At 41.5% G+C, this 72,089-nt stretch overlaps 2 protein-coding genes and 1 long non-coding RNA gene across 3 annotated transcripts; 2 read left to right on the top strand and 1 right to left on the bottom strand.

Annotated features, from left to right (window-relative positions):
* The first annotated feature begins 24,660 nt into the window (after positions 1 to 24,660).
* Positions 24,661 to 25,116, top strand: LOC122659468 (zinc finger A20 and AN1 domain-containing stress-associated protein 7-like). The gene has a single exon (XM_043854576.1). It carries the CDS (start codon positions 24,661 to 24,663, stop codon positions 25,114 to 25,116), a length of 456 nt encoding a protein of 151 aa, XP_043710511.1.
* A 2,595-nt stretch (positions 25,117 to 27,711) lies between these two features.
* On the bottom strand, positions 27,712 to 35,690 carry LOC122657510. Its single transcript, XR_006332319.1, has 2 exons — positions 35,614 to 35,690; positions 27,712 to 27,773 (listed from the first exon to the last, which is right to left on the bottom strand). It is a non-coding gene; the product is annotated as an uncharacterized LOC122657510 (long non-coding RNA).
* Positions 35,691 to 57,636: 21,946 nt separating this feature from the next.
* LOC122659467 (zinc finger A20 and AN1 domain-containing stress-associated protein 7-like) lies at positions 57,637 to 58,092 on the top strand. The gene has a single exon (XM_043854574.1). It carries the CDS (start codon positions 57,637 to 57,639, stop codon positions 58,090 to 58,092), a length of 456 nt encoding a protein of 151 aa, XP_043710509.1.
* Positions 58,093 to 72,089: the final 13,997 nt, after the last annotated feature.

Genomic DNA, 72,089 nt, shown 5'->3' with positions numbered 1-72,089 from the left:
GGTAGGTGACACAGATTGGATAATGGCAATACCCAAAACCCACGGATCTAAGCGATTAATACATTCATGGTACCACATTAAGTAACATTGCCATGAGATCAGTGCTTTCTGAGAAAAATCTACAATTATAACTAAGAAAAGAAAGCGTGGCAATACAAGAATGATGGTGATATATATACATATCATATAGTTACTGAAATATTCCCGACACACCCAACCAATAAAGTAAAACGCATATCACATAAGCAAAAGAAAAGGTACATATATATATAAGGAGAGGATAACTCAACCCCAAAGGAAGAAATACACACGAGGAAACGAAAGCGAGGATAAACTCTATCAAAAACAAAAAGGAGTCCCCAGTAAAAAAGCATCCAGAGTCGAGCCCTCAGTTGGTCTTCATTAATAACCGAGAAGTAGGGTTGCATAAATGGATAACTAAAAATCCGAAGTTCGATCATATCCGTATCCGTTTAGGGAGCATCAGTATTTGATTAGAGATGTCATGGAAAAAAATCCGAATATAAGTAAGAAATCCGAGATCTGAATCGTAATTATAAAAATTAAGTAAATAATGATCTTGAGGGTTTTGAAGATTCAACGGGTTCTAGAATATGAGAAAGAGAGAATCATGATCTAAAACTATGGATTGAGGAGTGAATTGTATCCACTAGGGGGAGAAAGGTTCGGGGTTATACAAGGTAGAGGTGTAAGCGGATGAGGTGAAAACCTGAATTCGATCCACATGTGAGATCATCGAATACGTTCTTTAGAAGTATAATGTTTGGCCGGAAATATCGAGATCGATTATATCAGATCCGTGCTATAAGACCAAACAGATCCGTTCACGGGCCCTCCCAGGAAACGCCTAGCATCATTTTGCAATTTAATAATAGTACAATAACATTTCACTCACCTAGGTCTAGTTCTAAGAACTGGAGTTACAATTTCGAGTTTAATGACTCGTGGCTCTGGCCTCCCAGGCGTGGATCAAACCCTAGATATAAATCAGAAATATGTCACTTAATATTTCAAAACTATTTTGGATGTCCTAGGGTTGATCTGGGCTCGGCTGGATTGGCTTCCGATGTTAGATTGGTCATCATAGGATTCACGAACCTTGTACTATGGCCTTGGGCCTATGTCTCGATGCATCATCTGAGATTGTAGCCGAGGGGCGGAATGGTCATTTATCATAGTGGTACATGTTTTTCTGGGTTATTTAAACTTCACCGGAGTGCGTTCCCAACATGGCGGTGCTGCGGGACCATCACAGAGACGGGGTTCCAAGCCTGCGGGGCCCTTGGGTACCCGAGGTATTCATTCATGGGACGGATGTGGGGAGGGGCATTTTGGTCATTTTCACCTCCCTGCACTAATTTTTGGTACTGGTGAAAGATCCCCAAGTCAAGATCGTAATTACGCAAAATTTCATTCATTAGGCGATGTCTCTGGGTGATGTACGCATGCCCTTGTCGTCGCCGAGATTATAAGCAAGGGGAACAGGTGGAGATTCCAAGGTTTTGATCATGGGCGGTGGCAAGGATCTTCTCCCCATGCATGTTGGGGTCATGTTGGACCCCGGGGGTATACTTTACACTGGTCTTTGTGGATTTTTCATTGGGAATCTGTAGCTGCCAATAGCTACCCAAAGAGCCTGATGAATAGTAACCGGACATATCTTCGGTTGCAAATGGGGGTTTTGGCTGCATGCAAGGCTGGATTCACATGCCGTAACGGTTTCTGGGCTGTTACAACTCAAAGCTAGGTTGCATGCAGCCAGGAGCCCACACGAGGTCCCGAGAAGCCCCGGTGCCGGAGTTCTTGATATAACGAGGGCGGTGCGGCTGGCTGACTTCGATTTCAGTCCTGAGGTGAAGAACAGATATGAATATCACTATAAAATACTCAGTTCCTTCATGCATCATGTTTGCATATTTGGTTTTGAGATTGTTCATAGCAGCCCCCCCAGCTCTTTTGGGCTGCCAATGGCAGGCACAACCTCAAGCTCTGGGAAATCCATGGAGAAAATCGATGGCGGCCGCTCCCAGCGCGATTGGTATGAGTTCAGCACATACACGGAAATCAAGGTGGAAGGGATACGGTCTGAAGTAGGGTCTCTCCTCCTTCTCCTTCTCGCCTTCCTTCTTCTTCTCCTTCTCTTTCTCTCTTTCTTTTATTTACTCCTTTCTCCACCGGTTCCAATAGTCACGAGAGCTCTAGTGAGCCCAGGCACCCTATTTATAATGATTAGATAATTAATGGTTAATATGATTATCATGAGTGGGATGTAAGTTGGCACATTTTTCTGCTCTGGGTGGTTAGGATATGGTTGTTGTAACAACCTTCCCATGTGCACATGGGTAGTTACAAGGTTGTTAGTGTAACAACCTACCCATGTGATGATGGATTTGGTTTGTTTTGTTTATTCCAATTATTGAAGCATGTATCCAATTAGGTTGTGATTACTAATTTTTATTTCAAAATTTTTTAATCATGTTCTATATGTTTGGGGGGGGGGGGGGAGCGCACGCTGCCAAGCCTCTGTGCACGCCATTCCCCATGAACCTACCCTTGTGCGCATCCCCTTGTGGGCTGCTGCCTGCGGGCAGCAAGCTTGCGGGCTGCGGGCCTGCAGGCTGCTGTCCGTGGGCCCTATGCCTATGGGCTGTGCAGGGAGTGCCTGCAGCCTGCGCAAGTGGGCTGCATGCACCCCCCTTGTTTTCCCTCTAGTTTAACAAAAAGAAAAACAGATTTTTCAAAACAGAATTTTATTATTTTGTTTTGTTTTTGGAGGATGATGATGGGTGCAGAGATTCCCTCTTTACCCACTTGCAATTAAAATGCGATTTTAATTTTATGGGCTTGGATACATGATATCACATGCGATGTGGTGGTTCAATAATTGAAGGAATCCATGTTTTAATTTTTGGTTCACTTGCTTTAATGCCCATGCATGAAATTATATTATGATGTGATTATGGGAACGTCATTCTAATAAATGGATGGATTGTTTATGTATGTGATACATGGGGTTATGGGTGGATGTGATGCTTCTCTCTCTTTCTCTCTCTCCCCCTTTCTTTTTTATAAACAAATGTACTCCACCCCATGGGCAACCCAAATGGTGGGTTGGTTTCTCCATGCGGGGTTTCTTTATTATTATGGAAAGGAAAGTGTATAGAATTTTTCTAGGTGTCCATTGCAATTTTAGAAGAGTTAGGACTCCCAGGGCATGTAGATGGTGATCCACATGTGGCGCTCAAAGCTTATGGAGATGCAAGTCACTTACTTTGAAGACGTGATCGGGCGGAGGAGATGATCGAGGCGTGGCATCCATGGCATGATAAATGCACCCAAAGTTATTAGTTTTATTTTTATTGGGAGGGTTCTTTAATTGCTTCTGATAAAAATGCCGCCATCCCATAATCACTTTTAATTAATGTTGATTAATTATGTTGTTTAAATCTATCCATGTATGTGAGAGTTAATTAATCCCTCTTTATTCACAATACATGTATGATATGGACTAGTCTTAATCGGTAGACATGTCCATGGCCTCCTATTGAAGATAAATGTAGAAAATGTGTGACATGACCCCGCATAAGCCGACAGGACATTGCCAGGACCTCTGTCACGCATTTATCTATATTTACCTCCATCTATATACGTTAGGGTATGGATAGTGAGAGGGCACTGCGATAGTGGGCCATCTTTCATGATTCCATGATTCTAACTAATGCAATAGGTAAGTACATGACTTGGGTGTATGTCAGCCGACAGGATCTGGACATGACACCCAGGTGGCAGAAAATATTGGAAGCCCATGAGGTGGATAGCTTAGTCCACACTACCATGGTGTGTATAATGACTCCCGACAGGGTAAGTTATGCATGCAAGGGTTGTAGGTATTCAATTCATCTTTTAGGTTATGAGGGAAACTCAAATCATGAAAGACCATTGATGTGTGTGTGCTCAATTTATTTTTTTTTCAATGGTCATTAATTAGTATGTGGTTATTTACTTGTGCATGTGTAGATTAATATACGATGGCTGTCGTTAATTCCAACCTGTTAACACTCATTAGCGAATACAAACTTAATGGTACAAACTATGTCGATTGGTACCGGAGCATTAAGTTGCTCTCGATCGTGAAGGATCAGTACGCTTCTAGATGAACAAGTTCCTCCTCAACCCGACCCGAACGATTTTGAGGCAAATGAAGAGATGCAAGGGTTCCTCATGAGGGATTCCAAGGCATCACTCTATATCCTAGGATCGTTGGAAAAATCAGTTGTAGACTCAGTCAAGGATATACGCACTGCTGGGGGTAAAATGGATAAGCTTGATGAATTGTTCAATAGGCAGTGAGTCAGATCCATAACTCCAAGATGTCTCAGGGGACTCCAGTGATGGATCATGTAATGAAAATGATCAATCTGTTTGAAAAACTGGAATCCATGGGGACTGATTTCAGCCTGCGATACAAGACTGATGTGATCTTAGCGTCACTCACTTCTGCCTACGCACCTTTTAGGATGTCCTACAAGATGTCCGAGAAGGAGATGGAGCTCACCGAGCTTGCTAATGCACTGGTAGAGGCTGAAGCGTCCTTGAAAAAGGACAAGGCTGAGGTCAATGCAACTGAGGCAAAGCCTTCTTCAAATGGGAAGAAGAAGAAAAAGGGAAGTAAGGGCAAGACCCTGAAAGCCAAGGGTGGGAAGTCTGGCAATAAAGGCAAAGGCAAGTGCTTCTATTGCAAGAAGGAGGGTCACTGGAAAAGAAACTGTCGTGCTTACCTGGAAACTTTGAAAGACAAGAAGCCGGATGAAACAGAGACTTCTAAAGAAGGTACATATGATGTTCACGTTCTTCATGAGTCTAATTTGTCTTTTGAACCGACCAATTCTTGGTTGGTGGATAGTGGATCCACTGTTCACATTTGCAATGATTTGCAGGGGTTCAAGGAGACAAGGAACCTGGAAAGAAATGAAGTGCGTCTTCGGATGGGCACTGGAGCTGAGACCATGGCGTTGGCTGTGGGAACTTTTATTTTAAATTTTAGTTCTGCTAGTTTAGTTTTAAAGGATTGCTATTATGTACCCTCTTTCAAGAGGAAGATAATTTCAGTTTCAAAACTTGTTTTGGACGGATATAGTTTTTCCTTTAATTCTAAATTGATTATTTGTTGTAATAATTCCTTTGTGGCATCCGGATATATGCAAAGTGGTTTGTATTTTCTAGATTGCTCTATTAGAACGAATGTTGTTTCAAATGTTGATTTGAAACGGAAAGCAGCTCCAGTGAACTCAACATATCTGTGGCATCTAAGATTGGGTCACATTAATGTGGACCGAATCAGTAGATTGGTGAGGGATGGGCCCTTAGAGAGTCTGAGGGTGGAACCATTCCCCACCTGTGAGTCATGCCTTCAGGGTAAAATGACCACGAAATCCTTTAGCAATAAAGGTGCTAGAGCCACAGATCTGTTGGAGTTGATACACATTGACGTGTGTGGACCCATAAACATACAAGCAAGATATGGGTATCAGTACTTTATCACGTTCACCGATGATTACTCTAGATATGGTTACATATACTTGATGCGTAGAAAATCGGAAGCCTTTGATAAATTCAAAGAATTCCAAACCGAGGTCGAAAGACAGCTCGATAAACGCATCAAGTCCTTACGATCAGATCATGGAGGGGAGTATCTATCGGATGAGTTTAAAGAACATCTCATATCCCAAGGGATAGTTAGTCAGCTAACTAATCCAGGTACACCACAACAAAATGGTGTATCCGAACGCCGCAATTAGACCCTATTGGATATGGTCAGGACGATGCTCACTTATATTGAGCTGCCTCTTTCTTTCTGGGGGTATGCTTTAGAGACGGTGGTATATATCTTGAATAGGGTTCCATCTAAGTCTGTAGCCAAGACACCCTTTGAGTTGTGGAAAGGGCGAAAGCCCAGTATTCAACACCTTAGGGTATGGGGTTGCATAGCACATGTGCGAAAGCAACAGACAGACAAGTTAGAATCCAGGACTTCGAGATGCTATTTCTTAGGCTACCCCAAAGGCACAATAGACTATTATTTCTATGACCCAGTTGACCAAAAGGTCATTGTAAGTAAACATGTCACATTTTTGGAGGAAGAATTGATGACCCAGAGGTCCGAACCAGTAGTCATAAAAGAACTATCAGATGGCTCAGAAACGTCACTTCCAGAAGTGAGACCAACTGACATACCCACTGAAATACCAACACCTGAGGAACCTCGACACAGTGGGAGGACTATTAGACCACCCACCAGGCTAACTCTTCTAACCGAAGAGGAAACAGTGGAAGAGTTCCACATGGTATCGGTTGAATCGGATGATGATCCGATGACATACTCTGAGGCTCTAAAGGATGTTGATGCCACTAGGTGGCTGGAAGCAATGCGCTTTGAAATCGATTCGATGCATTCCAACAAGGTTTGGACTCTAGTCGATCCACCACTTGGCGTCAAGCCGATTGGATGTAAATGGATCTGCAAGAGGAAGAAGGGCGCAGATGGAAAGGTCGAGAGATTCAAAACGAGACTGGTGGCAAAGGGTTATACCCAGAAAGAGGGTATAGACTATGAGGAAACCTTTTTGATGAGCACATTTATGTGTGAAATTTTAGAGCATAAATTATACATTTTACCACATTGGACAGAGTTACTCGGTGCTTTCTTGTGCTTTTCAGGGTTTAGGTGAATTCTTGTAAAAATGAAGGAGATGATGCTAAGGAGATGTTTTTAAGCTTTTTAGAAGTGTAAATGGATGCATAGCCCATCGAGTCAGCTTTGCAATGGTTCAAACGGCACTTAATTCCGAGTTGAAACGAAGAAGTTATGGCCGTTTCCGTAACGACGCGTGAAAATGGTCTGCAGGGGTTTATTTATAATTATTGACAGTCGGATGGGGACAAAGTGAAACGGAAGTTCGGATTTTAGGGGCCTTAATGAAATTATCAGAAGTTACTTTACTGTACCCGAAAGATTCCATTTGGAAGGCTCTGGACAGTCCAACTTCAACTTGAGATATCTTGGGCTCCCCAACTCCGAATTGGATGAAATTTGGGTCTATTTTGTGTGATTTTTCGCAAGGAACACAATGGTGAGACCTATATAAGCACCCCATGCTCTACATTTTCTGAAGGACAGAATGGGTATTTTATTTATTCTTGAAGGAATCCTAGTCATCACCCTTACTCTCTCTCTCCTCCAACTTCTCAAGGGCACTTCTGAAATTCTACTTGGGATAGATTTATATTTTCTCATCTATGGAAGGTTGAAAAATCAAAGATGCTTTGATTTTATTGCTTGGAGAAGATATCTACAAAGAAAAGGAAGCACTTGTTAAAATTGGAAGTTTATTTTTCTAGAAATAGAAGGTCTATGTAAACAATCTTCTCTTCTTCTTCTTTCTATTTTTTTTCTTTTTTCTTAGGATCCAAGGCATTGTAAAAGAGGAAAGAGAAGAGAATATTCTCTTTTCTTAGGGAATATTTCTCCTACACTTCCATCTTCTCTCTTCTCCTCTCTTCCACCTATAAATACCCCCTACCTCTCTTGTAAAAATTTGCTCATTCACTTAGTGAAATTTCTTCTCTTCTTCTCCTTCTAATTTGTGATTTTTGGCTTTTCTAAGTTCTAGTTTGCTTTTATAATTTTTAGTTAATGCTTATAATAGGTTTAGTTTATGCTTTAATTTCAATTTAAGTCTTCAATTGGGTTGTAATTTCTTAATTCTAGTTTAGGTTTGAAGCCTTCTAGTCTAAGTTCTTAAGTTGATGACAAGACTTGAAGATTTAGAAGAGGAGGCCATAGTAAGTTTATGCAAGTATTCAAGCTTTTCATTTACATTCATGCAAGCACATCCAGGTTTTACTATCTAAACTCTCAATCTCATTCTCCATCTCCTCTATCTCTCTCTATCTTCTTCTTCTTCCCCCCTCTATTTCTTTTATTTTAATTTTATATGGTTGTGGTTTATGGATGCATTTTTATTCCCTTATTTCTTTTTATGTGATTAGTATGTGTGGCTGCATTTTTATTCCTTTCAATTCGCTTTAGTTTGATAGGTTAGATGCTCATGTGTTAGGACGCCGATTTAATCCCTTAATTTTGTTAGATGCTTATGAGTTAGGATGCATTGATTTTTGTTAGTTTAATTAGTTTAATTTAACACTTTAATTTGGTTCATTTTGCATTACTTTTAAGTTAGTTAAATAGAGTGGCGTATATCTCCTCGTGTTCGACCCGTAGCTACGATTGACCCGTACGCTTGCGGTTTTATTTTAACTCAAACAAGTTTTTGGCGCCGTTGCCGGGGAGATTATTGTTCATTTTATTTATCTGATTTTTAAGTAGTTCGAAGTGTTTTAGTTTATTATTTTCTCTTCTTTTTTTTTTGAAAAAAAAAAAAAAAAAAAAATCAGTTTTTGAAAACCTCTTCTTGTTTCTCTTCTGTTTCAAATAGTGTGCGCCCAATCTAAAGTCCTTCATATGCTTCAACCCTCCACCTTTTGGTGTCCCTCATAGGATTAAGTTACCTATGACGCTACATCTTGACTTGGTTGGGTGGATTGACATGTGACTTATCTTTGGAGGTGACCACTTGTGATAACAGGAAAACGACATAGTGAGAGTGTTGGAAACATAAACGTATAGTAGACCTCCATTCTACATCAGAATCCATATTGGAGTCGCACGTAGGTGGCTATAGAAGACTATACGGGTTCCCTTGCTGTCAATCTATATGGCATCCTTATAGCTTTTGAACCATTGTTTTGATTTTTGAGGGATAGAGATGCACTATCTACCTTGGGGTCCCTCTTGTTTCTAGTTTTTTTTTTTTTTTTTTTAAGTGTTTTATTTTTCTTTAATTTTTCTAAAGGAGACCTCATATCTATTTAGGTGGCTAAGGTGTGGACTCGTGATTCAAGTAATCGTCTTATTAGAAGACCACCTTCTCTATCACCTTTGACCATGGGTGACCAACAACCCAAGACTCTTAAGGATAGGTTTTACCTCACCAGGGCTGCACAGCCCTCATGCATTAGTCTGCCTGTTGTTACAGGGAATAACTATGAACTCAAGACCAACTTCATCAGCATGCTACCCCATTTCCATGGGATGGCTAATGAGGATGCATATCTCTTCCTTAGGGAATTTGAGGAGGTCTGTGTTCTAATTAAGGTCTAGAATTTGACTGATGATGCAGTTAGGCTTAGGTTTATACCCTTTGCCCTGAAAGACCAGGCCAAGAAGTGGCTCTATGGACTGCCAACAAACTCCATTAATACATGGGATGAGTTCACCATTGTCTTTTTGAGAAAATTCTTTCCTCTTCACAAGACCAATAAGCTTAAAAGTGACATCCTCCAGTTCAGCAGAAACCACATGAGTCCTTTTCTAAATTCATGGAAAGATTCAAGGACCTCCTCTTAGAATGCCCTCACCATGGTTTTGACTTGTGGCAGCTATGCCAAATTATTTATTAGGGTATTGATTATCGAGACCAAGCAACTTGTAGAGTCTATGTGTCCAAGAGCTTTACTTCTTTTCTCGAGGAGAATGATGCATGGACATTCTTAACCAACTTGGCTGATAAGACTAGGGAATGGGAATCTTCCCAAGAGGCTGAAAGGACCACTAAGGGGTATCTCATTGAGGGTATGCCAGCCAAGGAGGCCAAACTTGATAGCCTCATAAAACGGTTGGAGTCCATAGTTCTTAAAGAGTCTATACCAGTTAATCCGGTCAACCATGTGTCGGTATGCAGTTGGTGCCAAACCCCTGGACGCCTTTCTGAGGAATGCCCCAACACCTTGGTGGGCAGTTCCAGCACTGAGAATGTAAGTGCTCTCTACCAAAATAACCCATATAGCAATACTTACAATCCAGGATGGAGAAATCACCCCAATTTCTCATGGAATCAAGGGAACCAAGCAGGCCCATCCAACTTTAACCATCAAGGCCAGGTTGGTGCCCAAAGGACCAACTATGCACCACAAGACCAAGGAATGTCTCCTAACCCCTTTCCCCCTCGTCCTCATCCAGGATCTTCTATTAATTCTGCTAGGCCTCCTCTCGTTGCACCTTATCAGCAACCCCCAGGGTTTACCAATATAGGAGAGGCAACAAGACTGAATGAGATGGACAACAAGATAGCTCTTCTCATGACAAGCCACAATAACATGGAAAAACAACTCACCCAGCTTGTCACAATCCTGCATGAGAGGGAAACAGGAAGTTACCTAGCCAGCCTGAGCCAAATCCTAGGCATCGGTTCATATTCAAGAAGGTACCCAAGCTCCTCCAACCAATGTTGCACAAGGCCAACAGCACCAAGGGCCCTCTAGACAGGTAAATGTTGTGTATGCTTTAAGGAGTGGTCGTGAGTATCAACAGGCTAGTGCACCTCGCTTTATCATCTCATACTCCGATTGACTCTCCCCTTCCGAAGAGGCCATTGAAGTGCCTACGCTTCGTTCGTCCGATGAACCTAAAGATATACCGGATGATTTGGTTGAGGAAACCAAAGAGGATTCTGTTGAGGAAGTTAAAAAGACCAACCCTGAAAGAATTTATACCCCACCTGGCCCTTTCCCAAATAGGTTGGTTAGCAAGAAGTCTCCTTCTATGGAGAAGATATTGGATGTGTTCAAACAGGTTCAGGTGAATATCCCCTTGTTGGATGCTATTGCCCAGATCTCCGCTTATGCTAAAGTCCTCAAAGACTTATGCACCCAAAAGCGGACCACCAATGTGCCTAAAAAGGCATTCTTGGCTGCTAACATTAGTTCTCTAATCTCACAGCCAGTAGCAGCCAAGCATAAGGATCCGGGAAGCCCCACCATCTCTTGCACTATAGGCCATACTACTATTGATCATGCCTTATTGGACCTTGGTCCAAGTGTGAACCTCTTACCCTTTCATGTCTACCAACAACTGGGATTGGGAGAACTGAAACCGACCAAAATTACTCTTCAACTTGCAGATCGGTCGGTTAAAGTTCCTAAGGGAATGATTGAGGATGTCCTATTGAAGGTTGGAGAATTTATTTTTCCTGTAGATTTTATTGTTTTAGATACCCAACCCACTGCCAACTTCAAGGACCAAATCCCAATCATATTGGGTAGACCATTCCTAGCTACCAGTAATGCTTTAATCAATTACAGGAATGGTCTCATGAAATTATCTTTTGGCAATACTTCTGTTGACTTCAATGTGTTTAGGTTGGGCAAGCAGCCTGACATGGATGAAGAGGTGCATATGCTTCAAGGATTTCCCGATGATATTGATACGTTCTTTGAGATTGATTTTGATTCGGGATTTCAAGAATGTATGCAAGAATTGGAGGGTGTTGATGATACTCCCTTATCTGAGGTCTGGAGCATCCAACCACCTTTGGAGCCCCTTGGACCCCTATCCACTTTCATTCCCAAATCCTCTATTATTGAGCCCCCCACATTAGAGTTGAAGGCATTGCCCTCCAACCTCAAGTATGTCTTCTTAGGATATGATCATACTCTTCTTGTTATTATTGCTTCTGATTTGACTTCTATTTAGGAAGAAGAGTTGATTAAGCTTCTAAAGGACAATAAGGAAGCCATAGGTTGGACCATGTCTGACATCAAAGGTATTAGCCCCTCCATTGTTCAACATCATATACATCTGATGGAGAGTTCCAAACCTTCTAGGGAACCCCAAAGGAGGGCTAATCCTGTGATGAAAGAGGCAATCAAGAAAGAGATCCTAAAATGCTTGGATCATGGCATCATTTATCCTATTTCTGATAGCCAATGGGTGAGTCCTGTGCAGGTTGTGCCTAAGAAAGGAGGAGTCACTGTAGTTGAGAATGCTAATAATGAGTTGATTCAAACCCGTATCCAAACAGGATGGAGAGTGTGCATTGACTATAGGAAATTGAATGCGGCAACTTGGAGGGACCACTTCCCCTTACCTTTTATTGATCAGATGTTAGAGAGACTAGCTGGCCATGAATATTATTGTTTTCTTGATGGTTATGTAGGCTATAACCAAATTCCTATTGCTCTAGAGGACCAACACAAGACCACTTTCACATGTCCTTATGGAACCTTTGCTTACCGGTGTATGCCTTTTGGGCTTTGCAATGCCCCTGCTACATTCCAAAGGTGTATGATGAGTATCTTTTCTGATATGGTAGAGCACTTCCTAGAGGTGTTTATGGATGATTTTTCTATTCACGGCTCTACTTTTTCTAATTGCTTGCATCATCTCTCTTTGGTTCTTAAAAGATGCATAGAAAAGAACTTGGTCCTGAATTGGGAGAAGTGCCACTTCATGGTAAAGCAAGGTATAGTTCTTGGTCACATTGTGTCCAAAGAAGGGATCAAGGTTGATAGATCTAAGGTGGACCTTATAGCCAATTTACCACCACCCAAGAGTGTGAAGGACATTCGATCTTTTCTTGGCCATGCAGGTTTTTATAGAAGATTCATCAAGGACTTTAGCCAGATAGCTAGACCTCTCACATCTCTTTTGGCAAAGGACTGCCCATTTGATTTCTCTTCTGAGTGTCATGATAGTTTTGAGCAATTGAAAAGAGCGTTGACTTCAGCCCCCATTATTCAAGCTCCAATTTGGACAGTTTCATTTGAACTTATGTGTGATGCCTCTGATTTTGCTATAGGGGCTGTTCTTGGGCAAAGAATCAATAAATTGCCCCATGTGATTTATTATGCAAGTAGGACTCTTAATGATGCACACTTAATTATACCACCACCGAGAAAGAATTTTTAGTCGTTGTGTTTGCTTTAGAGAAGTTTAGGCCCTACTTGGTTGGATCACATGTGATTGTTTATACTGACCATGCAGCTATCAAATATCTTGTGCAGAAGAAAGATGCCAAGGCTCGCCTCATTAGGTGGGTCCTTTTGTTACAAGAATTTGATCTTGAAATTAGGGATAAGAAAGGGTGTGAAAATTTGGTTGCAGACCATCTATCCCGGCTGCCTAATTCCTTGACTGTAGATTCTCCAGTCAACGAGAATTTTCCTGATGAGTATCTGATGGCAGTGTCTTGTGAACCTTGGTTTGCTGACATTGTTAATTATCTGGTTACGGGTGTGACACATGCACATTGGTCCACCCAAGATAAGAATCTTTTCTTTTCACAAGTTAAGTATTTCTTTTGGGATGATCCTTATCTTTTTAAGACCTGCCCGGATCAAGTAATCCGGAGATGTGTCCCTGATCATGAGCAACAATCTGTCTTATCTTTTTGCCATGATCAGGCTTGTGGAGGCCATTTTGGGCCTAATAAGACTGCGGCCAAAGTTTTACAAAGGTGGGATTTTATTGGCCTAGTCTCGTTTAAAGACGCTTTACTTATTGCAGGGCATGTTCTTCATGCCAATCCTTAGGGCGTCTTACTAAGAGAAATATGATGCCCCTCAACCCAATTCTGGTGGTTGAGGTGTTTGATGTATGGGGTATTGATTTCATGGGGCCTTTCCCTAACTCTTTTGGTAACCTGTACATATTACTTGCTGTGGACTATGTGTCCAAATGGATTGAGGCAGTTGCTTGTAAGACCAATGACCACAAGGTGGTTGTGAAATTTCTGAAGGAGAACATCTTCTCCCGTTTTGGTACTCCCCGGGCTCTCATTAGTGATCGGGGCAAGCATTTTTGTAATCGGCCTTTTGAGGCCCTCATGAAAAAGTATGGTGTCGTCCATAAGTTGGCCACACCCTACCATCCCCAGACCAGTGGCCAGGTTGAGGTGTCAAATAGGCAGATCAAGCAAATTCTTGAGAAAACCATCAACCCGAGCCGCAAGGATTGGTCTAACCGATTGGTAGATGCATTGTGGGCCCATAGGACAGCCTTCAAGACCGATCTTGGTTAATCTCCGTACCGTCTAGTGTATGGAAAGGCATGTCACTTACCTGTAGAGATTGAGCACAAGGCCTTTTGGGCTATCAAAAAGCTTAACTTTGACCTACGCACTGCAGGTGCCCATAGGAAACTCCAACTATCTGAGTTGGAAGAGCTTAGGAATGAGGCATATGAGAATGCCCGAATTTACAAGGAAAAAACCAAGGCTTTCCATGATAGGCACATTTTGAGAAAATCTTTTGAGGTAGGCCAGAATGTTTTGTTGTACAATTCTCGTTTGCATATCTTTCCAGGTAAGCTGCGTTCTAGATGGGATGGGCCCTATATTGTTCAAAAAGTTTATCCTCATGGGGCTATTGAAGTCCTCAATCCAAGTACAGGAGCTACTTTCAAGGTCAATGGCCAAAGATTGAAGCCGTACATAGAGATGCCTACTCCAGTTGATGAAGAGGTCATGAATCTCCATGAGCCTCTTTACCTTGACCCCTGATATCCTGGTATGTATCCCCTCCCTTTTCCTTATTCGTTCTTTTTTGCATGCATTGAGGACACTGCATGAATTAAGTGTGGGGGGTGTGTTGGACTTTAATTGTGAATTTTGTGAATTTTGATTGTGGCGATAGTTTTTGGGTATGTGCATAAGTCTCTTCGATTTGCAAAGCGAGAGTGAGAGGGAATTAGGTGCCCTCCTAGCATGCGAAATAATAAAAAAATCCCTTTTCAAGGATGGTAGTTGGTTTGTATCCGGTGATGGGGATTGAATTGAAAAATATGAGCGTTATTTCATTTGATGGCTAAATTCCTCTATGTGTTTTATGGATCCTTTGATCTTTTGGCTAGTAGTTGAGACCAATTTGTTTGTGGTAAGGCAAGGCATGAAAGTGGAAGTGAATGAAAAAAAAAAAAGAAAAAAAACAAGGAATAGAAAAGAAAGTGGAATTCCTTGGGACTAGACAGGGCACTGTGCCTCATAAAGCAGGGTGACTTGATCGAAATTCCTTGGAAGGAAACTCAAAAAAAAAAAAAAAAACTCTTGCATCAATGTCTTAATGTCTTATGGATATATGCAAAAAGCGAAGCTACCAAGTATTTGGGTGTCTGGTGTATGCTCCACCATGTCATTCAGAGAACAGTAGTGGAGTAGAAATAGAGTTTGTGGTTGAGAGAGAAAAAAACTTTTGAAAAAAAAAGTATGGTCAACATTACTCAATGCCTAAGTCTTTGGTTCCATCGATGCTATGGGGGGTTTACTTGAAGGTGAGTAGTGTTCAGAAAATATGAGGAGATCCCTTGAACTTGATGCATGCTTGTTACTTGAATTGATGTGGGGTGATAAAATTCAAGTGTGGGGAAACCTTTGGCTCCTTGATCTTTAGTTGAACACTTTTTGGGATTATGTGCACTGTCCTACTTATGCCATGATTAAAATTTGCAATATTTATTTACAATTGAATTTTGGGTGTATATTCACTGCAAACACCCACGAGACACAACTCGTCCACTAGGGGTAACCTAGGGGTTTAAAGGCTTGTTGCACATGCTAAGTGCAACCGTGATTCCTACGAAAGTGAGTTAGGATTTTTTGCATTCTAGGTTAGTTTTTGTTTTTGCTTTACTTGAGGATAAGTAACGTTCAAGTGTGGGGGAATCTGATGAGCACATTTATGTGTGAAATTTTAGGGCATAAATTATACATTTTACCACATTGGACAGAGTTACTCGGTGCTTTCTTGTGCTTTTCAGGGTTTAGGTGAATTCTTGTGAAAATGAAGGAGATGATGCTAAGGAGATGTTTTTAAGCTTTTTAGAAGTGTAAATGGATGCATAGCCCATCGAGTCAGCTTTGCAATGGTTCAAACGGCACTTAATTCCGAGTTGAAACGAAGAAGTTATGGCCGTTTCCGTAACGACGCGTGAAAATGGTCTGTAGGGGTTTATTTATAATTATTGACAGTCGGATGGGGACAAAGTGAAACGGAAGTTCGGATTTTAGGGGCCTTAATGAAGTTATCAGAAGTTACTTTACTGTACCCGAAAGATTCCATTTGGAAGGCTCTGGACAGTCCAACTTCAACTTGAGATATCTTGGGCTCCCCAACTCCGAATTGGATGAAATTTGGGTCTATTTTGTGTGATTTTTCGCAAGGAACTCAATGGTGGGACCTATATAAGCACCCCATGCTCCACGTTTTCTGAAGGACAGAATGGGTATTTTATTTATTCTTGAAGGAATCCTAGTCATCACCCTTACTCTCTCTCTCCTCCAACTTCTCAAGGGCACTTCTGAAATTCTACTTGGGATAGATTTATATTTTCTCATCTATGGAAGGTTGAAAAATCAAAGATGCTTTGATTTTATTGCTTGGAGAAGATATCTACAAAGAAAAGGAAGCACTTGTTAAAATTGGAAGTTTATTTTTCTAGAAATAGAAGGTCTATGTAAACAATCTTCTCTTCTTCTTCTTTCTATTTTTTTTCTTTTTTCTTAGGATCCAAGGCATTGTAAAAGTGGAAAGAGAAGAGAATATTCTCTTTTCTTAGGGAATATTTCTCCTACACTTCCATCTTCTCTCTTCTCCTCTCTTCCACCTATAAATACCCCCTACCTCTCTTGTAAAAATTTGCTCATTCACTTAGTAAAATTTCTTCTCTTCTTCTCCTTCTAATTTGTGATTTTTGGCTTTTCTAAGTTCTAGTTTGCTTTTATAATTTTTAGTTAATGCTTATAATAGGTTTAGTTTATGCTTTAATTTCAATTTAAGTCTTCAATTGGGTTGTAATTTCTTAATTCTAGTTTAGGTTTGAAGCCTTCTAGTCTAAGTTCTTAAGTTGATGACAAGACTTGAAGATTTAGAAGAGGAGGCCATAGTAAGTTTATGAAAGTATTCAAGCTTTTCATTTACATTCATGCAAGCACATCCAGGTTTTACTAACTAAACTCTCAATCTCATTCTCCATCTCCTCTATCTCTCTCTATCTTCTTCTTCTTCCCCCTCTATTTCTTTTATTTTAATTTTATATGGTTGTGGTTTATGGATGCATTTTTATTCCCTTATTTCTTTTTATGTGATTAGTATGTGTGGCTGCATTTTTATTCCTTTCAATTCGCTTTAGTTTGATAGGTTAGATGCTCATGTGTTAGGACGCCGATTTAATCCCTTAATTTTGTTAGATGCTTATGAGTTAGGATGCATTGATTTTTGTTAGTTTAATTAGTTTAATTTAACACTTTAATTTGGTTCATTTTGCATTACTTTTAAGTTAGTTAAATAGAGTGGCGTATATCTCCTCGTGTTCGACCCGTAGCTACGATTGACCCGTATGCTTGCGGTTTTATTTTAACTCAAACACTTTTCACCAGTAGCGATGATGAAATCCATCAGGATTTTATTGTCTATCGCAACACACTTTGATTATGAGATCTGACAGATGGATGTGTAGACTGCATTTCTAAATGGGTTCCTTCAAGAGGAAATCTACATGGAACAGCCAGAGGGGTTCTCTTCCTTGGAAGAAGAAAGAAAGGTGTGCAAATTGCAGAGGTCCATTTATGGGCTGAAGCAGGCTTCCAGGAGCTAGAACATCAGGTTTGATCAATCAATCAAATCATTTGGTTTTGATCAAAACATGGATGAAGCATGCGTTTACAAGAAGATCAGTGGGAGGGCAGTATGTTTTCTTGTTTTATACGTAGATGATATATTGCTGATTGGTAACGATGTAGGATTCCTTTCATCAGTAAAATAGTGGTTATCCACAACGTTTTTGATGAAAGACCTTGGTGAAGCTAGCTATATCCTTGGGATCAAACTTGTAAGAGATCGCCAGAAAAGGATGCTAGGCTTGTCACAGGCTACCTATATAGACAAAGTCCTGGCCAGATTTAGTATGGAGAACTCCAAAAGGGGAAGTGTTCCCTTCAGACATGGAGTCAGTCTTTCCAGATCTCAATGTCCTCAGTCTCAGACAGACATTGAAGAGATGAAGAGGATTCCCTATGCCTCAGCAGTAGGGAGTCTTATGTACGCCATGTTGTGTACGAGGCCGAATATTTGCTATGCAGTAGGCATGGTAAGTCGTTATCAATCTAACCCTGGATGCGAGCATTGGAGTGCTGTCAAGAATATCCTCAAGTACTTGAGAAGGACTAAGGAATATTTCTTGGTTTTTGGATCTGATCAGTTGTCAGTATTGGGATACACAGATTCGGATTTCCAAACTGACAAGGATGACAGAAAATCCACGTCCGGGATGGTATATCTAATGGGTGGAGGTGCCATTGTGTGGCGGAGTGCGAAATAAAAGTCTACAGCCGATTCTACTACCGAAGCAAAATACCTTGCAGCTTGTGATGCAGCAAAAGAAGGTGTTTGGCTGAGAAAATTCCTATCAGATTTGGAGGTAGTCCCTGATCTTGTCAAGGGCTCTATTCCCCTGTTATGTGACAACAGAGGGGCCATTGCACAAGCTAAGGAGCCTAGGGCTCATCAGAGGAACAAACACGAGCAGCGGAAGTATCATCTCATCAGAGAGATTATCCAGCAGGGTGACGTGAGTATCTCCAAAGTGGACACAACTGAAAATGTGTCTGATGCCATGACAAAGGGTTTGTCACCAGGAGTGTTTGAGAAACACATGGAGGGCATGGGTTTAAAATGTATGGGGAATTGGCTTTGATGTACAAGTGGGAGATTGTTGGACAAGTGTGTGTCCATCAAACCCAGTTCGGTCCGGTTTAACCCGGTTCACCTTTGTATTGAACATTTATACATTTTAGTTTAATATTGTCACATGCGATATAAACTTTTTGAGCATTATGTGTCCGTAAGTTATACTTAAAATGGTAGTCACGACTAGGGTTTGGGCTGGGCACCCTTATCATATGGTTGTCGCATTGGGTATGCCTAGACATGTGATGTCAGGGTACGAATGCGAGTACTCACATGTTTAATGTGTGCATTGGCGAAGAATCTACTTTATCGATTCCCTCATGTATTACTGCCAGATGTAGGAAGGGATAGACATGTGTCACCGACACCCTGTACCTGAGGGAACCCTGTCACTGCAAAGTGATCGCATTCTTTGGTTCATCAATGACTGAGACTCAAGCGAGTCAAAACCGGTGTTCTGGGAATGCGTGAACACTTTGTGAGTGAAGGAGTTATCCAACACGGTCACCACTGCCCGATTGGGGAACACCAAGATAGAGACTGTCTGTGCATGGTCGGATTAGAATCTGGATCCAGTACCGTTTTGGAAATGGTTTTGCAAAATTTATTTTACATAAAATGATACATTATTTATAGTTATTTCAAATAAAGTGTTTTATCGAGTTTTGCGGGACCCGATCGGATGCACAGACGCTCTTATATGGACATGTACTATGGATTGGGGTTTGGCAGTACATGTGTACATGCCCTAGATTCCATAATGATGAGGTTGATTAGTGGGGGGGGGGGGGTTGTATATGATAAATTGTTATCATATAGGGAGTTATTTGAAATTTTCTAATTTAATTGGCTCTTTATTTAATTAATGGATTTGGTGCTAATTGTAATTATCCATTAATAATTAAATAAAGAATCTAATTAATACTTTCCCTATTAGATTCTGCTTCTTCACCTGTGTAGCACTTTGAGTTTAAACAGAACTGCCAGACTGAGAGAGAGAGAGTCAAACTCTCACTAGGGCTCTATTAAGTCTATCTAGGATTTAATTAAACCCTATTATTATAAATAGGGGACCATAAAACGCAGAAGAGGGAGCTCTCCACGTTTTTGGAGGAGACACTCTCTCTCCTACATTTTTGGTTTCTCTCTCTCCCTCTTGTGATCTCTCTTCTTCTTCTTGCTTCTCTCACCTATGTTTGAGAGTTAGGGTTTATGAAACCCTAGATATGTGCTGAGGAGTTTGAGGGCATCTGTGATTGGCATGTAGAACCTTGGTAGCACCATTGGAGTTCAGATCTGTTTGCTTGGAGCGCTCACTGGAGGAAGAACCACTGTCTATTGGAGGAGCAACACTTGAGGCTCACCAGGTTAGCAGTTCTTTATTAATTCCTTCTGTTAATTGATTATTAATATTTATGGGATGCGAAAGAAACTCGAATCGATTAATTTCCACTGCGCATTCGAGTATGGGATGGATCCCTCTTGCCATGTGATGGACTAGAGACGAATTTCTCCGTCCCTATTGTGATAATTAATTTTATGGGACACAATAGGGAAGGAGAAACCCTAATAGGGATGCACCAGGGTTCCCATGGGAAACCATGGGACACCCTAAAATTAAAATGGGGCACCCATGGGACACCATGGGATAACCCAGGGCCTGCAATACCCTAATTGATTTATAATTGGTTTCCCTACGGAACCATGGTTTGATCCCTGGACCGTTGTTTGACCAACACTTCAAGCCGCCAACCCAGGAGAATGGAAAGCGAACTGCAACGACCAACAAGTGAACCCATAAGGTACCCATCAAAAAAAAAAAAAGGGCCACGGCCAAGGGCCGTAGGCTACAAGCCATGGACATGGGGGAGGTTCGAGGTTCGAGGTTCGAGGTCCGAGGTCCGTGGTCGAAGTTCGCGAGGGATTGAGGTCAAGGTTCGAGTAAAGATGTGTTTATGGCCAAAGACCAATTCGACTTAGTACAAAAAAAAAAAAAAAAAAAAATGCCACGACCAAGGGCCGTAGGCGACAGGTTATGGGCATGGTCTAAGGACGAGGTTCGAGGTCCGAGGTCGAAGTTAGCGAGAAGTCGAGGTTAAGGTTCGAGTAAAGATGTGTCTATGGCCAAAGACCAAGGGAGAGCAAATATTTTATATACCAGAGAAGACAGGCATGGACCAACGGAGATGGGCGCAGAATCGACTCGAACGAGCGTCACCAGGCATAGATCGAATTGAATGAGCGTTGTTGGACGTGGATCGAGCCGAGCAACCTACGGGCTCGAATTGAATGAGCGTCGAGCCATCGATCGATGGGCGTCGCCCAGGCACGAATCGAATGAGCATCGTCAGACGCGGATCGGATCGAATGGGCATCAAAAGGATCGAATGGGCATCAAAAGGCGCGGATAGGATCGAATGGGTGTCAAAGGGCACGGATCAGGATCGAATGGGCATCACCAGGCGTCGATCGAAGGGGCGTCAATGGGCGAGGATAGAACGAGGGCGCCATCAATGGGCTTTGACTCTTAAGAGAGAAGAAAAAAAAAAATCCATCAAGGGCCACGGTCTATGGGCGTCAACCCCTTAGGCAAGGAGAGCAAAGGAAAAAAAAAAAAAAAAAAAAAAAAAAGAAGCAGTCAAGGGTCCAAGCCCAAAGGGCCATGGGCACGGACTCGTGAGTGAGAGCAAAGGATGAGTGGAGCGAAAGGAGAGACGAAACAGAGTGAAAAAAAAAATTCATGAATGGGCGCCATCCATCAATGGATGCCGCCCAAAAGCAAAGGAGAAGAGAGAGAAGAAGGAGAGTTCAAAAAATAAAAAAATAAAAAAATAATTTATGAATGGCCGCCATCCATCAATGGACGCCGCCCAAAAGCAAAGGAGAAGAGAGAGAGAGAGAAGAGAGACAAGAAGGAGAGTTAAAAAAAAAAAAAAAAAAAAATTTTATGAATGGGCGGATGGATGCCGCCTAAAAGCAAACGATAAGAGAGAAAAGAGAGAAAAAGTAGGAGAGAGAAAAGAAGAAACAGAAGAAACGAGAGAAGAAAGAAAAGGCTTTTTGGCCACGCCCAAGAGCCGCGGTTGAGCGGTGGCAACGGGCACGGACGGGCACGGATGACCTATAGGTGTGGATCGATGGGCGCGATAGACGCCAACCCAGCTCGACAGGCACGGATAGAGACGGGCGTGGATCAGGACAGGAGCGGATCGAAATAGGCACGAATCGAGACAGGCGTGGATCAAGACAGACACGGATCGAACAGGCACGGATCAAGATGGGCGTGGATCGAACAGGAGCAGATTGGACAGGTGCAGATAGTCAAGCGGCGCCAATGGGTGCGAACGAGCACAAACAAGCCGAGGTACGAGCAAAGAACATGAGACCAAGGTATGGGCGACACAGGCACAAGGAGGCGACAAGCTCATGACCGAGACCGCGGACGTGATCAAGATCAAGAGTAAGCAAGCCACTAGGAAGGTGAAGGGCTAACAGCCAAGAAAGGAAGAAACCAGAAGAGAGAAAGGGAGAGAAAGTTTCAAAACAAAAATGAAAAAGATACTCTCTTGAGCACTCCGTTCCAAGAGAGTGGAGGGCAAATGTTAAACCCAAAATCACCCTGACCAACCAGGGACTGCCATGTGTCCTAACCTAGGAAGGAGGGCCAGCTTAGGACCAGAAGCAAACAGGTGAACCAAGGAGAGATTCGACCTAGACCGGACCCGGGCGGGACCAAGGACCTCAGGCGCAGACCCCAGACCCCGGGCACGGACCACAAGCCTTGGGCGCGGACTGAAGATCCCAGGTGCAGACTGCAAGCCCTGGGCGTGGACCGGCCGCGGATCCCCTCGGGCGCAGTCCCCCTCGAGCACGGCGGCGTCCACCACCATCAACAAGACAGGTCACATAACAAAGGATTCTAGGCTACTGCCTATCAGTCACGTAGTCTGAGCGGACTCATATATCGGGAACCTCATCTACCGCGTCGATAAGTCTATCCATCAAGGATACCAAGTCTATCATGACACTACGTCTCACGGGAAGACAACCAATCAAGGATGAGCCCTGCTACTCAGGGACTCTATCAACTACGAAGACTACCCACCATCAACTGGGACTCTCCACACCGCCAAACCCCACTATAAAAGGGAAGGTACTCTACCCATCTAAGGAATCTTGAATACTATTATTTATTTGTTTGGTCAGGAGATCTAACTTTGGCATCGGAGGGTCCTAGGCCGGAACCACACCGGTTCTCCTTTGTCACCCTCTGGTCCTTTTGCAGATTACAGCACTCGAAGGACTGCCTGACGATTTCTTGATGCAACAGACAGCTTACAGTTCAGTTTATCAGCACTGTCGATCAGCTGGCTGATACATTGACCAAGGCCCTGCCAATGGCACAGTTCCAATTTATGCGCAACAAACTAAAGGTCCGCTCCACAGGCCCTTCATCTTGAGGGGTTGTATTGACCGATATAGAGATTTCCTCACAATGGAAATCTCTTATTTGGTATTTCCATTAGATCTCCCATTAAGGCATGTGCTATCCATTAGGTCTCCCATTCCTTATTAAAATCAGTCTCTCTAAGCCATGTGTTATCACATGCGATATCATTCTCGATCTTCAACTAATGTATTTAGATATTCTCCTATTGGAGATCAATCTCAATGAAGAAATAATATCCTCCAACATTGAGCAATATTGTAATCAATGGCTAATTCATTAGCGCTACTCTTAACCGTGGTTATGAGAATGAGAGAATCAAAGGCAAGGGTACTGCTCAATAGCGTCCAAAAAGCCAAGCAATTAGGTGTCACAACCGTACGTGACCGGCCATTTGAAGTCATGGTAGCGAGGTGGTGATTTTTCTTCAACAAGAAATGGACCAGCAGCCTTCGGATACTTCTACTTTTTTTGTTGGACTTTAAAACTATGAGTAGTTTTTTTCACTTTGTAAATATTCTTAAGAAAGACAGGTGTTTTGTCTCAGAAACCCATCACTTGGCTGTGCGAGTTCGGAAGGAAAAACTATCAAAACATGTGGTTAATGATATATTATTTGAAGTTTCGTTTAGTAATTAATTTTTGGGTCAGTGTTCTTTGTGGGGAAGTGTGGTCTCTGTGTGCGCATAGGAACCAATGAGAGTGCACATTGGCATCATGGAGGCAGAATTTCTGCCTTTCATTGGGATGCGGCTATCATTTCACCTCCTGTCAAGGTGTGATATAAAATAGAACTTCTACAAAAAAAAAAAAGAGATAAAATAGAACATTATAGATTGGTCAGGTATAAAATTAGGGCCTGATTTAATCATATGACCCATATTATATTTTCCTACGGCCCAGATTTGTCAAAAATTTATAATCGTAATCATCTTTTTTATTTTTTAAATTTTGATATTTAGCCAAAATTATGCATTAAATAAGAGAGAATACATAAAATTTTTAGCCCTACCTAATCTGCTTCTAGAACTCCTTTCTTTCCTTTCTTCTATTTGCAAACTCTGCACCTATCCATTCCAATTCCCAACACCTTTAAAGAAAAAAATTAATTACTTTATCTGACCAAAATACCCCTGCATATACTATTATTGTTATGTTTCATCAATTTTTAGGACAGCTTTAATGGTAGTATTGTCAAGGGGCCCTATTGTCAATATATAATCAAAATCAAAGTAACAAATCCGAGTATGAATATGAATTAATCTCTCTTTCTCTACTTTATATAAACGTATTACGTAACACTCCCCTCTAATAGGAATACAGTTGTTAGTTAGTTTGTTCATTTTTCTGTTTCTGACATCATAGTCCACATGGTCCCCTCATGTCCACGTGTAGGCACAATATGTAAGTTTAAGCAATTTGCTGTTTCTATATAAATGAAAGCAGTTTTGTCTTCTCATGGTCTGTGTGAGAAACATTCCCAAAATCTCTGTATCGTCTCATTTTGCTCTGTGTCTTCTCATCCCTTGATACCCTCCCCAAACAGAAAACTAACAACGAGATCAACAAGAGTGAGAAAGAAGAAGATGGGTTCTGAAGGGAGAAAAAACGAAGAGATGGGAGGGAAAGCACCTGAAAACCCTTCTCGCTGTGCAAACGGATGTGGTTTCTTTGGCAAACCAGCAACCCTTAACCTCTGCTCCAAGTGTTATAGGGACTTCTCTCTCCAAGAAGCCAAACGCTGCTCTCCAATAAAAACGTCAAAAACCGTGCAACTATCACTCCTCCCCTCAACGTCTTCTGGAAGTCCTGTTGAGATTTCTAATCCCACAGTCCTTGCCGGTGCCATTAATGAATCATCTCCGGTGGTGATGATGAAGAATAATAAGTGTATGAGTTGCAGTAAGAAAGTAGGGTTGCTAGGGTTCAACTGTAGGTGTGGAAGTACTTTCTGCTCAAAGCACAGGTACCCTGAGATGCATGTCTGTTTCTTCAACTACAAGGTTGTGGGTCAAGAAGCTATTGCTAAGGCTAATCCATTGGTCAAGTCTGAAAAGATTGAGAGGCTATGAGTTCCATTTGATGATTATATCAGGTAAGTCCCCTCATCTCGACCCTCATTTTTATTTCTGCATGCTGCATAATTTAAGTATGGGAAGGGGGGATTCATCGAATTGTAGTCTTTATTTTGGTTCGAGATCGAGTGTGTAGCCTCTTTAGTTTATTTTTCTGAAAGACTTTGAGAGCATCCAAAATACCATGCACTTTCAAGTAATAAAAATTTCGCACTGAGGAGGGAATTGGAATATAGCGATCAAGGGGATTTTAAATTCTTTGAAAGTACACTGTCTACTGAGAGAGCCGATTTTGTTAGTCATCTTGTATACACGAGTTTTGGTTAGGTGCTAAGGTTGAACCATGATACACTTGCATGACATATATAGTTGATTGCCAAGAAAAAAAAAATGTATTTGCTCTTTGATCCAGTCTTGGCTTGTAGCCTATTTGGTTTGAGTAAGTAAGCCCGAGGGGTGTTTTACACCTAATTCCTTAAAGCCGTCTGGTTTGAGAGTAATTGGCCTAAAGCTCGCTACAAGAGCCACCTAGAAAGCTTAAGAGGTCAAGACATTGCACGGATTAGAGTAGAATAAAAGAAAGAAAAAAATAAAAAAAAGTTTGAACTCATACTGCATCAATGTCTAAAGCCACAACGTGGCAATCAAATGATATATGCACTGAGAATCTATTCCAACACTACTTAGTAACTTGGGTGTCTGGTGCAAGCCCTGCATGTCATTCAAGCCAATTGTAGTGGAGGGACATTTGAGTTCAATACTTGGAAAAATATGGCAAGTAAAATCAAAGTGAAATTGAAATTGTGCATGTGTTTAAAGGTTCTACCAAGGTTCCGAGCTGAAATCTTTTGTACCCTAGATGACCTACTCAATCTAATCTTAAGGAAAAACAGTGTGACTCACCCTACCCCAAACCTCCCTAAGTTAGATGTATGACAGTTCTCCAACTCAGAGTGGGTTAATAAAGTTCAAGTGTGAGGGAATATCTAGAAAATCTCAAAGTAAATTATTTTGGAGTGGCTGCATTCTTTATCTTGGCCATTGTATTGATTTACAATATTATTTTATTTGCTCTTTCATCCAGTCTTGGCTTGTAGCCTATTTGGTTTGAGTAAGTAAGCCCGAGGGGTGTTTTACACCTAGTTCCTTAAAGCCATCTGGTTTGAGAGTAATTGGCCTAAAGCTCGCTACAAAAACCACCTAGAAAGCTTAAGAGGTCAAGACATTGCACGGATTGGAGTAGAATAAAATAAAAAAAATATAAAAAAAAAGTTTGAACTCATACTGCATCAATGTCTAGAGCCACAATGTGGCAATCAAATGATATATGCACTGAGAATCTATTCCAACACTACTTAGTAACTTGGGTGTCTGGTGCAAGCCCTGCATGTCATTCAAGCCAATTGTAGTGGAGGGACATTTTGAGTTCAATACTTGGAAAAATATGGCAAGTAAAATCAAAGTGAAATTAAAAAAAAAAAAAAATTTATTTGCTCTTTGATCTAGTCTTGGCTTGTAGCCTATTTGGTTTGAGTAAGTAAGCCCGAGAGGTGTTTTACACCTAATTCCTTAAGGCCGTCTGGTTTGAGAGTAATTGGCCTAATGCTCGCTACAAGGGCCACCTAGAAAGCTTAAGAGGTCAAGACATTGCACGGATTGGAGTAGAATAAAATAAGAAAAAAAGTTTGAACTTATATTGCATCAATGTCTAAAGCCACAATGTGGCAATCAAATGATATATGCACTGAGAATCTATTCCAACACTACTTAGTAACTTGGGTGTCTGGTGCAAGCCCTGCATGTCATTCAAGCCAATTGTAGTGGAGGGACATTTGAGTTCAATACTTGAAAAAATCTGGCAAGTAAAATCAAAGTGAAATTGAAATGGTGTATGTGTTTAAAGGTTCTACCAAGGTTCCAAGCTGAGACCAGGGATTCTAGCCTTTTTTTTTTTTTTAGAGGTTGACCAAGTGCCACCTGTCGGTCAAAACGACCGACCCCGGACGTACCCACCCTCGTGGGGAACCGGGTAAACAAAAGCCGCGATTAGAATAAAGGGAGTTCGCTGGGATTGTATTTAATTTACCTTTCCAGAGGTGTTGGTTCGAGTCCAACTCGGGGCATGGCCTTGGTCATATAGACATCTCGACGATCTTGCTCGGACCATATTTTATACCTCATTTTAACGTATTATTTACTGTCATTTTATTCCAAGAACAGTGCTACTCGGGTATTTTTTGTCATTTTTCAGGTTTAGGGGCATTTTGGTCAAAGTGGAGAATACATGTCTAATTGGACCGCCAAACGCCAAATAATAAACCAACTTCGATTAACATCAATAACTCTTTTAAAATCAAAACAAAGTAGACTTGTTAATAATGGAGAGGAAGGAAGATGGGAAGGATAGAAGAATAACTAAAAAAAAAACTTGTAAATTCCTTGTACATGCAAAGCTGATTTCCATCTTCTTCACTTGGCAAGGTTGAGGAATTAGTCCTACTTTTAGTTCTCTGCCTTCTTCAACAGCTCTGCATCTTCCTTCTTCTATTTGATTTTAACAATGGAGCAGTTATTTCCCATCTTTTCTTTTTAAGAAAATGTTACTTTTCTTGCTTGCATCCACATGTGCATTTTTCAATATTTTTGTTGAGCTTCTGCAAGAGAGGGAGAAAAGTTAAGATATATTATTGAATAATTCACTCTCAAGGTGCCAATAATAATACCCAAATGATTGAGTCTCCAGATGTTTAAGGATTTATCCAATAATCCTTGTAATAGGGGAAGTTCTAACGTTACAACAACAAAATAAAGAACTAGGCAAAATATACAGAAAAAAATGGGGTGGGTAAATTTTAAATGTAATGGATAAATTTAAGTTATCTGGAGGACAGAAGAACTATCATAATATTCTCTTTTTTTTTTCTTTTTTCTTTTTTTTAATTGGGTAGGTGTATGGAAATATTTTTTTTTTTTTGCCAAAAGGTCATGTATATTAAGAAGAAAAAACAAAGTACAAAAGGAGCTGGTCGAGCTGGTAATCAACAAAAATCGAGTAGAAGCATACCCCACCTATGACAAAGCCATCAGCGGGGAAAGCAACAAAATGAACCAAACAAAGTAAAGAAACAAAACTAGAACAGATTAAGACAATCTGAATCCAGGCCTTCTCTGAGCATCCACCCTCAGCTCCTCCTCCACATGATCAGGCCGTGAAAGAATCGGAGTTGAGACTTCAAACTGAGCAGCTGACTTTGCAAGGAAATAAAGCATTGTTTAACATTCCTTAATATACTATGTCGTATTGTAATATGATACAAGGGATTCTCTTATTGAAACCCTACAAGGGGTCAAATAATTTGTAACTCTACTTTTTTTGCTCTTTTAGCTAGTATAAAACTCCATTTGGGAGGCTAGCTGCATTTGGGTGCCTAGAATATGCAGATTAAGGAAGGAGTAGTGGGGCGTTCGGTAGAAAAGAATTTTGAGTTTTCCTATAGTTGTTTGGTTGCTCGAGAAAATATATCTAATGTTGCAACAAATAACTTTATTATTGTATTTGGTTCTCTAGAAAATGACAAAAAAAAAAAAAAAAGATAAAAATTTGGAAAGGGGAAGGTTGGTAGGAGGTAACAACCTTCATCATCTTCACTCCTAAAATTTATATTTTTTAATAGGACCCAGTTTTTAGGCATGGCCGTGTACGTATAAGGTTGTGCCTTTCAACCATTGCATGGTGGCGGACAAAAATATAATAACTTATTTCCCTCTCTCCCCATCCAATAGTTGAAGGCTAGATTGAGTACATAAATCGGCCATGCATAAAACCTTTTGCCTTTTTAATATGAAATCTAGAGGAAAAAAGAAAAGAGAAAAGAGAAAATAATATAAATGAATATATACGAAAAATCTGTGGGTGAATATTTTCTACTTCTAGAAACATATAAAAGAAAAAAGAAAAAATTATAAGATTATATATAAGAGAGAGAGGGAAAAATATGAGTTCTGGAGAGAGGGAGCGTGGTGCGGCGGCGGTTAGGGTTTTTTCTAGGGTTTTTCATGCAGGCAGCAGTTCCCATCATGCGACGGTGGCCTCGGATGCGTCAGAGGCGCCTGTGATCAATGGAGGGGTCGAGGATGGAGTTCCTGCTGGGGAGGAGGTTCTAGGTCCGACTGGGGTTTCCTTACAGCCATCGTTTGCAACGGCAGTTGGAGCTCGGATTCCCATTGCGGAGAATCTCCCCCAGCCAGTGAGGGATGGCAGTATGACTCGCATCTAGATTCCCAAGTCAACCAATGAGGTGCAGATGGATCAGCTTAGGTTTTCGTTGATTGGAAGGTTAAATTTCAGGTATCTCTCGATGAACGATGTGCGTAGATTCACACGGGATTCTTGGGCCCTTGAAGGGACTGTGGAGTTGAAAACCCTTGGTAAAGGATTTGTGCTTTTCAAGTTTGATCATGAAGCAGATTTGACAAAGATCTGGAGACGGGGTCCATTTCGCATTGAAGGGCAGTTGTTAAGGTTCTATCGATGGAGCCCTGATTTTAATGTGGAAACTCAGCAGATGACCGATCGGCTAACCTGGATCTGGCTACCGGGACTACCGCAGGAATACTGGCATGATGAGATCTTGTTCTCAATCGCTAATGCTGTGGGGCTACCGGTAGCCATTGATAGGAAGACAAAGGACTCGTTCTACGACCACTTTGCTAGGGTTTGTGTGGACGAGGATGAAACCCTGCCTAGGGTTACAGAGGTATTGGTGGAGCGGGAACAGCCGGGTAGTGCTGAGTTATTCCTCTTCAAATAGCTTGTTGTGTTTGAGGATCCGCCGTCACGGTCTGGGGAATGTAGGAAATTTGGCCATAAATCAGATTCGTGCCCCAACCGTGTGCATGAGCCACGAGAGGAGCCCACGATCCCGGGTGCAGTTTATGTCGATGATCATGAAAAGCCACGCCATGGGCTATGGAGAAGGAAAAGGAAGGCGGCCTCTCCCCCAATCCATGCCGCGGGGAGTGGGGCCACAGGATCAGGAGAGGAGTGCATGGGGGTTTAAGTTTCACAGATGCAGACGGTTCAAGAGGGCTCTGTGGGTGCTTTGGAAGTGGTGCTACACCAAGGGGTTGTTATTGAAACCTAGCCTGTTCATACAGATTTGGGGGGTTCTATTGAAGTAGTATTGGAGTGTCCTGGTAGTAAGGACCTTATGGAGCAGTCTAAGGAGGTGGATGAAGTGGGGTAGCAGGATCAGGGGGATGCAGTTTTATCTTTGGAAGGCCAGGGGAGTGGGCACGATCAGTCGGCTTTGGCGACAGCCTTTGATGAGGTCAGGCAGGCGGATGCGGTTTTAGCTGGTACTTTTACACCAGTAAAGAGCAGAAGGGCTGGAAAGGAGCCAACGAAGGCGTGGAATCAACCACGCTGAGCTATAAGGGAAGCCACGAAAACATTGGTTTTAAAATGAAGGTAATCTTTTGGAATTTACGTGGAATTCTCAACAGCCGAACAAAGGCTGCTTTAAGAATTCTGGTAAAAACTCATGCACCTGATGTGTTATGTATAGCTGAGCCAATGATTGGTTCAGAAAAGTTCCCAAAGTTATTTTTTAAGCATATGGGGTTCTCGGTTGAGTGTATGCACAATGAAAGAGAAGGAAAGAACCCGAACCATTGGATCACTAGGAGGAACTGCATTCAAAAGCCTATGGTTATTAGCTCCTCTGACCAACAAATTACAGTGTTCTTACAGGTGGGAGGGGAGAAAGTTTTTCTCTCGTCGGTTTATGCTAGTAGCTTCCATGCACGGAGGAGAGATTTGTGGTCAGACCTGTCGAGTCAACCTTTTTCGGTAATGCCCTGGTTAGTGATTGGTGATTTTAATGCTACCCTTCTAGCTACAGAGAAATGGGGTCCTGGTGCTTTTAATAATGGCTCTGCAATGGAGTTTGCTGCTTTTTTAGATGCCTCCTCTCTTATCCAGTTGCCTTCAAAAGGAAATAAGTTCACTTGGAGCAATAACAGGAAGTGAGGGAATGTGGCAGCCTTTATGGACAAAAGTTTTTGTAATGCAGCGTGGTTAGATGTGTTTGGTGATACTTTCCAGCGTGTCCTGCCTCGTTCAATTTCTGATCACTCCTCTATAGTTGTATCTTCGGAAGTGGTGCCTAAGCCAAAGAACTGCCCTTTCAGAATGCAACATTTTTGGCTAGAGCATAATGATTTTATTTCGGTTGTTGAGAGGCCATGGGCCGAGTGTGTTTTGGGTTCCCCTTTCTTTGTGGTGGTTCAGAAGCTTAAGCGAGTAAAGGGGGTACTAATAGCCTGGCCAGTGTTTCCCACTGTGAATGTGGAGGTGGACCGATCTAGAGTTGCTTTAGATGATGCATAGGAAGTTTTGGAGACAGTGGGAAGCTCGGAGTTCTTAGTCCAGTGTGAAGAATAGGCAAAGAAGGATTATGTCTCAGCTATTACCCTTTAGGAGAAGTATTGGGCGGAGAAATCTAGAGTCAGGTACCTCTCATGTGGTGACCGTAATACAAAATTTTTCTACCTTGCTACAAAAATCAGACTATCAAAGAGCCTTATTAGAATGTTGAAGAAGCCAGATGGAACTATTCTCACTGAAAACACTCAAATTGGTAGTTTTGTTACAGAATTCTATGAGGAGTTTCATAAGTGAAGTCCCTCTGTGGCCCGACCTAAGATTCTATCATCCATTCCCCCTGTGATTTCAGAGGAAGACAATGCTTTCCTTACAGCAGTCCCTAGTAGAGAAGAGATAAAGGCGGCGGTTTTTGATTTGGATCCGGATAGTGCCCCTGGGCCTGATGGATTCCCTGGGGCTTTTTTTAGACACTGCTGGAAGATCATCGAAAGGGATGTGTGTAGAGCTATTATGAGTTTTTTCCGTGAGGGCATTATCACAAAGGGGGTGAATAATAATTTCATCACTTTAATCCCAAAAGTGGAAGAAGCTATTACCCTGGACAAGTTCTGTCCTATTTGTCTAGGGAATTTTTTGTATAAGTTGATACCAAAAATCTTGGCTACTTGATTGCCGGGGTTCCTGTCTAAGCTGATCTCTGAGGAGCAAGGGGCATTCCAGAAAGGGAAGGTGATATTTTCCAATATTTGTCTCGCGTCCTGAGTGACAAATATATTGCATGTTAAATCTTATGGGGGAATGGGCCTCAAACTGGACATCCAAAAAGCTTATGACACAATGGAGTAGGACTTTATGTTTGATGTCATGAGGAAGTTCAGGTTTTGTGCATCGTGGGTAAACAAGATCCATCAACTCCTTTCTTCAGCTAAGCTCTCTATCCTGTTAAATGGAGGTCCTGTGGGATTTTTTGGTGTTGAGAGGGCACTCAGGCAAGGAGATCCGTTGGCACCTCTTCTATTTGTTATTGCAGAGGAAGCTTTATGCTGGGGGTTCACAAAATTAAAGGAAGAAAAGAAGATTTCGCCTCTCCAAGGGCCGCATGGGGTAGTGGTTCCCACCCATTTGCTTTTTGCTGATGATGTTTTCCTATTTGTTAAAGCAGGTACTCGTTCTGTTCGATGCCTGACGGATTTCTTGGAAGAATACCATGAGTACTCGGGGAAGAGTATAAACATTCATAAGAGCAAAATGTTCTTGTGTAATGTAAGTACTATTAGAAGGGTGAAGATAAAGGACATTGTCGGATTCCCTGAGAGCAATTTTTGTACCAGATATCTAGAGATCGACAGTTTTAAGGAAGGGTCAAGAAGGATGCTATCTCAACATTGATGGACAAATTCAAAGCCAGATTGGCGGGATGGAAAGGAAAGCTAATTTCTTTGGCAGGGAGAGTCCAACTGGTCAGGTCAGTGATGACTAGCATGCAAATTCATACCTTCTCAGTTTATTTGTGGCCTACCTCTTTAATTTCTTTAATGGAGAGATGGGTTCGGAATTTTATTTGGTGCGGAGATCCAGATGTTTTTAAAAGAATTATAGTGAAATGGGAGTGGGTGTGTAAGCCTTGCGAAGAAGGGGGTCTGGGCATTAGGAAATTTAGGTAGGTTAATAAGGCACTGCTTTGCAAACTCTGTTGAGGAATTAAGGCTGAGAATTCCCTTATTAGTACCTTCCTTCGAGCAAGATGCGCTTCTAAGGGTAGAATTAAACACCAGATCAATTCTTCTTCTTCGATTTGGCTTGGGATCAAGAAGATGTGGGACTTTGTCTCGGATCATGAAGCTTGGGTTTTGGGGGATGGCTCGGCTATAGATTTCTGGCACGATCGTTAGCTTAATGGAGATATTATTGCAGAACACCCTGGGTTCTAGGGGTCGGAGAATTGGTTAAAGACCTTTAACACACCACTGGCTAGCTTCATCTCAAACTCAAAGTGGAATTTCCCTATGGTAGACACCCCAGTGCTTCAACAGATTATCAATCTAGCCTCCTCCATACCTCTTCCATCAGTCAAGGCTGAGGACACAAGAGTTTGGACCCTATCCAAACAAGGTGAATTCACAGTTAAGTCGGCGTGGGAGGGCCTTAGAAGAGATGAAAACCGGATAGCCTGGCATTCAGTGGTATGGGCTCCTTACTTGAAACCTCAACATTCAATGTTTGGCTGGCGGATGATGCAACAGAAATTGCCAACTGATGAGCTAGTTGCCCAGAAGGGCGTCCCATTGGCCTCATGCTGTAACTTATGCTTGAAAGCTACTGATTCTCAAAGACACATTTTCCTTGAATGTTCTTTTTCTTTGAAATTGTGGCAGGGGTTTCTCTCCTTGTTTCAAAGAGCATGGCCAGCGAAGGATTCCATACATGATTTGTTCGTTTGGTGGAAGGAGAAAGCTGGTACTAGTGTTCTACCCAAGGTGTGGCTTGCGGGCTTCATCTTGGTTCCATTGCATATCTGGAGTGAAAGAAATAGCAGGCGGTATGAAGGGAGCAGCAATAGGTCTGCCTCAGTCTTGCGGCTACTGATATCAGACTGCAGGGACGCCTCAACACTATTGAAGTGCTCCATCAAGTCTATGCAGGATCTGGTTCTAGCTCGTAATATTGGTGTTTCCTTTCCAAATGCCCTAGCCAGAAGGATCATGGAAGTTCAGTGGAGAAAACCTGAAGAAAACTGGACGAAGCTAAACATTGATGGTTGCTCAATAGGGAATCCGGGAAATTCTAGTCCAGCAGGGATCTTACGAAACTGCCAGAGACATCCTAAGGGAAGCTTAAAGACATTATGTGGAATAATACACATAGTTATAGGGAAGCAAATACTATAGCAGATCTTCTAGCCAAAAGGTGTGCCTCTTCAAATGTCTCTCAACGATGGGAGGAAGCCCCAAGCTATGCAAGAATTGAGATAGAGTGGGATATCCTAGAAAGCAACAGGTTTCGGTTCTCATAATAGATCAACTGAGGGACTAGGGTGTTTCCAATGGTTCCTAATTTTATGTTTGGTATTGATGGTTGATGGCCATAGGTGAGAGGCTTTGATTTTTCCCTGACTCTTCACGTTGGGGACCTCTCCAATCTTGTATTATGTACTCTTTTATTAGGTAATATACACTTTGCTGACCTTTAGCAAAAAAAAATATATAAGAAAATTTTGAGGATGAATATTTTCTACTTCTAGAAACAAATGAACGAAAAATTAATCTTCCATCTTCCATTTCTTTACAAAAATAGTTTAATATTCCATCAAAATACTCATTTTTCTGGTTTTCTACATGGAAATATTGTACTGTTCAAGAGAACCAAACCCATCTTTAGGGCTTGAAACCATCAAGCTACATTACCGTGTAATTCAATTAATAGCATGTAACAAGGCATAGCTTCATCAAAATATAGAGTAAATAAAAAAAAAAAGAGAGAGGAGGGTTTCTAACATGGCATAGTAAGAAGGAATCTGCATACTATAGCAATGAGGGGTTGGAAAATGGTATCATTCATATGGTGCCTACGTAGAACTCATATAATCAAAATAAGAGAGTAAATGTCAATGTAGACCTAGGGATGTAAACGAATTGTATTCGGCTCAGATAGTGCTATATCCGCATCTGCATCCTATTAGCTTTCAGACGGATTTAGATAGTGCTAAACGAATATGGACCCGGATACGGATCGGATATTTTATCCGTTTACATGTAAATATAGCTTTTCGGATAGCTATAGCCTATCCGTATCCGCATCCGTTTAGCTTTCGGATGGATTTAGATAGTGCTAAACGGATACGGACACGGATTCGAAAATGGATTTCGGCTATTCATTTACACCCCTATGTAGACCCCACTGTTTATTATGTGAGAAGAGTATAAAAAAAATATATCTTTATAAAGGCGGCGCATGCTTCCTTTCCAATAAAATAAACTTTAGTTTTTCATGTGTCCAAAAAATTAAAGTAAAGCACAAATTGATTTTGTGTGTCAATTTTACTGATCCTAATGACTTCATGTTTTCATTTTTCTCACACCTTACAAATGAGTAAATTTTTAACGAACCTGCACTTGGCCCTGGAGGCATTTGATATGTTGCACTGCCAAATCCAACATGTCTGCCGTATTTGTTTGCTGCAATGACAGTCAAATTTAGATAGGTTTCTTAGACATAATACCATTTATAGGTTAATGTGTGTGTGTGTGTGTGTGTGTGTGTGTGAGTGAGTGAGAGAGAGAGAGAGAGAGAGAGAGAGAGAGAGAGAGAGAGAGATTAGGGTTATTTATAGGTTAAGAAGATAGAGAGAGATAGAGAGATTAGGGTTATTTATATGTTACTGAGAGAGACAGATTAGGAAATATGCGGTGGGCGCTCCAATAGGGAAGTTCCCTACTAGGGGGAGTGTGTCAGCCTTTGGTATTGTCGCCAAAGGGGGAGAGAGCAGCTGGTGTTGCGAACAATGCCAAAGGGGGAGATTGTTGAGTTTTGGCAATGTTTGAAGGGTATATGTTGTCTTTCTTGGCAACAGTACAGTAGTGTTAGTGTTTGGAAGGTGCTTGAAATGTTGAAAATGTGTTTGGAATGGTTGCATGTGTTTCTTGTATGATTTTGATGCCCAAGGGCATTTTGGTTAATGTGGTGGCTTAGACGGTAGCATTGGTTTGGATGATGTGGCCAAATATTTAGGCCACATGGCCTTTTGAAGTAGTGGCCTGGGGAGCACAAGGCCACGCGCATGGGCGTCACAAGTCACACATGGTCGGGCATCAATAAGGCCACCAAGGGCCATAACTGTCATAGCAGCAGCAAGGGGCATGGCCCCCACGCGCATTGGGCGGTATGCCCTAAGAGGCCCCTGCGAGCACGACTGGCCATGTCGGGTTGTTGGCTGGCTCGCAACGCATTTCCATGCCTCAATCAATTTTCTAAGGTTTTCGGTTACTGAATGCTTTGAACCATTTTTCCAGTAAAAATCCCTTTAATGTATTTTTAATAGTCGAAAGACCCTAAAAGTCATAGGGATGTTGGAATAAATATAAAAAAATGATGGAAGGGCCTGGTTGTAATTTTAAAAAGTTTGGATTTGGTCCATAGTGATGTTTGGGGTCCGTCTCATGTTATTACTTCTGCTCAAGAACATAAATATTTTTGTAGTTTTTGTTGATGACAATACCAATTTTATATAGTTTTATCCTCTCTTAAATAAGTCTGATGTTTTTTCTGTCTTTCTCAGTTTTCAATCTTTGGTTGAACGCTAATTCTCATGAAAAATTAAAGCCGTTGAAACAGATTGGGGAGGAAACTACCGGTCCTTAACTCAATTTTTTCAACGACTTGGTATTTCTCATCGTGTCTCTTGTCCACATACTCATGAACAACAAGGTTTTGTGGAAAGGAGACACCGCCATATCGTTGAAACCGGTCTTTCACTCCCCGCCCATGCCTCTGTCCCTATGTATTATTGGAATCATGCCTTTGACAGTGCTATCTATTTAATTAACAGAAAGCCTTCCAAAGTTTCAAATAGAGTGACCCCCTTTCAACTTCTTACACATAGGACCCTGACTATTCCTTCTTACCAATTTTTGGGTGTCTTTGCTATCCTTATCTTCGACCCTATAATCGTCACAAAATGCATTTTTGATCAACTCCATGTGTTTTCTTGAGTTATAGTCCTACTCATGTTGGTTATCGTTGTCTGGATCTTTCCACCAATCGAATATATATACCACGACATGTTCTGTTAGATTGAGAGCACTTTCCCTTTTGCTAATAAAAATCGTGGTGCTTCCCCTCCTTCAGTGCAACCATCCCCAACCCCGTGGGGTTCCATCCCCACTCGTGTGACACCCTTACCAGCGCCAGCTGCTGCTATCCTAGCACCACACACCACACCCTCACCGATGCCAACTCCCCAAAATCCTAACCCATCGTCCCCTATTTCTATCTCTCCTCCTTGTCACACCAGGCCCTTATCTGACCTGTATAATACCCTTCCTCCTATTAACCCTCCTATACCTTCCCCACCCATACCGTCCTCATCAGTCCAATCTTCCATAGCCCAACCCATAACCAACCCATATCCTTCAAGATCACATCTCCTGAGTCTAAGATCACATCCCCATGCTCTATCCACTATTAAACTCCCATATGATGAGCTTACCTGCTACTCTCAAGCCTGTAAAAAATACCCTGAATGACGCAAAGCTATGTCCGATGAGTTCAATGCTCTTTTTAAAAATGGCACTTGGTCCTTGGTTCCCCCTTCTCCTGGCATGAATCTGGTTGGCTGCAAGTGGGTTTACAAAATTAATAGGAAAGCTAATGGGACATTGGAACGTTATTAAGAAAGGTTGGTCGCCAAGGGGTTCCATCAACAGGAAGGCCAAAAAGATCCTGTCCAGCACCCAGCCCGGGCTGCCTGTGCAGCGCCAGACAGAGTGAGGCATGAAAAGACCGCCTCACCCTTGCTCGGGCAAGGCGCTCAGGCAGGGGTGAGGCGGTCTTTTCACACCTCACTCTGTCCGGCGCTGCATGTTCAGCCCGGGCAGAGTGCTGGATAGGAGCCAAGTCCATAGGAAGGGCTGGACTACTCTAAAACATCTAGCCCGGTTGTGAAGCCCACCACTGTTTGCACTATTTTGACTATTGCAATTTTCCCAAGGGTGGCATATGCATCAACTTGATGTGCATTTAATATAATACCTTTCTTCACGGCATTCTCAATGAAATAGTTTATATGGCATAACCTCAAGGCTTTGAGGATCTCCCTAAGTCCAAACATGTGTGCAAGCTTTACCGGTCTTTATATGGCCTTAAACAAGCACCTCGTGCCTGGTTTATACAGGCTGTCCCAATATTTACTACAACTAGGATTTACTGCTTCTAGAACCGATCCGTCTCTTTTTCTCTACAAGCAACTCTCCAACTCAAGTGACTTCCCTACAGTAGCAATCGGCCATTGAGTTCTCCATCACAGATCTTGGTCGTTTGCAATTTTTTTCTTGGGATTGAAGCTCTTCCTAAGCACAATGGGTTATTGCTCTCCCAGTCCCGTTATATAGATGATTTGCTACAATGCTCCGGTATGCTTGACTGTAAGCCCATCATGACACCAATGTCCACCACTTTCTCCACATCTGACTTAGGGGGTGCTCTCATGGATGATCCCAAACGATATAGGTTTATTGTTGGTGCTCTACAATATGTCACCTTGACCCGACCGGATGTGGCTTTTGAGGTGAATCAAGTTTGTTAGTTTATGCGTTCTCCTACAAATGATCATTGGTCTTTGGTGAAACATATTTTGCGTTATCACAAGCATACACAGACTCATGGGCTGTTCATTGAACGTTCACCTAGTGCCACTTTGTAGACCTTTTCTGATGCTGATTAGGCAGGTAACAATTCTGACCGTTGTTCGACGGGTAGTTATGCCATATTTCTTTGGCCAAATCTCCTTTCTTGGCAATCTCGCAATCAGAAGACTGTTGCAAGATCGTCCACCGAATCTAAATATAAGGCCTTTGCGGATGCTTCAGCCAAACTTATTTGGCTCGAATCTCTCTTCAGTGAATTGGGATTTCCTCTCAATGGTCCTCATGTACTTTGGTGTGATAACATTGAGGCCACATATTTATCTGCTAACTCTGTGTTTCACGCCCGCACAAAGCACAATGAAATTGACTTCCATTTTGTTCCTGAATGGGTCACGAATCGACAGCTTACAGTTCAGTTTATTAGCACTGCTGATCAGCTGGCCGATACATTGACCAAGGCCCTGCCAATGGCACAGTTCCAATTTATACGCGACAAGCTAAAGGTTTGCTCCGCAGGCCCTTCATCTTGAGGGGGTGTATTGACCGATATAGAGCTCTATATCGGTATTTCCATTAGGTCTCCCATTAAGGCATGTGCTATCCATTAGGTCTCCCATTCCTTATTAAAATCAATCTCTCTAAGGCATGTGTTATCACATGCGATATCATTCTTGATTCTCAAGTATTGTATTAACGGCTAGGGCTGTAACTCTCTCTTGTATTTATATATTCTCCTATTGGAGATCAATCTCAATGAAGAAATAATATTCTCCAACAATGAGCAATATTGTAATCAATGGCTAATTCATTAGCGCTACTCTTAACCATGGTTATGAGAATGAGAGAATCAATGGCAAGGGTACTGTTCAAGGGCCTTGGGATACCTTTACTTTTTTGTTGGACTTTAAAACTATGAGTAGTTGTTTTGACTTTGTAAATATTCTTAAGAAAGACAGGTGTTTTGTCTCGACAACCCGTCACTTGGCTTTGCGAGTTTGGAAGGAAAAACTATCAAAACATGTGATTAATGATGTATTATTTGAAGTTTCGTTTAGTAATTAATTTTTGGGTCGATGTTCTTTGTGGGGAAGTGTGGTCTCTGTATGTCCATAGGGAACAATGAAAGTGCACATTGGCATAATGGGGGCAGGATTTCTGCCTTTCATTGAGACGCGGCGATCATTTCACCTCCTGTGTCTGTCTGGGTGTTAGATAAAATAGAACATTATGGATTGGTGAGGTGTAAAATTAGGGCCTGATTTAATCATATGACCCATATCATATTATCCTACAGCCCAGATTTGTCAATATTTTATAATCGTAATCATCATTTTTATTTATTAAATTTTGATATCTAGCCAGAATTATGCATTAAATAAGAGAGAATACAAAAAAATTTTAGCCCTACCTAATCGGCTTCTAGAACTCCTTCAATTCCATCTATTTATAAGCTCTGCACCTATTGAAAATGACGCGGCATATTTATTCCAATTCCCAACACCGTTTAAAATAAAAAATATATATATGTTACTTTATCTGACCAAAATACCCCTGCATATTCTTATTATTTTTATGTTTCATCAATTTTTAGAAGGACAAATTTAATGGTAGTATCGATGGGACTCACTAATTTTCGATGTTAATGGGTTTCCATTTTTTTTTGGGAAAATTTCACGGACACCCCCTCAAAGTATTCATTATGTCACGGACTTACCAATCTTGGTCAAAATGGCAACCTTCCCCCTCACGTTAAGCAGGGTTACCACCCAAAGTTAAAATGTCAATTTTACCCTCTTAGTTATTTAAATAAAAAATGAGTAAATGACACTTAAGACCTAACGTTTGGTAAAATTATAAGTTGGATATCCAATGTTTGACAAATTCCGTTTAAGGAACTAAACCATCACCATTCACCACTGCCGCTGCCACCACCACACCCTCGTCTTCCCGCACGACCACCATCACCCCACCACCTGCTGCAACGGCCCGCCCCCTCGACTACTCGTGATGCCCGCCCAACTAAAATTGTCGTGTCCATGATTTGTTTATTTGTTTCCATAAAGCAGCTCTACGATTCCATCCCTTCCATCCTTCAATTCATTTTCGGAATCCAAAGAGTCAACAGAGATTGCCGTGTCCATGAAATTCCAGACATCCACCCCTTGAATTCCTCAAAATCAATCTAAAATGATCATAGTCCATTGTAAAAAATAACCTCTGATCTCCAAATTTCACCTGATTTTTCCCACTGGAAATTGTTGGAAGACCTAGAAGTTGGATTTCATACAATTTGCAAATTGATCCGATTAGATAACGTTAAGAAAAACAAAATGAGGTCATTAACATCATTTAATCTGCCAAAACCAGGGAAAGAAGTGGTGGCAGAGGTTTTGAGTTGGGGTAAAGAATGAAGTGAGGAAGATGGGTTTCGTTTTGGGGGTTTGGGAAAGGGAGTAGGTAACGATGATGATGAAAATTTAGTTAATGGAAGGGAAATATAGATGAATTTTGAAGTTCAGTGGAGAGATGGGTTCGGTTATGGTGTATGGAGAATAATAAGAATAAGAAGAAGAAGAAGGGGAAAGAGAGGGTGGTTGGACGACAGCTGTGAACAGGTAATAAACAAAAAAACAAAATGGTCTTCAATATTGCTTCATTCTTATCTCTAATAATCTGTTTGATTTCTTATCTAAACTTGAAGAAATTCAACAGCAACAAATAAAATCGCACAATATGTGTACCTTTGGTTGTGGAGGGAGTAGATTTGGTCAGGACGAACATTAGCGTGCGCACTGTTGAACGCCATGGAAAAGGCATTACTGGGATGGGAAGAGAGGAAATCCTTGAGAATCTCCTCTGGAATTGGATTAGTCTTTTCAGCACTCCTTGAAGAATCAGGGGTGCAGCTCCTTTGGTTGATGAGCTACTGTCTTGTTAAGATCGCCAATATCTTCTTCTTCTTCTTCTTCTTCTTCTTCTTTGAGCTTGGAACAATCAAATTGAGATTCGAGAAACTAAAACTCGAAACAGGAACAGAGAAATTGAATGAAAATAAAAGAGGAATCGATGAGTAGAAGAAGATGGAGATATGTAAAGTGTATTTATAGGTTGATAGACATGCGAGCCTGGGCATCGGTTACGATGGTCCGTCTAGGTGCTGCCTTGAAAGTCATTGACATTGGTGGTGGTCAGAGGTTGCAGCGGTGAAGCAGAAAGAAACGAAGAAGAAGAAGAAGAAATGGTGGGTTCCATGAAGAGAATGGTTTGTATTTGGGATTTTACCCTTAAGGGTATTATGGGGAGTTCACAGGTAAGGGTAATTTCGCTATTTAAAAAAGAGTTAACAGCCACTTAACTGCAGAGACCTAACGGAGTCGACAAAATTGAAATTAAGTCATAAAGTAGGGGGTGTCTGTGACATTTTGACCAAGTTGGGTAAGTCCGTGATATATTGAATACTTAGAGGGGGCGTCCGTGAAATTTTCCCCCTTTTTTTTTTTTTTTTTGATGAGAATGGGTTTCCATTTCCAAATCCGAATATGAATATGAATTAATCTCTCTCTCTCTCTACTTTATATACACGTATTACGTAACAGTCCCCTCCCCAAACAGAAAACTAACAACCAGATCAACAAGAGAGAGAAAGAAGAAGAAGAAGATGGGATCTGAAGGTAGAATAAACGCAGAGATGGGATGGAAAGCACCTGAAAGCCCTTCTTGCTGTGCAAACGGTTGTGGTTTCTTTGGCAGACCAGTAACCCTTAACCTCTGCTCCAAGTGTTATAGGGACTTCTCTCTCCAACAAGCCAAACGCTGCTCTCCAATACAAACTTCAAAAACAGTGCAGCTGCAGCAGAAACACCCACAACAACTATCACTTCTCCCCTCATCGTTTTTGGGAAGTCCCGTTGAGATTTCTAATCCCACAGTCCTTGCCTGTGCCATTATTGAATCATCTCCGGTGTTGGTAGTGAAGAATAATAAGTGTCTGAGTTGCAGTAAGAAAGTAGGGTTGCTAGGGTTCAACTGCAGGTGTGGAGGTAGTTTGTGCTCAAAGCACAGGTACCCTGGAAGTAGTTGTGGGTCAAGAAGCTATTGCTAAGGCTAATCCTTTGGTCAAGTCTGAAAAGATTGAGAGGTTATGAGTATCTACCAAGAGATCCTCTCTCTCTCCATATTTTCTCCACTTACCATGCATGTGCATGCTATCTTAAGCAATATCACATGTGGCAAATCCTTGGATATGAAGACTTACCTTTCACAGACTTACCATTCACAGTGTTATCATATGTGGCATTTCCTTGGGTACCAAGACTTACCTTTCAAAGTATTATCACATGTGATAATACCCCTTGTAGTATCCAGTTTCCATATCTTGTATTATTCTCTAAGATCCTAGGAGATCACAATGTAATCCTGTATATATACTCTACTATTATGGTAGAGATAATTAAGGTGAATGAATATACAATCCATTCTCAACATGGTATTTAGAGCCAAATGCTCAAACGAACCCTCTCCCTACAACTAAAATCTTCTTTTTTCTCTCATCTTTGTTCTCCCCTCCCACATTTTGGCCTCCATGGATAATCAAGGTAGCTCCATTGCGGGTGTCACTGGCCCCTCCCCATCTCCTATTGTGCCCGCTACAATTGGTTCAGGTGCTCACCATTTTCTTTCAATCAAGCTCAACTCCACGAATTATATCTATTGGAAGACGCAGGTTGTCCCCTATTTGATTGAACAACGCCTCTATGACTATGTCACCAGCGACAAACCATGCCTTGATGACCCTGAGAAAGCCGCAGATTGGCGCATTCAAGATGTTGCCATTATGAGTCTTCTTATTACCTCCCTGGACAAAGATGCTCTACCACTTGTTGTGGGCCGAGTGAGCAGCAAAGAGATCTGGGATGCCCTCACGGCAGCTTTCAGTAATCCAAACACTCCACATCTCCTTGTTCTCAATTTTGCTCTTCAAAATTTGGTACACAAACATGATGAAACCGTTTCTCAGTTCCTTCATCGGGCAAAGGAACTCTCTGATGAACTAGCAGCTACAGGCAAACCACTTCCTGCAGAGGACTTTAATATTCACATTTTCAGATCCTTACACGAGGAGTACCAATCTGTCATTCCTACCATGATGTATTGTTAGCCGCCTCTCACTTACTCTGAACTACATGAGCTCCTCATGAGTCATGAGTCTTTGCTCACCTCGAGACGTGCTACTATTGACCCCTTTACTGTGGCCTATGCTAATCTCACACAGCAAGGCCGTGGCTTTGGCTCTTCTTCCTCTGGCCATGGCGCCCCTAGAGGCCGGGGTCGTGGACGTGGCTTTGGTCATTTTAATGCTTATGCACACAGCCCTTGCACAGTTTGTGGCCGCACCAACCATCAGGCATCTATGTGCTATTATCGCCAGCAAGCTCCCATCACCAATCAAAAACCACCCCTCCTCCCTACCCCATCGCCATCTTCTTACCCTCAACCAACGCACCAGCCCACGGCCTACTACACCCACCACCGTTATCCTTCCACTCATAACTCTCAACCGGCCATTCCTCACACCCACACCCCAACCGTCCCTTCCCAACAACCCTACGTCCCGACCCAATGGATCCCTGATATAGGTGCCACTCACCATTCCACCCCTGATCTGCAATCTTTCACTACCTATGATCCATGCGCAGGTACCAATCAACTTCAAGTAGGTAATGGTAATGGTCTACCCATTGTAAACATAGGTTCAGTCTCCCTTCCCTCATCTAATCGTTCTTTTTTATTATCCGATGTTCTTCATGTTCCTTCTCTCACTAACTCTTTAATTTCTGTTCAAAAATTTTATCATGATAATCGTGTCTTTTTTGAGTTTCATGCTTCTTTTTTTCTTGTGAAGGATCTGTTCACCAAGGCGATCCTCTTTTCCGGACCCAGTAAGGTTGGCTCATACACCTTTTCCACTGCTCCTCCTCCTTCTGCAAACTTGACGTCTGCTTCCTCCTATGATCGTTGGCACCATCGTTTGGGACACCCACATGATCGTGCTCTTCATCTTATGGTTCCGAATCAGCGTCTCCCTCGGACTCCTCATCTTTGCTCCGCTTGTCAAATGGGTAAGGCCCATCGTTTATCTTTGTCTGAAACTGTTTCTCGTAGATATTTTCCTTTAGATTTAATTTTCATTGATGTATGGGGACCTCATCCAACTGCCTCTTCTGAAGGCAATCGCTACTTTTTTATTTTTGTTGATGACTTTAGCAAGCATATTTGGTTCTATCCCTTAAAATTAAAATCTGATGTTTTTCCCTGTTTTCTTAAGTTCAAGACCTTGGTAGAAAAATGTCTCCAGTTCGATCCTGGGCAGCATCAAAACGAATCCTTATTTAATCATTATGGTGCAAATTTTTCCAGGCGAAATATTTCCAAAATGAACACGCAGCTTTGGTAGGGGAAAGAGTGAGCGGATCAGCAATCTGGAGGAGGGCATTGCGGTTCAAGGAGTGGTTGTTATCAAAATCGCAATGGCTCATTGGAAAAGGGGAGGTTCTATTTTGGTTGGACAACTGGTCAGGAAAGGGTGCTATAATGGATTTTGTTGATGGGGCGCTAAACCTGGATTTGGAAACCAGTGTAAAAGATGTCCTTAGCCTGGATGGAGCATGGAACATGGAGATTTTGAAACTGGAACATGAGCCCTCAATAAAGTATGGGGAGGGGGGGATTTCATCGAATTGTAGTCTTTACTTTGGTTTGAGATTGAGTGTGTAGCCTCTTTAGTTTACTTTTCTAAAAGACTTTGAGAGCATCCAAAATACCATGCACTTTCAAGTAATAAAAATTTTGCACTGAGGAGAGAATTGGAATATACCGATCAAAGGGATTTTAAATTCTTTGAAAGTACACTGTCTACTGAGAGAGCCGATTTTGTTATTCATCCTGTTTACACGAGTTTTGGTTAGGTGCTAAGGTTGAACCATGCTACACTTGCATGATATATATAGTTGATTGCCAAGAAAAAATAATTTTATTTGCTCTGTGATCCAGTCTTGGCTTGTAGCCTATTTGGTTTGAGTAAGTAAGCCCGAGGGATGTTTTACACCTAATTCCTTAAAGCCGTCTGGTTTGAGAGTAATTGGCTTAAAGCTCGCTACAAGAGCCACCTAGAAAGCTTAAGAGTTCAAGGCATTGCACGGATTGAATTAGAATAAAAGAAACAAAAAAATTAAAAAAAAAGTTTGAACTCATACTGCATCAATGTCTAAAGCCACAATGTGGCAATCAAATGATATATGTACTGAGAATCTATTCCAACACTACTTAGTAACTTGGGTGTTTGGTGTAAGCCCTGCGTGTCATTCAAGCCAATTGTAGTGGAGGGACATTTGAGTTCAATACTTCAAAAAATATGGCAAGTAAAATCAAAGTGAAATTGAAATTGTGCATGTGTTTAAAGGTTCTACCAAGGTTCCGAGCTGAAATCTTTTGTAGCCTAGATGACCTACTCGATCTAATCTCAAGGAAAAATAGTGTGACTCACCCTACCCCAAACCTCCCTAAGTTAGATGTATGACAGTTCTCCAACTCAGAGTGGGATAATAAAGTTCAAGTGTGGGGAAATATCTAGAAAATCTCAAAGTAAATAATTTTGGAGCGGCCGCATTCTTTATCTTGGCCAAAGTATTGATTTACAATTGAATTTTGTGTGCATATTCATTGTTACATGAGTTTTGGTTAGGTGCTAAGGTTGAACCATGATACACTTGTACGATATAATTGATTGCCAAAAAAAATAAAATTTATTTGCTCTTTGATCCAGTCTTGGCTTGTAGCCTATTTGGTTTGAGTAAGTAAGGCCGAGGGGTGTTTGACACTTAATTCCTTAAAGCCGTCTGGTTTGAGATTAATTGGCCTAAAGCTTGCTACAAGAGTCACCTAGAAAGCTTAAGAGGTCAAGACATTGCACGGATTGGAGTAGAATAAAATAAAAAAAAAGTTTGAACTCATACTGCATCAATGTCTAAAGCCACAATGTGGCAATCAAATGATATATGCACTGAGAATCTATTCCAACACTACTTAGTAACTTGGGTGTCTGGTGCAAGCCCTGCATGTCATTCAAGCCAATTGTAGTGGAGGGACATTTGAGTTCAATACTTGGAAAAATATGGCAAGTAAAATCAAAGTGAAATTGAAATTGTGCATGTGTTTAAAGGTTCTACCAAGGTTCCGAGCTGAAATCTTTTGTAGCCTAGATGACCTACTCGATCTAATCTCAAGGAAAAACAGTGTGACTAACCCTACCCCAAACCTCCCTAAGTTAGATTTATGACAGTTCTCCAACTCAGAGTGGGATAATAAAGTTCAAGTGTGGGGGAATATCTAGAAAATCTCAAAGTAAATAATTTTGGAGTGGCCACATTCTTTATCTTGGCCATAGTATTGATTTACAATTAATTTTGTGTGCATATTCATTGTTACATGAGTTTTGGTTAGGTGCTAAGGTTGAACCATGATACACTTGTACGATATAATTGATTGCCAAAAAAAATAAAATTTATTTGCTCTTTGATCCAGTCTTGGCTTGTAGCCTATATGGTTTGAGTAAGTAAGCCCGAGGGGTGTTTGACACCTAATTCCTTAAAGCCGTCTGGTTTGAGGGTAATTGGCCTAAAGCTTGCTACAAGAGTCACCTAGAAAGCTTAAGAGGTCAAGACATTGCACGGATTGGAGTAGAATAAAAAAAAAAAAAAGGTTTGAACTCATACTGCATCAATCTCTAAAGCCACAATGTGGCAATCAAATGATATATGCACTGAGAATCTATTCCAACACTACTTAGTAACTTGGGTGTCTGGTGCAAGCCCTGCATGTCATTCAAGCCAATTGTAGTGGAGGGACATTTGAGTTCAATACTTGAAAAAATATGGCAAGTAAAATCAAAGTGAAATTGAAATTGTGCATGTGTTTAAAGGTTCTACCAAGGTTCCGAGCTGAAATCTTTTGTAGCCTAGATGACCTACTCGATCTAATCTCAAGGAAAAACAGCGACTCACCCTACCCCAAACCTCCCTAAGTTAGATGTATGACAGTTCTCCAACTCACAGTGGAATAATAAAGTTCAAGTGTGAGGAAATATCTCGAAATTCTCAAAGTAAATAATTTTGGAGCAGCTGTATTCTTTATCTTGGCCATAGTATTGATTTACAATTGAATTTTGTATGCATATTCACTGTTACGTGAGTTTTGGTTAGGTGCTAAGGTTGAACCATGATACACTTGTGTGATATAATTGATTGCCAAAAAAAATAAAATTTATTTGCTCTTTGATCCAGTCTTAGCTTGTAGCCTATTTGGTTTGAGTAAGTAAGGCCGAGGGGTGTTTTACACCTAATTCCTTAAAGCCGTCTGGTTTGAGAGTAATTGGCCTAAAGCTCGCTACAAGAGCCACCTAAAAAGCTTAAGAGGTGAAGACATTGCACGGATTGGAGTAGAATAAAATAAAAAAAAAGGTTTGAACTCATACTGCATCAATGTCTAAAGCCACAATGTGGCAATCAAATGATATATGCACTGAGAATCTATTCCAACACTACTTAGTAACTTGGGTGTCTGGTGCAAGCCCTGCATGTCATTCAAGCCACTTGTAGTGGAGGGACATTTGAGTTCAATACTTGGAAAAATATGGCAAGTAAAATCAAAGTGAAATTGAAATTGTGCATGTGTTTAAAGGTTCTACCACGGTTCCAGAGTGCAGGAGCTTTTTTCATGGAGGAGGAGGAAGGCAAGGACGGTTCTTTTGCGAAAGGCATGGCTGCCTTTAGCAATTTTGATTCCATACCAGCTATGGAGGGAGCAGAATAGAAGGAGGTTTGAGAATAGGGCTGGTTCACACAAGATGGTTATTAAGCAAGTGCTAGTGTCTTTGGCGGACTTTGCTGCTATTACTCCTATAAATGTGAGGTCGGTATCTAAATTGGTGCTCTCAAGAGCACTGCACGTGAAGGTAGTGCCGAACTCGTTGCAAAGGATAATTGAGCTAGGTTGGTCCCCCCCCCCGGTCCAGGAGGGTGTCAAGTTAAATATAGATGGCTGTGCTCTTGGGAATCCAGGGCGTACAGGTGCGGGAGGCATCCTCCCTGATCATAGGGGTAACCCCATGAGTTGCTTTGCAAGCTATGCAGGTGTGGGATCAAATTTCTATGCAGAATTCAAAGCTTTCTTTGTAGGAATCCACCATGCTATGTCCTTGCAGGTGGTAAACCTATGGGTGGAATGCGACTCACTTGCAGTGGTGAGGTGCATAACCGAACAACATATTCCATGGATTTTTCAGCAAAGATGGTGGTACTACAAGGGGTACCTAGATAGCAGCGCTTGGAGGATTACACACTGCTTCAGGGAGATAAACACTGTGGCGGACAGGCTTGCAAATCATGTAGCTTCATCTTCAACCAGCAATGTGTGGGACAAGCCCCCAAATTTTATAATAAGGGAAATTGAGTGGGATACTCTAAAGAAACCGAGATACAGAATCTTGTAAATTTTCTTCTTGGTTGGGTGCTGTCCGCTAAGGGCTATGCCATAAGTGGATCAGCTACCTGAAGACTCTGTAATACGTTTGGTTGGTTTGGATATATAATACACCTCATCTGCTGATGCTTAGCGAAAAAAAACAACAAAATAAAGAATTAGGCAAAATATATAGAAAAAAATGGGGTGGGTAAATTTTAAATGTAATGGATAAATTTAAGTTATCCGGAGGATAGAAGAACTATCATAATATTCTCTTTTTTTTTATTTTTAATTAGGTGGATGTATGAATTTTTTTTTTTTTTTGTGGCTAAAAGGTCATGTATATTAAGAAGAAAAAATAACGTACAAAAGCAGCTGGTCGAGCTGGTAACCAACAAAAATCGAGTAGAAGCAAACCCCACCTACGACAAAGCCATCAGAGGAGAAAGCAACTAAATGAACCAAACAAAATAAAGAAACAAAACTAGAACAGATTAAGACAATCTGAATCTAGGCCTTCTCTGAGCATCCACCCTCAGCTCCTCCTCCACATGACCAGGCCATGAAAGAATTGGAGTTGAGACTTCAAACTAAGAGGCTGACTTTGCAAGGAAATAAAGCATTGTTTAACATTCCTTAATATACTATGTCGTATTGTAATATGATACAAGGGATTCTCTTATTGAAACCCTACAAGGTGTCGAATAATTTGTAACTTTACTTTTTTCGCTCTTTTAGCTAGTATAAAACTCCATTTGGGAGGCTAGCTGCATTTGGCTACGTGCCTAGAATATGCAGATTAAGGTAGGATTAGTGGGGTGTTCGTTGGAAAAGAAACTTGAGTTTTCCTATAGTTGTTTGGTTGCTCGAGAAACTATATCTAATGTTGCAACAAATAACTTTATTATTGTATTTGGTTCTCTAGAAAATGACAAAAAAAAAAAAAGAAAAGATAAAAATTTAGAAAGGGGAAGGTTGGTAGGAGGTAACAACCTTCATCATCTTCGCTCCTAAAATTTATATTTTTTTAATAGGACCCAGTTTTTATGCATGGCCGTGTACGTATAAGGTTGTGCCTTTCATCGTTGCATGGTGGCAGACAAAAATATAATAACTTATTTCCCTCTCTCCCCATCCAATAGATGAAGTCTAGATCAAGTACATAAATCGGCCATGCATAAAACCTTTTGCATTTTTAATATGAAATCTAGAGGAAAAAAGAAAAGAGAAAAGAGAAAATAATACAAAGGAATATATACGAAAAATCTGTGGGTGAATATTTTCTACTTCTAGAAACATATAAAAGAAAAAAGAAAAAAAATATAAGATTATATATAAGAAAATTTTGAGGATGAATATTTTCTACTTCTAGAAACAAATGAACGAAAAATTAATCTTCCATCTTCCATTTCTTTACAAAAATAGTTTAATATTCCATCAAAATACTCATTTTTCTGGTTTTCTACATGGAAATATTGTACTGTTCAAGAGAACCAAACCCATCTTTAGGGCTTGAAACCATCAAGCTACATGACAGTGTAATTCAATTAATAGCATGTAATAATGCATAGCTTCATCAAAATGTAGAGTAAATAAAATAAAAAAAAAGAGGAGGGTTTCTAACAATGGCTTAGTAAGAAGGAATCTGCATACTATAACAATGAGGGGTTGGAAAATGGTATCATTCATATGGTGCCTACGTAGAACTCATATAATCAAAATAAGAGAGTAAATGTCAATGTAGACCTAGGGATGTAAACGGATTGGATTCGGCTCAGATAGTGCTATATCCGCATCTGCATCCGGTTAGCTTTTGGACAGATTCGGATAGTGCTAAACGAATACGTATCGGATATTTTATCCGTTTACATGTAATTATAGCTTTTCGGATAGCTATAGCCTATCCGTATCCGCATCCATTTAGCTTTCGGACGGATTCGGATAGTGCTAAACAGATACGGACACGGATTAGGAAACGGATTTTGGCTATTCATTTACACCCCTATGTAGACCCCACTATTTATTATGTGAGAAGAGTATAAAAAAATATATATATATCTATATAAAGGAGGCACATGCTTTTTTTTTCCGCTAAAGGGTCATTGCATTAAGGAAATAGAAAGAAAAAAGGAAAACAAACCAAGGAAAAGGGCGTAGCCCCTTACAACGAAGAAAACAGCTATAAAGAAACCAACCAGGCAGAGGCGAACACTCTACCCGGCCCTACAAAAATCTGTAGCTTGGCAAACCCATAGCATCACGGCCTAGAAGCTCATTAATATGGCTAGGGAAGGTATGGCTATTTAGGGATGTGCCCATTTTTGCCGCTTGCTTAGCCAAGTAGTCCGCAATATGGTTCGCTTCTCTGAAACAATGCGTAATTTTTCATTTGCAGGAGTCAAGGTACAGATTAATCACCTGCAACCTTTGGAGAGCAAACCAGGGAATATTAGATTTCTGAATAGAGAGAACAAAAGCCGCCGAATCCGATTCGATCCAAATTTCTCTGAACCTACTCTCCCTAGCAACAAAGAGCCCCTCCATCAGAGCTTCAATTTCAGCTTCGAAGCTATTGGAAATGCCCAGGTATTTTCCATACGAGAACACCACTTGGGCCTGGTGGTTGCGAAACACGTCCCCCGCCCCTGCCCTGCCAGGGTTGCCCAAGGAACTGCCATCAATGTTGAGCTTGACCCAGTTTGGATCCGGCTTACACAAAAACACTTCCAAGATCCCCCTACTTGTGTCTTTAGAAGAAACCAAACCAATGTTGAGCTTGACCCAGTTTTGTATTTTCTTCTTTCTATTTTTATCTTTTTCTTAGGATTCAAGGCATTGTAAAAGAGGAAGGAGAAGAGAATATTCTCTTTTCTTAGGGAATATTTCTCCTACACTTCCCTCTTCTCCTCTCTTCCTCCTATAAATACCCCTACCCTCTCCTTTGTAATATTGTTCATTCACTTAGTGAAATTTCTTCTCTTCTTCTCCTTCTAATTTGTGATTTTTGGCTTTTCTAAGTTCTAGTTTGCTTTTATGATTTTTAATTAATGGTTATAATAGGTTTAGTTTATGCTTTAATTTCCATTTAAGTCTTCAATTGGGTTGTAATTTCTTAATTCTAGTTTAGGTTTTAAGCCTTCTAGTCTAAGTTCTTAAGTTGATGACAAGACTTGAAGATTTAGAAGAGGAGGTCATGGTAAGTTTATGCAAGTATTCAAGCTTTTCAATTACATTTATGCAAGCACATCTAGGTTTTACTATCTAAACTCTCAATCTCATTCTCCATCTCCTCTATCTCTCTCTATCTTCTTCTTCTTCTCCCTCTATTTCTTTTATTTTAATTTTATATGGTTGTGGTTTGTGGATGCATTTTTATTCCCTTATTTCTTTTTATGTGGTTAGTATGTGTGGCTGCATTTTTATTCCTTTCAATTCACTTTAGTTTGATAGGTTAGATGCTTATGTGTTAGGACGCCGATTTAATCCCTTAATTTTGTTCGATGCTTATGAGTTAGGATGCATTGATTTTCGTTAGTTTAATTAGTTTAATTTAACACATTAATTTGGTTCACTTTGCATTACATTTAAGTTAGTTAAATAGAGTGGCGTATATCTCCTCGTGTTCGACCCGTAGCTAAGATTGACCCGTACGCTTGCGCTAATTTTTTAACAAAAACAACCACCAAGGCACAATGCCACCAAGGTCCGCAGACCACTAAGGCACAATGCCACCAAGGTCCGTAGACCACCAAGGCGCAATGCCACCAAGGTCCGTAGACCACCAAGACGCAATGCCACCAAGGTCCGCAGACCACCGAGGCGCAATGCCACTAAGGTCCATGGACCACCAGCGTCCACAGACCACCAAAGTTTGAGAACTATCAAGTCTCAAGGCCACCAAGGTTGAACGACTACCAAGGCCTATTGGCCACATACGAGGGATGAGGAACAACAACACCCAGAAGGGAGACTACTTACTTGGGCGGTACTTCCCCAACTTCAAGCCGCCAACCCCGAAGAATGGAAAGCGAACTGCAACGACCAACAAGTGAACCCATAAGGTACCCATAAAAAAAAAAAAGGGCCACGGCCAAGGGCTGTAGGCTACAAGCCATGGACATGGGCGAGGTTTGAGGTTCGAGGTCCGAGGTCCGAGGTCGAAGTTCGCGAGGGATTGAGGTCAAGGTTCGAGTAAAGATGTGTCTATGGCCAAAGACCAATTCGACTCAGTACAAAAAAAAAAAAAAAATGCCACGGCCAAGGGCCGTAGGCGACAGGCTATGGGCATGGTCTAAGGATGAGGTTTGAGGTCCGAGGTCAAAGTTAGCGAGAAGTCGAGGTTAAGGTTCGAGTAAAGATGTGTCTATGGCCAAAGACCAAGGGAGAGCAAGTATTTTATATACCAGAGAAGACAGGCATGGACCAACGGAGATGGGCGCAGAATCGACTCGAACGAGCGTCACCAGGCATAGATCGAATTGAATGAGCGTTGTCGGATGTGGATCGAGCCTAGCAGCCTACGGGCGCGAATTAAATGAGCTTCGGGCCATCGATCGATGGGCGTCGCCCAGGCACGAATCGAATGAGCATCGTCAAACGCGGATTGGATCGAATGGGCATCAAAAGGCGCGGATAGGATCGAATGGGTGTCAAAGGGCGCGGATCAGGATCGAATGGGCATCACCAGGCGTCGATCGAAGGGGCATCAATGGGCGCGGATAGAACGAGGGCGCCATCAATGGGCTTTGACTCTTAAGAGAGAAGAAAAAATAAATCCATCAAGGGCCACGGTCTATGGGCGTCAACCCCTTAGGCAAGGAGAGCAAAGGAAAAAAACAAAAAAAAAAAGAAGCAGTCAAGGGTCCAAGCCCAAAGGGCCATGGGCGCGGACTCGTGAGTGAGAGCAAAGGATGAGTGGAGAGAAAGGAGAGACGACACAGAGTGAAAAAAAAAATTCATGAATGGGCGCCATCCATCAATGGACGCCGCCCAAAAGCAAAGGAGAAGAGAGAGAGAGAAGAGAGAGAAGACGGAGAGTTCAAAAAAAAAAAAAAATTATGAATGGCCACCATCCATCAATGGACGCTGCCCAAAAGCAAAGGAGAAGAGAGAGAGAGAGAGAAGAGAGAGAAGAGAGAGAAGAAGGAGAGTTAAAAAAAAATAAAATAAAAAAATTTTATGAATGGGCGGATGGATGCCGCCCAAAAGCAAAGGATAAGAGAGAGAAGAGAGAAAAAGTAGGAGAGAGAAAAGAAGAAAAAGAAGAAACGAGAGAAGAAAGAAAAGGGTTTTTGGCCATGCCCAAGAGCCGCGGTCGAGCGGTGGCAACGGGCACGGACGGGCACGGACGACCTACAAGCGTGGATCGGGACAGGAGCGGATCGAAACAGGCACGAATCGAGACGGGCGTGGATCAAGACAGACACGGATCAAACAGGCTCGGATCGAGATGGGCATGGATCGAACAGAAGCAGATCGGACAGGCACAGATAGTCAAGCGGCGCCAACGGGTGCGGACGAGCACAAACAAGCCGAGGTATGAGCAAAGAACATGAGACCAAGGTATGGGCGACACGGGCACAAGGAGGCGACAAGCTCATGACCGGGACCGCGGACGTGATCAAGATCAAGAGTAAGCAAGCCACTAGGAAGGTGAAGGGCTAATAGCCAAGAAAGGAAGAAACCAGAAGAGAGCAAGGGAGACAAAGTTTCAAAACAAAAATAAAAAAGATACTCTCTTGAGCACTCCGTTCCAAGAGAGTGGAGGGCAAATGTTAAACCCAAAATCACCCTGACCAACCAGGGACTGCCACGTGTCCTAACCCAGGAAGGAGGGCCAGCTCAGGACCAGAAGCAAACAGGTGAACCAAGGAGAGATTCGACCCAGACCGGACCCGGGCGGGACCAAGGACCCCAGGCGCAGACCCCAGACCCCAGGCACGGACCATAGGCCTTGGACGCGGACTGAAGATCCCAGGCGCAAACTGCAAGCCCTGGGCGTGGACCATGCACGGATCCCCTCGGGCGCAGTCATCCTTGGGCGCAGTCTCCCTCGAACACGGCGGCGTCCACCACCATCAGCAAGACGACTCACATAACAAAGGATTCTAGGCTACTGCCTATCAGTCACGTAGTCTGAGCGGACTCATATACCGGGAACCTCATCTACCGTGTCGATAAGACTATCGATCAAGGATACCAAGTCTATCATAACACTACGTCTCACAGGAAGACAACCAATCAAGGATGAGCCCTGCTACTCAGGGACTCTATCAACTACGAAGACTACCCACCATCAACCAGGACTCTCCACACCGCCAAACCCCACTATAAAAGGGAAGGTACTCTACCCATCTAAGGCATCTTGAATACTATTATTTATCTGTTTGCTCAGGAGATCTAACTTTGGCATCGGAGGGTCCTAGGCCGGAACCACACCGGTTCTCCTTTGTCACCCTCAGGTCCTTTTGCAGGTTACGGCACTCGAAGGACTGCCTGACGATTTCTTGACGCAACAGACAGCGTACAGTTCAGTTTATCAGCACTGTCGATCAGCTGGCTGATACATTGACCAAGGCCCTGCCAATGACACAGTTCCAATTTATGCGCGACAAGCTAAAGGTCCGCTCCACAGGCCCTTCATCTTGAGGGGTTGTATTGACCGATATAGAGATTTCCTCACAATGGAAATCTCTTATTTGGTATTTCCATTAGATCTCCCATTAAGGCATGTGCTATCCATTAGGTCTCACATTCCTTATTAAAATCTGTCTCTCTAAGCCATGTGTTATCACATGCGATATCATTCTCGATCTTCAACTATTGTATTTAGATATTCTCCTATTGGAGATCAATCTCAATGAAGAAATAATATCCTCCAACATTGAGCAATATTGTAATCAATGGCTAATTCATTAGCGCTACTCTTAACCGTGGTTATGAGAATGAGAGAATCAAAGGCAAGGGTACTGCTCAATAGCGTCCAAAAAGCCAAGCAATTAGGTGTCACAACCGTACGTGACCGGCCATTTGAACTCATGGTAGCGAGGTGGTGATTTTTCTTCAACAAGAACTGGACCAGCAGCCTTGGGATACTTCTACTTTTTTTGTTGGGCTTTAACACTATGAGTAGTTTTTTTCACTTTGTAAATATTCTTAAGAAAGACAGGTGTTTTGTCTCGGAAACCCATCACTTGGCTGTGCGAGTTCGGAAGGAAAAACTATCAAAACATGTGGTTAATGATATATTATTTGAAGTTTCGTTTAGTAATTAATTTTTGGGTCAGTGTTCTTTGTGGGGAAGTGTGGTCTCTGTGTGCGCATAGGAACCAATGAGAGTGCACATTGGCATCATGGAGGCAGAATTTCTGCCTTTCATTGGGATGCGGCTATCATTTCACCTCCTGTCAAGGTGTGATATAAAATAGAACTTCTACAAAAAAAAAAAGAGATAAAATAGAACATTATAGATTGGTCAGGTATAAAATTAGGGCCTGATTTAATCATATGACCCATATTATATTTTCCTACGGCCCAGATTTGTCAAAAATTTATAATCGTAATCATCTTTTTTATTTTTTAAATTTTGATATTTAGCCAAAATTATGCATTAAATAAGAGAGAATACATAAAATTTTTAGCCCTACCTAATCTGCTTCTAGAACTCCTTTCTTTCCTTTCTTCTATTTGCAAACTCTGCACCTATCCATTCCAATTCCCAACACCTTTAAAGAAAAAAATTAATTACTTTATCTGACCAAAATACCCCTGCATATACTATTATTGTTATGTTTCATCAATTTTTAGGACAGCTTTAATGGTAGTATTGTCAAGGGGCCCTATTGTCAATATATAATCAAAATCAAAGTAACAAATCCGAGTATGAATATGAATTAATCTCTCTTTCTCTACTTTATATAAACGTATTACTTAACACTCCCCTCTAATAGGAATACAGTTGTTAGTTAGTTTGTTCATTTTTCTGTTTCTGACATCATAGTCCACATGGTCCCCTCATGTCCACGTGTAGGCACAATATGTAAGTTTAAGCAATTTGCTGTTTCTATATAAATGAAAGCAGTTTTGTCTTCTCATGGTCTGTGTGAGAAACATTCCCAAAATCTCTGTATCGTCTCATTTTGCTCTGTATCTTCTCATCCCTTGATACCCTCCCCAAACAGAAAACTAACAACGAGATCAACAAGAGTGAGAAAGAAGAAGATGGGTTCTGAAGGGAGAAAAAACGAAGAGATGGGAGGGAAAGCACCTGAAAACCCTTCTCGCTGTGCAAACGGATGTGGTTTCTTTGGCAAACCAGCAACCCTTAACCTCTGCTCCAAGTGTTATAGGGACTTCTCTCTCCAAGAAGCCAAACGCTGCTCTCCAATAAAAACGTCAAAAACCGTGCAACTATCACTCCTCCCCTCAACGTCTTCTGGAAGTCCTGTTGAGATTTCTAATCCCACAGTCCTTGCCGGTGCCATTAATGAATCATCTACGGTGGTGATGATGAAGAATAATAAGTGTATGAGTTGCAGTAAGAAAGTAGGGTTGCTAGGGTTCAACTGTAGGTGTGGAAGTACTTTCTGCTCAAAGCACAGGTACCCTGAGATGCATGTCTGTTTCTTCAACTACAAGGTTGTGGGTCAAGAAGCTATTGCTAAGGCTAATCCATTGGTCAAGTCTGAAAAGATTGAGAGGCTATGAGTTCCATTTGATGATTATATCAGGTAAGTCCCCTCATCTCGACCCTCATTTTTATTTCTGCATGCTGCATAATTTAAGTATGGGAAGGGGGGATTCATCGAATTGTAGTCTTTATTTTGGTTCGAGATCGAGTGTGTAGCCTCTTTAGTTTATTTTTCTGAAAGACTTTGAGAGCATCCAAAATACCATGCACTTTCAAGTAATAAAAATTTCGCACTGAGGAGGGAATTGGAATATAGCGATCAAAGGGATTTTAAATTCTTTGAAAGTACACTGTCTACTGAGAGAGCCGATTTTGTTAGTCATCTTGTATACACGAGTTTTGGTTAGGTGCTAAGGTTGAACCATGATACACTTGCATGACATATATAGTTGATTGCCAAGAAAAAAAAAATGTATTTGCTCTTTGATCCAGTCTTGGCTTGTAGCCTATTTGGTTTGAGTAAGTAAGCCCGATGGGTGTTTTACACCTAATTCCTTAAAGCCGTCTAGTTTGAGAGTAATTGGCCTAAACCTCGCTACAAGAGCCACCTAGAAAGCTTAAGAGGTCAAGACATTGTACGGATTAGAGTAGAATAAAAGAAAGAAAAAAATAAAAAAAAAGTTTGAACTCATACTGCATCAATGTCTCAGGCCACAACGTGGCAATCAAATGATATATGCACTGAGAATCTATTCCAACACTACTTAGTAACTTGGGTGTCTGGTGCAAGCCCTGCATGTCATTCAAGCCAATTGTAGTGGAGGGACATTTGAGTTCAATACTTGAAAAAATATGGCAAGTAAAATCAAAGTGAAATTGAAATTGTGCATGTATTTAAAGGTTCTACCAAGGTTCCGAGCTGAAATCTTTTGTACCCTAGATGACCTACTCAATCTAATCTTAAGGAAAAACAGTGTGACTCACCCTACCCCAAACCTCCCTAAGTTAGATGTATGACAGTTCTCCTACTCAGAGTGGGATAATAAAGTTCAAGTGTGAGGGAATATCTAGAAAATCTCAAAGTAAATTATTTTGGAGCGGCTGCATTCTTTATCTTGGCCATTGTATTGATTTACAATAAAATTTTATTTGCTCTTTCATCCAGTCTTGGCTTGTAGCCTATTTGGTTTGAGTAAGTAAGCCTGAGGGGTGTTTTACACCTAGTTCCTTAAAGCCGTCTGGTTTGAGAGTAATTGGCCTAAAGCTCGCTACAAAAACCACCTAGAAAGCTTAAGAGGTCAAGACATTGCACGGATTGGAGTAGAATAAAATTAAAAAAAAATAAAAAAAAAGTTTGAACTCATACTGCATCAATGTCTAAAGCCACAATGTGGCAATCAAATGATATATGCACTGAGAATCTATTCCAACACTACTTAGTAACTTGGGTGTCTGGTGCAAGCCCTGCATGTCATTCAAGCCAATTGTAGTGGAGGGACATTTTGAGTTCAATACTTGGAAAAATATGGCAAGTAAAATCAAAGTGAAATAAAAAAAAAAAAAAAATTTATTTGCTCTTTGATCCAGTCTTGGCTTGTAGCCTATTTGGTTTGAGTAAGTAAGCCCGAGAGGTGTTTTACACCTAATTCCTTAAAGCCGTATGGTTTGAGAGTAATTGGTCTAAAGCTCGCTACAAGAGCCACCTAGAAAGCTTAAGAGGTCAAGACATTGCACGGATTGGAGTAGAATAAAATAAGAAAAAAAGTTTGAACTCATATTGCATCAATGTCTAAAGCCACAATGTGGCAATCAAATGATATATGCACTGAGAATCTATTCCAACACTTCTTAGTAACTTGGGTGTCTAGTGCAAGCCCTGCATGTCATTCAAGCCAATTGTAGTGGAGGGACATTTGAGTTCAATACGTGAAAAAATCTGGCAAGTAAAATCAAAGTGAAATTGAAATTGTGTATGTGTTTAATGGTTCTACCAAGGTTCGGAGCTGAGACCAGGGATTCTAGGCTTTTTTTTTTTTTTGGAGGTTGACCAAGTGCCACCTGTCGGTCAAAACGACCGACCCCGGACGTACCCACCCTTGTGGGGAACCGGGTAAACAAAAGCCGCGATTAGAATAAAGGGAGTTCGCTGGGATTGTATTTAATTTACCTTTCCAGAGGTGTTGGTTCGAGTCCAACTCGGGGCATGGCCTTGGTCATATAGACATCTCGACGATCTTGCTCGGACCATATTTTATACCTCATTTTAACGTATTATTTACTGTCATTTTATTCCAAGAACAGTGCTACTCGGGTATTTTTTGTCATTTTTCAGGTTTAGGGGCATTTTGGTCAAAGTGGAGAATACATGTTTAATTGGACCGCCAAACGCCAAATAATAAACCAACTTCGATTAGCATCAATTACTCTTTTAAAATCAAAACAAAGTAGACTTGTTAATAATGGAGAGGAAGGAAGATGGGAAGGATAGAAGAATAACTAAAAAAAAAACTTGTAAATTCCTTGTACATGCAAAGCTGATTTCCATCTTCTTCACTTGGCAAGGTTGAGGAATTAGTCCTACTTTTAGTTCTCTGCCTTCTTCAACAGCTCTGCATCTTCCTTCTTCTATTTGATTTTAACAATGGAACAGTTATTTCCCATCTTTTCTTTTTAAGAAAATGTTACTTTTCTTGCTTGCATCCACATGTGCATTTTTCAATATTTTTGTTGAGCTTCTGCAAGAGAGGGAGAAAAGTTAAGATATATTATTGAATAATTCACTCTCAAGGTGCCAATAATAATAACCAAATGATTGAGTCTCCAGATGTTTAAGGATTTATCCAATAATCCTTGTAATAGTGGAAGTTCTAACGATACAACAACAAAATAAAGAACTAGGCAAAATATAAAGAAAAAAATGGGGTGGGTAAATTTTAAATGTAATGGATAAATTTAAGTTATCTGGAGGACAGAAGAACTATCATAATATTCTCTTTTTTTTTTCTTTCTTTCTTTTTTTTAATTGGGTAGGTGTGTGGAAATTTGTTTTTTTTTTTTGCCAAAAGGTTATGTATATTAAGAAGAAAAAACAAAGTACAAAAGGAGCTGGTCGAGCTGGTAATCAACAAAAATCGAGTAGAAGCATACCCCACCTATGACAAAGCCATCAGAGGGGAAAGCAACTAAATGAACCAACCAAAATAAAGAAACAAAACTAGAACAGATTAAGACAATCTGAATCTAGGCCTTCTCTGAGCATCCACCCTCAGCTCCTCCTCCACATGATCAGGCCATGAAAGAATCGGAGTTGAGACTTCAAACTGAGCAGCTGACTTTGCAAGGAAATAAAGCATTGTTTAACATTCCTTAATATACTATGTCATATTGTAATATGATACAAGGGATTCTCTTATTGAAACCCTACAAGGGGTCAAATAATTTGTAACTCTACTTTTTTTGCTCTTTTAGCTAGTATAAAACTCCATTTGGGAGGCTAGCTGCATTTGGGTGCCTAGAATATGCAGATTAAGGAAGGAGTAGTGGGGCGTTCGGTAGAAAAGAATTTTGAGTTTTCCTATAGTTGTTTGGTTGCTCGAGAAAATATATCTAATGTTGCAACAAATAACTTTATTATTGTATTTGGTTCTCTAGAAAATGACAAAAAAATAAAAAAGATAAAAATTTGGAAAGGGGAAGGTTGGTAGGAGGTAACAACCTTCATCATCTTCGCTCCTAAAATTTATATTTTTTAATAGGACCCAATTTTTAGGCATGCCCATGTACGTATAAGGTTGCGCCTTTCAACTGTTGCATGGTGGCGGACAAAAATATAATAACTTATTTCCCTCTCTCCCCATCCAATAGTTGAAGGCTAGATCGAGTACATAAATGGGCCATGCATAAAACCTTTTGCCTTTTTAATATGAAATCTAGAGGAAAAAAGAAAAGAGAAAAGAGAAAATAATATAAAGGAATATATACGAAAAATATGTGGGTGAATATTTTCTACTTCTAGAAACATATAAAAGAAAAAAGAAAAAATTATAAGATTATATATAAGAGAGAGAGGGAAAAATATGAGTTCTGGAGAGAGGGAGCGTGGTGCGGCGGCGGTTAGGGTTTTTTCTAGGGTTTTTCATGCAGGCAGCAGTTCCCATCATGCGACGGTGGCCTCGGATGCGTCAGAGGCTCCTGTGATCAATGGAGGGGTCGAGGATGGAGTTCCTATTGGGGAGGAGGTTCTAGGTCCGACTAGGGTTTCCTTACAGCGATCGTTTGCAACGGCAGTTGGAGCTCGGATTCCCATTGCGAAGAATCTCCCCCAGCCAGTGAGGGATGGCAGTATGACCCGCATCAAGATTCCCCAGTCAACCAATGAGGTGCAGATGGATCCGCTTAGGTTTTCGTTGATTGGAAGGTTAAATTTCAGGTATCTCTCGATGAACGATGTGCGTAGATTCACACGAGATTCTTGGGCACTTGAAAGGACTGTGGAGTTGAAAACCCTTGGTAAAGGATTTGTGCTTTTCAAGTTTGATCGTGATGCAGATATGACAAAGATCTGGAGACGGGGTCGATTTCGCATTGAAGGGCAGTTGTTAAGGTTCTATCGATGGAGCCCTGATTTTAATGTGGAAACTCAGCAGATGACCGATCGGCTAACCTAGATCATGCTACCGGGACTACCGTAGGAATACTGGCATGATGAGATCTTGTTCTCAATCGCTAATGTTGTGGGGCGACCAGTAGCCATTGATAGGAAGACAAAGGACTCGTTCTACAGCCACTTTGCTAGGGTTTGTGTGGACGAGGATGAAACCCTGCCTAGGGTTACAGAGGTATTGGTGGAGCGGGAACAGCTGGGTAGTGCTGAGTTATTCCTCTTCAAATAGCCTGTTGTGTTCGAGGATCCGCCGTCACGGTCTGGGGAATGTAGGAAATTTGGCCATAAATCAGATTCGTGCCCCAACCATGTGCATGAGCCACGAGAGGAGCCCACGATCCCGGGTGCAGTTTATGTCGATGATCATGAAAAGCCATGCCATGGGCTATGGAGAAGGAAAAGGAAGGCGGCTTCTCCCCCAATCCATGCCGCGGGGAGTGGGGCCATGGGATCAGGAGAGGAGTGCATGGGGGTTTAAGTTTCACAGATGCAGACGGTTCAAGAGGGCTCTGTGGGTGCTTTGGAAGTGGTGCTACACCAAGGGGTTGTTATTGAAACCTAGCCTGTTCATACAGATTTGGGGGGTTCTATTGAAGTAGTATTGGAGTGTCCTGGTAGTAAGGATCTTATGGAGCAGTCTAAGGAGGTGGATGAAGTGGGTTAGCAGGATCAGGGGGATGCAGTTTTATCTTTGGAAGGCCAGGGGAGTGGGCACGATCCGTCGGCTTCGACGACGGCCTTTGATGAGGTCAGGCAGGTGGACGCGGTTTTAGCTGGTACTTTTACACCAGTAAAGAGCAGAAGAGCTGGAAAGCAGCCAACGAAGGCATGGAATCAACCACGCCGAGCTACAAGGAAAGCCACGAAAACATTGGTTTTAAAATGAAGGTAATCTTTTGGAATTTACGTGGAATTCTCAACAGCCTAACAAAAGCTGGTTTAAGAATTCTAGTAAAAACTCATGCACCTAATGTGTTATGTATAGCTAAGCCAATGATTGGTCCAGAAAAGTTCCCAAAGTTATTTTTTAAGCATATGGGGTTCTCAGTTGAGTGTATGCACAATGAAAGAGAAGGAAAGAACCCGAACCATTGGATCACTAGGAGGAACTGCATTCAAAAGCCTATGGTTATTAGCTCCTCTGACCAACAAATTATAGTGTTCTTACAGGTGGGAGGGGTGAAAGTTTTTCTCTCGTCGGTTCATGCTAGTAGCTTCAGTGCACGGAGGAGAGATTTGTGGTCAAACCTGTCGAGTCAACCTTTTTCGGTAATGCCCTGGTTAGTGATTGGTGATTTTAATGCTACCCTTCTAGCTACATAGAAATGGGGTCCTGGTGCTTTTAACAATGGCTCTGCAATGGAGTTTGCTGCTTTTTTAGATGCCTCCTCTCTTATCCAGTTGCCTTCAAAAGGAAATAAGTTCACTTGGAGCAATAACAGGAAGTGAGGGAATGCGGCAGCCTTTATGGACAGAAGTTTTTGTAATGCAGCGTGGTTAGATGTGTTTAGTGATACTTTCCAGCGTGTCCGGCCTCGTTCAGTTTCTGATCACTCCTCCATAGTTGTATCTTCGGAAGTGGTGCCTAAGCCAAAGAACTGCCCTTTCAGAATGCAACGTTTTTGGGTAGAGCATAATGATTTTACTTCGGTTGTTGAGAGGCCATGGGCCGAGTATGTTTTGGGTTCCCCTTCTTTGTGGTGGTTCAGAAGCTTAAGCGAGTAAAGGGGGTACTAATAGCCTGGCCAGTGTTTCCCACTATGAATGTGGTGGTGGACCGATCTAGAGTTGCTTTAGATGATGCATAGGAAGTTTTGGAGACAGTGGGAAGCTCGGAGTTCTTAGTCTAGTGTGAAGAATAGGCAAAGAAGGATTATGTCTCAGCTATTACCCTTTAGGAGAAGTATTGGGCGGAGAAATCTAGAGTCAGGTACCTCTCATGTGGTGACCGTAATACAAAATTTTTCCACCTTGCTACAAAAATCAGACGATCAAAGAGCTTTATTAGAATGTTGAAGAAGCCAGATGGAATTATTTTCATTGAAAACACTCAAATTGGTAGTTTTGTTATAGAATTCTATGAGGAGTTTCACAAGCGAGGTCCCTCTGTGGCCCAACCTAAGATTCTATCGTCCATTCCCCCTGTGATTTCAGAAGAAGACAATGCTTTCTTTACTTCAGTCCCTAGTAGAGAAGAGATAAAGGCGGCAGTTTTTTATTTGGATCCGGATAGTGCCCCTGGGCCTAATGGATTCCCTGGGTCTTTTTTTAGACACTGCAGGAAGATCATCGAAAGGGATGTGTGTAGAGCTATTATGAGTTTTTTCCGTGAGGGCATTATCACGAAGGGGGTGAATAATAATTTCATCAGTTTAATCCCAAAAGTGGAAGAAGCTATTACCCTGGACAAGTTCCGTCCTATTTGTCTGGGGAATTTTTTGTATAAGTTGATACCAAAAATCTTGGCTACTTGATTGTCGGGGTTCCTGTCTAAGCTGATCTCTGAGGAGCAAGGGGCATTCCAGAAAGGGAAGGTGATATTTTCCAATATTTGTGCTGCGTCTGAGCTGACAAATATATTGCATGTTAAATCTTATGGGGGGGGGAAATGGGCCTCAAACTGAACATCCAAAAAGCTTAAGACACAATGGAGTAGGACTTTATGTTTGATGTCATGAGGAAGTTCAGGTTTTGTGCATCATGGGTAAACATGATCCATCAGCTCCTTTCTTCAGCTAAGCTCTCTATCTTGTTGAATGGAGGTCCTGTGGGATTTTTCGGTGTTGAGAGGGCACTCAGGCAAGGAGATCCGTTGGCACCTCTTCTATTTGTTATTGCAGAGGAAGCTTTATGCTGGGGGTTCACAAAATTAAAGGAAGAAAAGAAGATTTCACCACTCCAAGGGCCGCATGGGGTAGTGGTTCCCACCCATTTGCTTTTTGCTGATGATGTTTTCCTATTTGTTAAAGCAGGTACTCGCTCTGTTCGATGCCTGACGGATTTCTTGGAAGAATACCATGAGTACTCGGGGAAGAGTATAAACATTCATAAGAGCAAAATGTTCTTGTGTAATGTAAGTACTGTTATAAGGGTGAAGATAAAGGACATTATCGGATTCCCTGAGAGCAATTTTCCAACCAGATATCTAGGGATCGACATTTTTTAAGGAAGGGTCAAGAAGGATGCTATCTCAACATTGATGGACAAATTCAAAGCCAGATTGGCGGGATGGAAAGGAAAGGTAATTTCTTTGGTAGGGAGAGTCCAACTGGTTAGGTCAGTGATGTCTAGCATGCAAATTCATACCTTCTCAGTTTATTGGTGGCCTACCTCTTTAATTTCTTTAATGGAGAGATGGGTTCGGAATTTTATTTGGTGCGGAGATCCAAATGTTTCTAAAGGAATTATAGTGAAATGGGAGTGGGTGTGTAAGCCTTGCGAAGAAGGGGGTTTGGGCATTAGGAAATTAAGGTAGGTTAATAAGGCACTGCTTTGCAAACTCTGTAGAGGAATTAAGGCTGAGAATTCCCTTATTAGTACCTTCCTTCGAGCAAGATGCGCTTCTAAGGGCAGAATTAAACACCAGATCAATTCTTCTTCTTCGATTTGGCTTGGGATCAAGAAGATGTGGGACTTTATCTCGGATCATGAAGCTTGGGTTTTGAGGGATGGCTCAGCTATAGATTTCTGGCACGATCGTTAGCTTAATGGAGATATTATTGCAGAACACCCTGGGTTCCAGGGGTCGGAGAATTGGTTAAAGACCTTTAACACACCACTGGCTAGCTTCATCTCAAACTCAAAGTGGAATTTCCCTATGGTAGACACCCCGGTGCTTCAACAGATTATCAATCTAGCCTCCTCCATACTTCTTCCATCAGTCAAGGCTGAGGACACAAGAGTTTGGACCCTATCCAAACAAGGTGAATTCACAGTTAAGTCGGCGTGGGAGGGCCTTAGAAGAGATGAAAACCGGATAGCCTGGCATTCAGTGGTATGGGCACCTTACTTGAAACCTCAACATTCAATGTTTGGTTGGCGGATGATGCAGCAGAAATTGCCAACTGATGAGCTGGTTGCCCAGAAGGGAGTCCCATTGGCCTCATGCTGTAACTTATGCTTGAAAGCTACTGATTCTCAAAGACACATTTTCCTTGAATGTTCTTTTTCTTTGAAATTGTGGTAGGGGTTTCTCTCCTTGTTTCAAAGAGCATGGCCAGCGAAGGATTCCATGCATGATTTGTTCGTTTGGTGGAAGGAGAAAGCTGGTACTAGTGTTCTACCCAAGGTGTGGCTTGCGGGCTTCATCTTGGTTCCTTTGCATATATGGAGTGAAAGAAATAGGAGGCGGTATGAAGGGAGCCGCAATAGGTCTGCCTCAATCTTGCGGCTACTGATATCAGACTGCAGGGACGCCTCAACACTATTGAAGTGCTCCATCAAGTCTATGCAGGATCTGGTTCTAGCTCGTGATATTGGTGTTTCCTTTCCAAATGCCCAGCCCAGAAGGATCATGGAAGTTTAGTGGAGAAAACCTGAAGAAAACTGGACGAAGCTAAATATTGATGGTTGCTCAATAGGGAATCCGGGAAATTCTAGTCTAGCAGGGATCTTACGAAACTGCCAGAGACATCCTAAGGGAAGCTTTGCTCAGTTCCTGGGGGTGTCTACAAATTTTACTGCTGAGTTCTCGGCTTTTTTCCTTGGTGTTAAAATGGCCAAGGAGAAAGGAATACAGAGGCTGTGGATAGAGTGCAATGCAGAAGTGGTGGTTACATCAATAAGAAACAGTAAAATACCTTGGTTGTTCAAACAATCATGGTTGGAAGTTGCAGGATACCTTAAAGACATTATGTGGAATATTACACATAGTTACAGGGAAGCGAATACTATAGCAGATCGTCAAGCCAAAAGGTGCGCCTCTTCAAATGTCTCTCAACGATGGGATGAATCCCCAAGCTATGCAAGAATTGAGATAGAGTGGGATATCCTGGAAAGGAGCAGGTTTCGGTTCTCATAATAGATCAACTGAGGGACTAGGGTGTTTCCAATGGTTCCTAATTTCATGTTTGGTATTAATGGTTGATGGCCATAGGTGAGAGGCTTTGATTTTGCCCTGACTCTTCACGTTGGGGACCTCTCCAATCTTGTATTATGTACTCTTTTATTAGGTAATATACACTTTGCTGACCTTTAGCAAAAAAAATATATAAGAAAATTTTGAGGATGAATATTTTCTACTTCTAGAAACAAATGAACGAAAAATTAATCTTCCATCTTCCATTTCTTTACAAAAATAGTTTAATATTCCATCAAAATACTCATTTTTCTGGTTTTCTACATGGAAATATTGTACTGTTCAAGAGAACCAAACCCATCTTTAGGGCTTGAAACCATCAAGCTACATTATAGTGTAATTCAATTAATAGCATGTAATAAGGCATAGCTTCATCAAAATATAGAGTAAATAAAAATAAAAAAAAGAGAGGAGGGTTTCTAACATGGCATAGTAAGAAGGAATCTGCATACTATAGCAATGAGGGGTTGGAAAATGGTATCATTCATATGGTGCCTACGTAGAACTCATATAATCAAAATAAGAGAGTAAATGTCAATGTAGACCTAGGGATGTAAACGAATTGTATTCGGCTCAGATAGTGCTATATCCGCATCTGCATCCTGTTAGCTTTAGGACGGATTCAGATAGTGCTAAACGAATATGGACACGGATACGGATCGGATATTTTATCTGTTTACATGTAAATATAGCTTTTCGGATAGCTATAGCCTATCCGTATCCGCATCCGTTTAGCTTTCGGATGGATTTAGATAGTGCTAAACGGATACGGTCATGGATTCGGAAATGGATTTCGGCTATTCATTTACACCCCTATGTAGACCCCACTGTTTATTATGTGAGAAGAGTATAAAAAAAATATATCTTTATAAAGGCGGCGCATGCTTCCTTTCCAATAAAATAAACTTTAGTTTTTCATGTGTCCAAAAAATTAAAGTAAAGCACAAATTGATTTTGTGTGTGAATTTTACTGATCCTAATGACTTCATGTTTTCATTTTTCTCACACCTTACAAATGAGTTAATTTTTAATGAACTTGCACTTGGCCCTGGAGGCATTTGATATGTTGCACTGCCAAATCCAACATGTCTGCCGTATTTGTTTGCTACAATGACATTCAAATTTAGATAGGTTTCTTAGACATAATACCATTTATAGGTTAATGTGTGTGTGTGTGTGTGTGTGTGTGTGTGTGTGTGTGTGTGTGTGTGTGTGTGAGAGAGAGAGAGAGAGAGAGAGAGAGAGAGAGAGAGAGAGATTAGGGTTATTTATAGGTTAATGAAAGAGAGAGATTAGGGTTATTTATAAGTTAATGAAAGAGAGAGAGATTAGGGTTATTTATAGGTTAAGAAGATAGAGAGAGATAGAGAGATTTGGGTTATTTATATGTTACTGAGAGAGACAGATTAGGAAATATGCGGTGGGCGCTCCAATAGGGAAGTTCCCTACTAGGGGGAGTGTGTCAGCCTTTGGTATTGTCGCCAAAGGGGGAGAGAGCAGCTGGTGTTGCCAACAATGCTAAAGGGGGAGATTGTTGAGTTTTGGCAATGTTTGAAGGGTATATGTTGTCATTCTTGGCAACAGTACAGTAGTGTTAGTGTTTGGAAGGTGCTTGAAATGTTGAAAATGTGTTTGGAATGGTTGCACATGTTTCTTGTATGATTTTGATGTGTTTTGATGCCCAAGGGCATTTTGGTTAATGTGGTGGCTTAGACTGTAGCATTGGTTTGGATGATGTGGCCAAATATTTAGGCCACATGGCCTTTTGAAGTAGTGGCAAGGCCACCTGGGCAGCACAAGGCCACGCGCATGGGCGTCACAAGTCACACATGGTCGGGCATCAATAAGGCCACCAAGGGCCATAACTGTCATAGCAGCAATAAGGGGCATGACCCCCACGCGCATTGGGCAGTATGCCCTAAGAGGCCCCTGCGAGCACGACTGGCCATGTCTAGTTGTTGGCTGGCTCGCAACGCATTTCCATGCCTCAATCAATTTTCTAAGGTTTTCGATTACTGAATGCTTTGAACCATTTTTCCAGTAAAAAGCCCTTTAATGTATTTTTAAAAGTCAAAAGACCCTAAAAGAAATGTTTAAAAGTCATAGGGATGTTGGGATAAATATAAAAAAATGATGGAAGGGCCTGGTTGTAATTTTAAAAAGTTTGGATTTGGTCCATAGTGATGTTTGGGGTCCGTCACATGTTATTACTTCTGTTCAAGAACATAAATATTTTTGTAGTTTTTGTTGATGACAATACCAATTTTATATAGTTTTATCCTCTCTTAAATAAGTTTGATGTTTTTTCTATCTTTCTCAAATTTCAATCTTTGGTTGAACGCTAATTCTCATGAAAAATTAAAGCCGTTGAAACAGATTGGGGAGGAAACTAGCGGTCCTTAACTCAATTTTTTCAACGACTTGGTATTTCTCATCGTGTCTCTTGTCCACATACTCATGAACAACAAGGTTTTGTGGAAAGGAGACACCGCTATATCGTTGAAACCGGTCTTTCACTCCCCGCTCATGCCTCTGTCCCTATGTAGTATTGGAATCATGCCTTTGACAGTGCTGTCTATTTAATTAACAGAATGCCTTCCAAAGTTTCAAATAGAGTGACCCCCTTTCAACTTCTTACACATAGGACCCTAACTATTCCTTCTTACCAATTTTTGGGTGTCTTTGCTAACCTTATCTTCGACCCTATAATCGTCACAAAATGCATTTTTGATCAACTCCATGTGTTTTCTTGAGTTATAGTCCTTCTCATGTTGGTTATCGTTGTCTGGATCTTTCCACCAATCGAATTTATATACCACGACATGTTCGGTTAGATTGAGAGCACTTTCCCTTTTGCTAATAAAAATCGTGGTGCTTCCCCTCCTTCAGTGCAACCATCCCCAACCCCGTGGGGTTCCATCCCCACTTGTGTGACACCCTTACCAGCGCCAGCTGCTGCTATCCTAGCACCACACACCCCACCCTCACCGATGCCAACTCCCCAAAATCCTAACCCATCGTCCCCTATTTCTATCTCTCCTCCTTGTCACACCAAGCCCTTATCTGACCTGTATAATACCCTTCCTGCTATTAACCCTCCTATACCTTCCCCACCCATACTGTCCTCATCAGTCCAATCTTCCATAGCCCAACCCTTAACCAACCCATCTCCTACAAGATCACATCCCCTGAGTCTAAGATCACATCCCCATGCTCTATCCACTATTAAACCCCCATATGATGAGCTTACATGCTACTCTCAAGCTCGTAAAAAATACCCTGAATGACGCAAAGCTATGTCCGATGAGTTCAATGCTCTTTTTAAAAATGGCACTTGGTCCTTGGTTCCCCCTTCTCCCGGCATGAATCTGGTTGGCTGCAAGTGGGTTTACAAAATTAATAGGAAAGCTGATGGGACATTGGAACGTTATTAAGCAAGGTTGGTCGCCAAGGGGTTCCATCAACAGGAAGGCCAAAAAGATCCTGTCCAGCACCCAGCCCAGGCTACCTGTGCAGCGCCAGACAGAGTGAGGCATGAAAAGACCGCCTCAACCTAGCTCGGGCAAGGCGCTCGGGCAAGGGTGAGGCGGTCTTTTCACACCTCACTCTGTCCGGCGCTGCATGTGCAGCCCGGGTAGAGTGCTGGATAGGAGCCAAGTCCATAGGAAGGGCTGGACTACTCTAAAACATTTAGCCCGGTTGTGAAGCCCACCACTGTTTGCACTATTTTGACTATTGTAGTTTTCCCAAGGGTGGCATATGCATCAACTTGATGTGCATTTAATATAATACCTTTCTTCACGGCATTCTCAATGAAATAGTTTATATGGCACAACCTCAAGGCTTTGAGGATCTCACTAAGTCCAAACATGTGTGCAAGCTTTACCGGTCTTTATATGGCCTTAAACAAGCACCTCGTGCTTGGTTTATACAGGCTGTCCCAATATTTACTACAACTAGGATTTACTGCTTCTAGAACCGATCCGTCTCTTTTTCTCTACAGTTCGGGTTCCACCATTGCTTATATACTGGTGTATGTGTATGACATCATCGTTACAAGCAACTCTCCAACTCAGGTGACTTCCCTACTACAGCAATCGGCCACTGAGTTCTCCATCAAAGATCTTGGTCCTTTGCATTTTTTTCTTGGGATTGAAGCTCTTCCTCAGCACAATGGGTTATTGCTCTCCCAGTCCCGTTATATAGATGATTTGCTACAACGCTCCAGTATGCTTGCCTGTAAGCCCATCATGACACCAATGTCCACCACTTTCTCCACATCTAACTTAGGGGGTGCTCTCATGGATGATCCCAAACGATATAGGTTTATTGTT

Source organism: Telopea speciosissima, chromosome 4, assembly GCF_018873765.1.
Source record: "Telopea speciosissima isolate NSW1024214 ecotype Mountain lineage chromosome 4, Tspe_v1, whole genome shotgun sequence".
Taxonomy (NCBI): domain Eukaryota; kingdom Viridiplantae; phylum Streptophyta; class Magnoliopsida; order Proteales; family Proteaceae; genus Telopea; species Telopea speciosissima.
Note: the sequence above shows the minus strand (reverse complement) of the source record. Positions and strands in the feature narration are given on the sequence as shown.

Coding starts and splice junctions, on each gene's coding strand:
- LOC122659468 (XM_043854576.1), top strand. CDS start 24,661: ATGGGAGGGAAAGCACCTGAAAACCCTTCTCGCTGTGCAAACGGATGT.
- LOC122659467 (XM_043854574.1), top strand. CDS start 57,637: ATGGGAGGGAAAGCACCTGAAAACCCTTCTCGCTGTGCAAACGGATGT.